Here is a 62,713-nt window from a genome sequence, read left to right on the forward strand (position 1 = left end):
AAGTTTCATTTGACTTGCATGTAAGAGTTTTAGTGATATTCATTTAACATACTGTTCAAAAAGAAGACAAAATGAATCTCGCTGGAACTAAATCCATTGATTTGGGGTATTTGTCGAGTGAGGTGGTCTGAGATTTTTCTTATATTGGTTAAGTGGTCCTTGGTTTGAAAAGGTTTGAGAAATACATGCTTTACAGAGTAAAAATGTATGTTTTATTTCCTATTTTACTCTTGTATAGTCTGCACATGCAAAATAAAATCAAGCATAAAGAATCAAACTATGGCACAAATGGTACATTTGCTTTCAAAAGTAATATTCATATTTTTGAATTTAATTTAAACTCTCTGTATCCCAACGAGCAAACTAAAGTGATATATGGATGAATGCTGGATATGGATCAGTAGATAATCTGAAATATAAAAGGTTCTTTGCTATTGCTATAAAAAATAAAAATAAAAAAATAACGCTTCAGTTTCCACGGCTACCAGCTTGTTTGTTAGTGTTTTTTTTTTTTCATTTAAGGTAGCAGGACTAGGGAATAGATCATAATTTATTTTTGATTAGCTGCATGAGGCAGTGGGGGGAATTGTAATAGGAAATATGCCAAGGCCTGCTGTGAAGGGCTACATCAAGGCTACCAAAATATCTAGAACGAGAAGAAAAAAAAAACAGCCGTATTGTTTGTCCTTCCTGAATTCTCCCCCTAAATCAGAAACAAGTCTTTCACAAAAGCTGCCATTGAGGCAACAATGCATGAAACTGTCTCCCTGACACTTTAAAACAAAGATTTGTGGTTGTTCTGAAAACGCAAGCTGTAGTTTTCAGGACAAATCATGAAAATTTAAGGTCAAAGTGTCAAAATGTGAACATGTAACCAGGAGGATGGATCAGCACACCTTTGACAGGTTTAGGTGACAAGTGGGTGTTCCCTTCTTTTCTTTTTGATTTTAAGGCAGAAGCAGGTGGCTGATATAGACTGGCTAAGTTTATTTATCCATACACCACGAGGGATTTATTGGATATTCTTAGCAGGATTATGAATAATGATGATTATTTTAGAAATTAATGACATGGATAAAGATGAAAAATGAAACGTCCCCTTCTCCATGGAGCATCTTTGTCACACATGTAGACACTAAGATGAGCCAGAGAGATGGCTCATTGTTCCGTCTTGAGTGCTGATCATCAATCAGCGGCTCAGGTTTCCTAAATCAATACTCGGTGATGATGCTTTGGCAGTCGTGTGCATCCTTCCTACCAATCGCTCTCCCTCCCAATCTGCAGCTATACATTTTCCCTTCCTCCTCCTCCTCCTGGTTTTTCCAGAGCAGTTGTTTGCGACTGAAACTGTGGCAGGTCACAGGTGCCATGAAAATTAACCATCGCGCTTCCTCTGCTGCAAACAAGTTTAAGCGTTTGCCCTCTCGTATAGTGACACGCTGCTCTGTGGGTGCATTCAGCCAAAGCATTACACTTCCCCGTGTGCACATATAAGCAAAACACTCCTCATGAGCTGAGGTGACTGCTGTCCCAGTTTAAAGATGGTAATGTGTGCCAAGGTCAGACACTCACGACTATCACTATTTATCCACATCAACAAGCCGATAGGATAGTTCACTCATCTATTTCTATATTTTATAAATCTTATGTGAACACACTGTCCTTTACAGTTGTAGTTCTCAATGTCTGTTGGGACCTAAAAGTAGATCATGAACCTCTTCTTAAAAAGAGCTGTGCTTTTCTTCTCTATAAAGATTGATTCAGTCAGCACTGTTCATTCCCTTTTCTGACACTAATGCTGCGTTCACACCAAACGCGTTTCAGGCGTCAAAATCGTGCGTCACGCCCCTAGTTGGACGCTTGTGCTTATTGAATCAGACGCTTGTCACCGAGCGTCAAAGACGCTCTGGGCGTGCGTCCAAACAAGTTGGGAAGAGAGCGCGTTTTGGGGAGAGGCTTTTTTTTTTGCCTGTGGTGTTCATATAATAGATGATATTGTGGTGATCACTTATGTTCATAATTCACCCAGTGACTGTGAAGTGGTGGGGAACATTGTGCTGTGTTTGATGTTAAAGGGCAATAGAGCAGTGTGGTTGAATGGAGAATGAAGTTTGGAGTTCCTTGCTGAACAATCAGCCTCCGACTCCCGTTCATCGGCTCTACATTATAGAGAGTGGCTTGGCTTTATTTGATAAATAAAGTCACACAACATCGTCAAAGGGCGCCTCGGCACCGTTTCTGAATTTACCAGAGCTGCACTCGGACGAGAATTGCTTTCAGCGCTACTTCTGTCTCTGCCCAGTTTGACGACCTGCTGACCCGCATCGACGCTCGCATCTCTTACCAGGATACCAACTACAGGAGCTCTATTCCAGCAGAAGATCACCTGACCATCTATCTCCTGATTGTTTGACTCGTCGCGATATGCCCCTGTCCTGTCCGGCGCCAGACACACATCAAAAGCTTGAAATCTCAAAACATGTGGCATCCGCCTCGCGTAAAGCTTCAGAACACGCCGCACAGGAAGCGCGGGATGCGCAGCGGGACCTCTCTATATTGTGTATGTACACCTGACGCTTTTGGCGCTTTTGACGCATTTGGTGTGAACGTGCCATAAGTAGCTTCTGTGAAGTACTTCATGTTGTGTTAGCATGAATCCTTTCAAAGTAAAGGGAAAAATTTTGTAAAATCTTTTTTTATTTTTTTATTTGCTATTTTTGTATTTAATTAATCTATTGTTTAAAGCTGCTGGGGACAATAAAAAATGTATAACACCAATAAAGACAACGTATTTCTTCCAAAAAATGGGAAAATTTACTTGCAAAGGTTGAAATTTATGCTCGCAAGTTTGTTTATTGACTCCACCATCAACAATAGGTTTGTTGTCAAATGGTCATTGATGTGACTTGAACTTCAGTGAAGTTTCAAAAGAAGTGTTTTTACTTCATTCTTACATTTTCTCACCAGACATCAAAGCACTTTGGCAGTGTTTTTGGGGTCACACTGGCATCAGTAGTAGATGGGAACATTTTTTGGATGAAATATAGGTACAGTTTGAATAGTGTAAATTATTGTCCCCAGTAGCTTCAATACTTAAGGCACTAAATTTAGTTTAAACATTACTTTAAATATTTGCATACAGTGCATTCTAGTAGTTGGTGTTTCAGGGTTAATTTTTAATAAAATTTCAATAAAATGCAGTTAATTTTGTGTAAAAGACAATCTTTCTGTCTGGTTTCACCACCTGCAGGACATTCTAAAGTACCATTCAACTCTTTTTCTTGCTATACTATATTTGTATTCATCAGATTGGGTTTGAACCACATAATATTTCCTCATTTGTACAAAAAGGGTTATGAATCCCTTACAATCCATTCCACTTCTACAGTCAGAGTACCAAAGTCAAAAGTCAAAGATAGCATCATGCTGTGAGGCTGCACCATGCTGATCATTCTATTCCTTAGTGCTTTTCACTCCATCCACACCTGTACACCTTGTACATGTTTGGATTCATTTTTCTTTTATTTTGTCTGATTTAAAAGTACAGTTATTTTGCCAGTTTCACATATATATATATATATATACTTGTATAGTTTATTTATAATTTTTTTTTATGAAGGGAAATTATATACACAGCAACTATTGGTGCTCTTGTTTTCATATTAACTGATTAAGCTGGTAAAGGAGCATTCTGCTGCCACAATACTGCTCTCTGCTGGTAAATTAACTTCTTTTGAGGAACTGACCTTTGAATGATAGACATTTTAAACCTTTGTTTTCAGAATAAGCTGCTTATAGAGCTGTTGTGAATAGAATAATCTCTCCACTCGTTTAGGTAAACAAACTTCCATCCATGCTGATTCAGCATTCAGGAGCCACTTTTAGCAAAGAATCCTCCAGCTGCAGAACAAGACATTTAGAACAACATAACTTGGTTCTGATGCCATGTGTGCACGCATGAAGCTCCACACTTTCCTGCCGAGCCCCTGGAGCTGACAACCCACCTCTTTTTTAGCCTTGTTTGGGAACCAAAAGGAAATCATATTTCAAGATGATTCCCTCTCTCTTCATCTGCGCTATGCTTATTACTGCATCCAAGAAAGATCAAAGCCACCTAAACTGCCTTCAGAGCATGCAGCCCACTGACAATTTTTCACAGTTCTAAAATAACAAGGTGGCGACTGCCTCCACTTTTACCTTCACTTTGTGAGTCATATTTGTCAGAAGTGACTGTTTTTGGATACAAGTCTCATATTTTATCTCTAAATACACAGGTGTAGTGTTGGACGCAGAGGCTCCTTGAAAATTAAATCACCATCTTTTTTTGTTGTCCTTTTAAAGGGTTTAACTGTGTATTTCTGGCCCTAGTTGGTATTTATTTGTGCATCAGCATTTTTCTAAACCTTGCATTGCTAATCAAATGTGACTGAGGTATAGCACACTAACCTGGAGACCCTCCTTCTCCTGGTGTACACCTGAAACAGCTGTTTGATCCCAAATAAAAAAGGAAGTAGCAGGTGTCACCTGAGCCCTGACTGCAGAAGCACACCTGGCTGCATTAATCTGATTCAAATTGACTGTGATGGACCGCATCAGAGTCCCACATTAACCTACTGGAACTGTGTAAGCCCAGCGTGAGGAAGCAGGAATCCTCCGATAACAGCATATATACACAGTGACCCCCCGGATTGAATGTGTCCTTCCTGCCACCGACTTCCCAGCACCAGCTGTGAGAGTGCAGAGCTGCAACACTGACCTGTAGTCACAACAAGCTCAGGGCTCTGCTCGCATAAGATAATTGTCAGTGGAAAACCTCCCTGAGGCTGTAAAAGCAGCTTGTTTCAGATCCCCTGATGATTTCACAGGACATTTAACTTTACACCTCTCATTTGTTACTTCTCCAGGGCATTTCCAAATATCCATTACCAGGTTTCACAGGAATGTTGCAAACCTTAACCTCCACTGGCTTTTATGTATACATAAATTGTCTTAGGGATAAATGTCAACATGGATAATGGAGGCATGATCTGCATGTTTTTTTATTGTTTGGTTCAGTTAACATTTGCAACTGGGGAAGTCTGTATCATTGTGCTGCATAAAATAAATTATTATTATTATTTAGGTTTCTTCTCTATACTGCCAGTTGTTATCTCTGTAGACCTGTTGCATGTTTGCAGCATGTCTCTAGCTGCTTTTCACTTACCCTTGGAAATGCACAAAATCTAAATAGAGCAATAAAAACTGGCAATGGAAACACATGGATTTTGAAAAAACCACTCAAATGTTGCTCAAAAGTTTTTACGCTTTAATAAGGAGGTATTTCAGGCGTTTCGAGATTGAAATGTGTCTCAAAAGTGCTATGGAAACACTTTTTCCGCAAATACATGTCACAGAATGTGACGTTAGGAATGTGCGATATTTTATCGTTCATGATTTATTGTCAAAAACTTTCTAACCGGTTCGAATTTGTCATCCCTCGATATAAACGATAAATTCCCATGTCGGAAACTAGTGAGGGCCACGAGCCATTTGTCCCTCAATTTAGCCAATAACGCTCCCAAAAAAACGCGTTCCATGGGCCAAAACTGCCCTGTTTGTTGTCAACAACTTATTCTCTGGAGCGGAACATTGTTTACGGAAGCTCTGCACGGTGTGCACCGCCACCGCCCCCCGCACACACCGCCGTCTGTGTGTGTTCGTCACGGCTACCAGAAGCTATTATGCTGCGATACAACACGGACCGCTACTTGGTTAAAACCAGATAAACATCCAATAAAGTGAACCGATTCAAGTTCCTCCGTCAGATCCACCCAAAGTTCCACAAACACGGGGACAGAAATGAACCCACAGCAACGATTATGAACTGGAAACTCAACTAAAGCTAACTAAGCTAAGCTAATCCACCGACACACAGACTGAGCTAAGTGCTAACGCTAACCACTCCATATAAGGATTAATAGACCAAGTAAAAAGAACACGTCTTACTGTCATAAAACCACAGAGAGCCACCAATTTGTTTATGGTCAGATTTAACACTTGTATGTAAGGATAAAAGCTAAACATGTCACATGTTGTGTGAAATAAATGTTAGCATAACATTAATGTCACTATTCATTCGTCCAAACTTGTGAAACGCAATATTTTTTAATTATATTTCATCAGCAGTAAAAACACTATTGAAGTTATTTGTGCTTATAATGTGCTTTTTTATTCTTTTTTTTTTTTTTTAATAATAATTTTATTTTAAGTGAGGAAATAAATGAATTACATACAATAACACTAATAGTAATCCACATGCACAAATATATTTCATAAAAGATCAGCTCATGAGCTGTTTGAGTCAGCAGTTATTGTAGCCTTTTTAAATGTGTCTAATGTTGATGTATTCAGATTTATTTGTGTTTGTAAGGAACCTGTTTACACTAAGTTGTAATTTTTTTTTATTTATAGTTTTTATTTATCGTGATTTTTATCGTTATCATGATAAATACTAGAAATTATCGGGATACATTTTTTTTGGTCGCCCACCCGTACGTGACGTACATGGTCACATGACTTGAGGTACCTACCTGGTCACGTGACCACTTCTCTCCGAGAAGAGGAGACCGAAACATTTTTTAGCATCATACTTAAAAAATACTACTGCCACATTCGACATGAAACAACAAAGGAATACGGAGTGTTAAAGGGAGGTTCTGAGCGTCCATCTTTCTACAGCGAAATATCGCGGGATGAGATTTCACAAGAGTTGAGAGGCTCCTCCCCAAAACAACGTTCAATGAAAACATGTTCAAAGCGCAATTATACTTTGTCGACATTTAGAAATAGCGCTTTTATTTTGCGAAAATCTGTAATGGAAACCCAACTACTATGATTCAACACTCACACACCCACATTTTGTTGATCACATAAAGGCTCGGAAATCCCAGTTGCAGGGGTTAGCCTGTGGCGTGACTGATAACTGGTTCAAATGTCTCGCACCAATGAAACTATACGTACGGGGTATGCCCAGCCCAAGAAGATGAAATGTCAACTTCTCAGTCTCTGGACACACTCTTGCTTCTGGTACACTTGCATGTGAGCTGTTTGCCCGGAACAGCATGCCTGCTGCTAAATTTGACTAGCTTAGATTAAACTACAATGAAAAATTGTATTACTGTTGTCATCTTTCCTCGAAGCTGTTCAAAAAAAATATTTGGACGGATGTAGATGAAAAAAAGTCTTAGATGTATTTTGTTGCAGAAGGAGACTGACACATGATCCGGGAATGAAACAGGTCAGGTCACGCTGCACTCTGTGGCAAAAGTCTCTTTATGCAATGACAAAACATTAATTTCATGAGTCAACAGGCTACAACCAGCAGTTTATGTCGAGCTAGACCGTGTTTAATTGGATTCTGATCCATGGCAACACAACCAGAGGCTTCTTTATATTCTTTTAGTTCAGCACCACCTGGAGCGTAATGGTGATGATTACATGCCTCCTACTGTGATGTCCCGGTGGTTCTACTTTCAGGAATTTTCCTGCTGACAGTCATGGTCCATGCTGCCCTGTTTGACTGCTGGCATTGCCCAGAACTGCTGCTTTGCTGCTGCCGCAGCGAGGTTTAAATGAAAAAATGTGATAATCATATTGTGCAGTAGTCGTCACTGTGCATGAAGTCGACTATAGTGGAACATCCAGCAAGGAAGTGTGAAACATCTCATTGAGCATTTCTAGCAGTAGTTTTGCCAACAAAGAAACACACCAAAGGAAAACAAAATGCAAATACTGCCGTTGACCTCAATGAGCTGAGACTGTGTTCTCAAAGCAAACCATTTAATAGCGGTACTGCAAGAGTTATATATATATATATTGAGAAACTATTTGATTCATTATGAGATCTTAATTAGCAGCATTCTGTTGTGTCTAATCTTAGTGTCAACATCTTAAAGGTGCAGTCTGCAACTCTTATAAAAGTGACTTTTGTCATATTAGCTAAAGCTGTCACAATGTAAGGACAGCTTTACATGAAACTAGTAGTTTGTGTGAAAAATTGAGTCCCTCCAGAATGCACCACGACCGAGCAAAAAGAACCAATCAGAGCCAGGATTGTGTTCGATGGACTGTCTGACAGCTGTTGCTCACAGTCCCCACCGCTTTCTGGTGGCTGGAGCGCCGTCTTTTTTACAGTTTACAGTCTGTAGGAGTAGAAGATGGAATTGGTGACTTTTCTGTTTAAAAGGTAATTACTGCTGCTTGATTTACATTATGTTTGATTTGTAATTGTTACACTAGAACTCTGTGGTGCATGTGTTGTTCGTGGGCGCGCAGCAGCCTCCGTGTGACTGCTGTAAGTGACACTGTGAGGTGTGTGCACATTGAGAGTGAGAAGCGCTGCAGTAAAATGCTTTTAACAGAGCATGTTATATTACTGTGATTTTGCTGTCGGACTAACGTTAGCTTGTTAGCTCCTCTGAGGGAGGGACTTTGGAAAGTTTGGAGGCAGGGCAAGAGAGCAGCAGGGAGGGAGGGGGAGAGAGGGGTCTGAAAGTCGCGGACTGCGCCTTTAACAATGACTTCTAATAGCTTTCAGAAATGAGACAGGAGAATATCAAAGGTGTATTGACATAAAGGGATTTTTATGTATCTCTCAAAATCAAAATGTTGTATTTTTTAGAATAGAAAAATCTATATTTGTGAAGGTGAGAGGTTATATTGTGAAACAAGATATTGCGATCTTAAATGTATCATCTAGGGTACGAGTGGTATCGCGAGCGGGTGTCAGATTTTTTTTTCAATCCACACATCTACTACAGACTAGATTGTCATGTTTTGTTTCTATTTTTATATTCTTATTGAGTTGAAAAGGTTACAGTCAAAGTATGTCTAGAGGTTGAATATAAGCATTTTTTTTTATCCAACTGCAACTACTAGTCTCTTTTTCTTTTTAAAAATATCATAATCATATGGTTATCATCCCATCCCTACTTTATTGTATTTTTGGTTTATAATGAAACTGGAAAGAATGGAAGAGCCCTATTGTCTTTATGAATCTGACAAAAAGTTATCCTAAAAATGACCTTTAAATACAAGAATTTAGAGTTAATGTTAAACCTTTAGTATCCATCCGTTCATTTTCTGACCCGCTCATTGGGCGTCAGGCGGGAGTACACCCTCGACAAGTAAATATACATAAATTATTGCTTTAAAATGACCTGGTTGTTGTCTATAGATGCTTTTCCTGTGGTCTACAGGATTACAGCCAGGAGGAGAAAAAAAACAGTTAATCCGTGAGAGACGAAGGCCGCCATTTATACCCCAAGTTGTAAATGGGTGTTGTGACAAAATCAGTGACCTGACAAATCAAGCTAAACTACACTATAAGATGTGTCATTTTCAGATTCAAAAAACTTTATTTATTCCCGAGGGGCAATTCAGTTTCAGCCTTGGATTGCGTCCGAATAGAAATAAACATTATTCCAAAAAAAGTACGATTTTATGAAATTGTTACATTTATGCAAGATATAGGCCTACATAACGTTGTACGCATACAAATGTACAACCGCACAAAGCATTCCTAGTTGAATAAAATATGTTGAATAAAATACAATGTGACTAAAAATGTCTCTGATCCATTTTTCTTGAACCACAGAGTGCTCTGATGTCAATAATAATGTAATAATATGTCTTACATATAATAAGATATGGGTTTTAGATTATTTCAAGTTGTTCAAGAAATATTATTGCATCTGTAACTTACATAATCTAATTCCTTTGTTGTCAGTCATTGTGAGTTTCCGTAATCGTTCGGGAGTGCGTGTCCCTTTAAATGTTGTTTAGCGCAAGGAATTGTGGGTCAGCATTATCTCGTCTCCTTTGGTAAGGGATGCATCAGTGTTTCCTAGGCTAAAGGAGGTTATGAAGGAAGCGTTGAGCCTCCTTTCCTTTGCTTGAAGAGAATTTGAACTCTCTTTATCATGGCCAGCACTCAAACACTTCCGGCGGTCAAGGAACCGTGGATAGGAAAGGAGATAGGAAGGACTATTTGGACGCAGCCCAAGACCTTTGTGTTCATAGATGCTAACTCATTTTCCACCCAGATAATCTGCATGACTGTGACTATCAGGCAGAGTGGTTTCCTTTTTGCAAAACATGAGTAGAGTTAATTATCCTGCTTAGATGTGGAGCAGTAAATTACATACAGAATATTGAAATAGCGGAGAGTTAGCTATTCAAGATTTGAGTAGTAGTAGTAGCAATAGTAGTAGCAGTAGTAGTAGTAGTAGTAGTAGTAGCAGTAGTAGTATTAGCAATGGTAGTAGCAGTAGTAGTAGTAGTAGTAGTAGTAGTAGTAGTAGTGGCAATAGTAGTAGCAGTAGTAGTAGTAGTAGTAGTAGTAGTAGTAGCAATAGTAGTAGCAGTAGTAGTAGTAGTAGTAGTAGTAGTAGTAGTAGTAGTAGTAGTAGTAGTAGTAGTAGCAATAGTAGTAGTAGTAGTAGTAGTAGTAGTAGTAGTAGTAGCAATAGTAGTAGTAGTAGTAGTAGTAGTAGTAGTAGTAGCAATAGTAGTAGTAGTAGTAGTAGTAGTAGTAGTAGTAGTAGTAGTAGCAATAGTAGTAGTAGTAGTAGTAGTAGTAGTAGTAGTAGCAATAGTAGTAGTAGTAGTAGTAGTAGTAGTAGTAGTACCATTAGAGTATTCACAAACAATTTTAAAACATATAATAACCATTATGTTATTACCATTTATTCTACTAAAACTAAACTTGGGGTTTCACATTAATATTCTACATTTTTTTTAAATATATTTGGTAGGTATTTTCTGGCACTAAAGATAATTATTATGTATTAATCGGCTGATGTAGTCATTACAATGCAAGTTACCACGTATTCACAATAAATAATCAGTTTTTCATTTTCAGGGTCATGAGTTTGCTAATAAGATTAACACAACATATATTAATGTGTTTTCTCCTCACACATTTGTCCTCAGTCGAAGTTACTGTATACCGGTCATTCACATCTCTGTGTTTGTTCGTGTGATTGAGAAACACTCGTAGTGTGACAGTCTTACACTTGGAAAAGAATAATTTAGCATTCCCTGGTTGACAGAACAAAAAAATGCTTTATTCATGTTGTTTATTTTGTATTTTTTGGTAATTTTTTTTATTTAGTGTCTCACAACCTGAATCAATACCAGGATGGAAATGAAGTAAAAAGGTAATCGTGCCTTTTTCAGCAGATTTCATAGGAATAGAAAAGGCATTTGCACGCACAAAGTCTCCCGGGTGTTATGGGACGTAGGTATCTCCGGCTCATTGTTTTTTCTTAAAAGAAGCCTTGCCCAACATCATTAAAATGTCATCAATATGACCAGTGTAAATCCCCAACTGGTCAATTCTGAACTGAAGATATTTTCTGAATGACAAAGGAAAGCAGAAGCAGAGCATTCCCCTGCTACTTTGCTCTGAACAAGAAAGAGGTCAATGACCTCAGAGCCTGAAGTTGTGGAGACCAGTGCGTGAAGTCAGCGCTGACAGCAAAGGGAGGAACAAGATCGCAGGACCTCGACCTTCAGAGCACCCGCACACTGTCTTACAACCACAGAGTCAGACACATGTGAATAATACATCAGCCTCCCCTGCTGGGACCACCCTCATCGCTCACACTGGTGGATTTACACAAACACAGTATGCACATCATGATGCGAGGCCTGTGTCCAACAACATCCCATACAATAATGGATATAGTATGTTTCGATTAGCTGAGTGTTGTTTCCTCAATCCAGAGGACAATGTTAGGAAAGCACGATGAGGCGGTTTGTGCTTGTCAGCAAATGAGCGCTATGCAAATGTTCTTGTTAACCTTCCATTCCACCCTCTGTGCTGTGGAGAGAATCTACGGTTGATAAGCTGACTGACTCATTAGTCCTTTATTCTGAGAGAGGTCTGAAAAATGCAATAGGCAAACGGTAACAATAATAATAGCAGGGTTGTGGTCAATTACATTTTTCAGTTACAATTACATTTTCAATTACCCATGATCAATTACAATTCAATTATGATTACCGTGACCAGCATTTTTTTCCAATTACAATTAAATTACAATTATGTTTTATCCTCAGAAAGTCAATTAAAATTACGTTCTCAATCACTTAAGTTTCAATTACAGTTAAAGACAAAAAAGTGCAAAATTTGGCCCGCTAAATTCAAAATTGCAGACTTCCTGTTGAATTTAGGTTGTAGGTCCAAATTACATTTTTGCTAGTCACGGTCCAATGCATATACCTACTGAATGTCATCCAGCTAGTTTAAACCACGGAAAAGTTAGAAACTCTAGGTACAGTAACACTGACAAGTCACGAAATTGCATGAACAGACTACACCTTAAAGCTCCAGTATGATGCTATTTTTCATCTATCTCCATTTGTTCTAAAAACTCCAACAACTCACCGGTTTTCTGAAGTTTTAGCCCTCTCATAACTCACTTTCTGAGCAATTTTCAAAACGAAGTGTCTATTGATACGAAAACGTACGTTTTCCGTACCTTTTCTACATAAACGTAATGTGCCTGTGTAATTTCACTGTGCCAGGAAGGCTAAGTGGTCTGAGGTGCAGCTCTCAAGGATTCTTCCTTCTGCTAACATGGGTTCGAATTCCACTTTTGTCATATAATAAACATTTTAGGGTATTTCCTGGGTTAGGGATAAGGTTAGGGCTACAATAAAAGGGTTAGCGGGGCAGCTAGAAATAAATGTGAGCTAAAATAAAACTGACAGAACTTTAAGTCATTTTGTGTCCGAAAAGTGTGTGCACACTGCTGCAGAACCAGAGCAGCAGCAGCGGCAGCAGCAGAGGAGTTGTGTGTGAGAGCCAGACCCCCTCCTTCCCGCTTACCGCTCTCCGTCGTCCTGTTACCGCGTAAAAGATGGAAGTCGTCCAATTCCACAACCGAGTCCAGTGTTGCTGTGCGCTGTGGGCCACGAATCTGTAAACATCCCCGCGCGACATCCAGTTCACGAGAGATGTCAGGTATTGCTGCATTGGCTGCGTAGCATTAGCACTGAGTGCTAGCAGCTGATGGATTGTTCAGAACAACCTAAGAATGTTTGACCAGAGAGACATGTAAACCCATGTTTTTGATGTACAAAACAGGGGACAGGACCTTGATAAGCAAACTGCTTCTCTCGTCTCCTTTTTCGGCATGTACAAAAAAAAAAAAAAAATTGTAAAAAAAAAAGTGAATGTAACCATGTCGGAAATAAACTGAATAAATAAATAAATAAAAAATAAATAAATAAATAGTTTGAGAAAGAGGAGCTCACATTCTTGGAGGCGTGTATTATGTCCATGGTAGGAGGAGAGAGGATTGTCAAGAGGAGGAGTTTCCTATAGGTAACGTCAGGAACGGGGAAAAATCCAACTTGCCCGTTTGGAGCTGATTTTTTACAAAATGTGGAATAACAAGATAGGGAGGGGATTTATATGACTGTAGCAAAACCATTATGAAGTGAATTTTTCATCATACCGCCCCTTTAATTCTTTCACCAAACTATACCATTCAGCCAAATTTCACAAAATTGTACCCCCGTGAAGGTCCTCAAAAATCCAAGTAAAGTGCCAGTAACAGGAATAAGAAGAAGAAGAAGAAGAAGAAGAAGAAGAAGAAGAAGAAGAAGAAGAAGAAGAAGAAGAAGAAGAAGAAGGAGGAGGAGGAGGGAGGAGGAGGAGAGAGGAGGAGGAGAGAGGAGGAGCGGGGAAGGAGGGCAGGAAGTAGGAGGGAGGAAGAAGCAGACGAAGAAGAAGAGAAGAAGAAGGAAGAAGAGAAGAATAATGGAGGTAGGAGGAGAGGAGGAGGAGGAGGAGGAGGAGGAGGAGGAGGAGGAGAAGAAGAAGAAGAAAATATTCTTACGGTACAATTTTTATAGAATTTTAATTTCAATTTCAATTACAATTACAAAGTTAATTATCTGAACTCAATCACAATTTAATTAAAATTACGACATCAACAGTTTTTTTTTTTTTAAATCACAATTGTACTTACGCTATAATTGTAATTAATAATCAAGTAAGCAATACAGTGAAACACCCACCCTGAATACTAGTACTGTTTAATTCTTCAACACACTCCCCTGAATCCCCTACTATACATATTTTACATCATGCATCTAAAATCAAACTTGTTTGTTCGGCATTAACCCAACTGACCATTAGTGAAGCAAGACAAAATGTGGTTTTCATGCAATTTTGATAATAGATGCAAAATGTGAGGTGATGTTTTTCTAATATTTTCATGTTTTTCTAAAAAATAAATGTTCATGAGTCACCTTTTTCCCCATTCAAAATCCATAAAAAAGAGCAGAAACACAACAGTGAGAGTTTTGGCCATCACTTATATTTTCTAACCTCAATAAACAACAGACTCAAATGGAACACACACTTCTCCTATGCTTCCGTCATCTTTTTTTTTTGTTTTCGTCCACTTTACATACAAGAACAGCTCTTCAGCTTGCAGAGCTCTGAGTATTTGAATTTTGTACTGTTTGACTTTTGATAATCGTGTCCCTGCTCCAGGTTTCCTATCGTGTTTGCTCAGGCCGTCTCCTCCCTGTGACAAAAGAAAAAGGCAAATTAATATATATATATATATATCTGCCAGTTATCAAAAAGACAAACCTTACTATCATTTTTGCTTCAGCATGAGCAGATACATATCAATTAGCCTCTGAGGATTGTTCCTGAGTGGCAGTAAAAAGAGGGGAGGAACACATGTTTGTGACAGATGAGTCTCAGTGCAACATAACGACTAGATAATTGTTTTCATGTTGAAAAGGTTTTATTATTCATGTCATTTAACATGTCCATGAGTTCATGCAAATGTTTTCATGCTTTGTTTCATGTTTTCATGGGCTGAACTTTTCCTCATTTTGATAGATCTGTGTGGAGTCACAAAACTGACAAGTAGATTGAGGAAGCATGTGTGCTAGGACTAGCCGCAACTTATAAAGTTGTAAAATGATGCTATACACTTCTAATGACTTTTATTAGACACGTTTACCTTCTGATAACATGTATGACTTTGAAAAGGCTCCTGAAATTTAAATTTTACTAAGTTTAAAAAAAGTCAGACTGGGTCGTTTGCAATAATTTGACTTCTGTTTGTCTTTGTTTTATTCTAGCCATAGGATTCTAATTCTATATTAGAGGTTTAATGAGTGTATCTGTAACTGTTACATGTGTATTGATTGTCTGTAGATGTATTTATTGTCTGCCAGCACAGCTACTATGACAAATTTCCCCAAGGAAACGGGAGCAGTAAATATTATTCTATTCTAAACTGTACATCCATCCATTTTCTGACCCGCTTGCTCCTTTTTTTCAGAGTTGTGGGGTCTATTCTAAAGTGTAAACTGGAAATTTAGGAAAAATAAAACATGAGAAAAATAGATATGGCTATATGTTACCATAATTTGCTACTTCCATAAAAAAAAGCAATAATAATAAATAAAAATAAAAAGAATACAATCCACATTTTTGGGGGAAAACAGTGTAAATCTGTTTTAGCTTTTATTTGCTATATTGTAAATTTCATTGCACATAGTGACATTATTTTTTTAATTTTAGCCAAGAAATTTAAGTTGACCCTGTAACTGCCTAATTTCCTTATCCTGTAGTCCAGACTAATGTTCAATACTTTAATAATCAAATGAATCCATCTATTTGCCTGCTTATCCTGGTCAAGGTCGTGGAATTTACAGTATGTGTCCAGATATATTACTACCACCTACTGGACCAAATGGTTAACACAAACGATTTATCACACAATATAAGTGAGGGAAATAATCATGTAAATGTTAATGTTTGTTAAGCAATGCTAAAATATACAAATGATACCATTTTGAAAAGATTTAAAGACAATAAAACAAAAAAAACGAATTTCCGTAAAGCGGAACGTTTCTGTCCGTCCCTTGTTTCCGTCCGGTGTTATTTTGGCTGCGGCTGCAGAGCATGGAGTGCTTAGCTGCTGTAGCACAGTTAGCATTCATAATATTCTCCTACTTTTCTCTCAATATCTCACTAATGCCGACAATGTGACAAAAACAGGTAAATATACGTTCAAGGAGAGTAAATATGATCTTTCATGTCAATGGTTTTGAATACGGTGCTGTTTAATACGGCATGACACCAAAAAAGTGTCTTTTTAATATTTTAAATACATAAAAATCGACGCTTTTATGCTATAAATACTGTATTTTTAATAGTTTGCCTGATGTTTAAAATGTTAATTAAATATGTATTATAATGTAGGCTACATTATTAAAAAATCCAAATGTCTTTGAAACAAATTACAAATTATTTTGATGGAAATAAAAAAATATCACATATTTTCTCTTCATCCTATCACTGGTTGCTGGGCAGGACACATTTGGCTTAAAGTTAACATTTTTTCCTCCAAGTTTATGTTGGAAGCGGTAATAAATGGGCAAGTTTTGAGTGAGTTTGAGCCCAAAAAAAAAAAAAAAAAGTGTTGGCCAGAGGTCTGTCTCATCCTCCAAATCACAGCCATTAATGTTGTGTTTTTGGCTTGCTCGTGTCTATCAGAAGTAGTTCTAGTAAGGGAAATGAGTGAATGGTGCTAAGTGATGACTGGCCAGATAAGCTACTGTAGCTTAAATTGTTGGAGAATATAAAGTTGGTTAGATTTCAGCTGACAGGTGTTACGATACATAACATCGTTGTTGGACGTGTAGCTTTTTTTTTTTGGTCACAAGAAAGGCGGCTAAGGCAGAAGGTTTTGTTTTCGCACTCAATGGATTCAGGTGTTTGGGGTTTGGCTGCCTCGACATGTTGGCCTCGTCTTCTGCTTCACACAACATCCAAACATTGATGGACTAACAAAGAGGCAAAGTTGGCCAAGCCTAAAGACTGTGCTAGAAAATGTCATGATGGTGCGTGTGTCACACAGAGATCTGGCTCCGTGTGGCTTCATCTGCAGGTTGTGATTGCCAGTTTGGACGTTTAGGTACAGAAAAGGACTCAGAGGCTGTCAGAGTTAAAGCGGACAACGGTTGTGTGTATATGTGTGGGAGAAAAGGTGTCGTCACTACAGTGTTGTGTCACCAACTGATTTGATTCAGATATAGGGCTGGGCCATGTATCGAGCTTCAAGATATATCGAGTTTTCTATTATGGCAATACAGAAAATTACAATATTGCTTATATCGATATATATTATAGGTTTATAGGTAATTTTATTTTCTAATAAAATACTCTTATGAGTTGCTGCTTTGCTACTTTAGGACTACTATGCTTGTCTGTTGTTGGTTTAAGGGTGTGGAATGCTCAACAAAATGATGTGAAGGTTTCTTCAAATAATTGTCAATTTAAAAAAAAATGTATAAGGCAAAAAACAAAAAAAACAGCCATTATGCTTCAGAATGTTGACTGTGATTTGTACATTTTCTTCATCATTTTTAGGGTTATTAGAGAATAGTGAAAATTAGGAATGTCCCGATACAACTTTTTCACTTATGATACGATACGGATAATGCAGCCTTGATTACTGACCGATATCAACACGAATCATGCATACCTTTATTACTTATTTTGTAGTGTTAGGAATGTTAGAAAAGGCTTGATCAAGTGATGTCACGTATGAGGTGTGAGAAAAAGTGACCCATTTTTTATTAACCAATTGGTTACATGAAATTTAACCTTCAACATAATATCTACAGTATTCTACAATTAATATATATATAATATATATCGGAGATTTTAGATGCAGTGCGATGAAATCTGATATTCGTTTTCTGGCTAATATCGAACCGATATCTGATATCGGATCAGGATACCCCTCGTGAAAATTGTGTGGACTGATGGTGGAAGGTTGGTGGCGTCATTAATTATGTGTTTATTAAGTTAAGGGGCAGAAATATAAGAACAGTATTATTCTTACTGCTCCTTTCCAATCATGATTTTTTTTTTTTTTTTTTTTTTTCATTTGGACTGTGATAATATTTGATGTAATAATGTGTTGGTTTTCATTTTCATGAAAGGAATAAATAAATAAAATAACAGTGTGTTCTAACCCAGACCTTCCTCCAATCAAGCCACACTACATAACTCACTCACACATGCTGTCCCCTTTAATAGAAAAAAAACATATTTTGCAACTTTTTGTTAATAAATGTGCCTATGTGACATTTTGCGTCAGAAAATTGAACCCCAAATTGTCTTTCTGGTCAGACTTTGTTTTATTTAATATTGCCATTTCGATGAAAAAAAAATTTGAGATGAGTTTTGGTCCATATTGGCCAACCCTATTCTGATCTGAACTTTTTTTGCTTATATAATAAATAAGATTCATGTTAGACAGTCAATCAGACTCATTCTTTTCATCCCACAGTTCTAATAACTTCTCATCAATGGCATCGCTGTGGAGGAAAATCTTGAGCATCCTGCCTGGTAATGAGGAGCAGTTTCTACTGCAGTTCAGTGACAGAGTGGAGTCAAGTGTGCAGGAGATGCTTAAAGTGTGCCGTCAGCAGCTCTACGCCGACACCAGCAGCACCTGCCGGATGCTTCATGCTCAGATCGTCCTGGACGTATCATGGGAGAGGCTCAACACGGGAACATGGCGCCACGTGGACAAAGACTGGAGGCGTGTTTACGCCTACGGCTGTTTGTTTAAGGCCGCAGCTCTTTGTCGTGAAGATCCCACAGAGGAGAAGATCCTGCAGGCCGTCAGGACTTGTGACATGGGTTTGCTCATGGGCGCAGCTATCATGGACAACATACTCCATGTTGTTGTTAAGCTTCTGCAAAGTGAAATAAGGAGATCTCACAAAGCCGAGGAGAGAGAAGAAGAACACGAGGCCAAGGTTGGTGGACTTTTCTTATTTAATTAAAATAAAAATAAAATGCTAAATCTATTTAGATTTGTGGACATTTCTAATTTACACTGTAAAGCATTTGCTATCCTAATCCTTCCTGCCCCTTTTTGATTTTTTTTTTGTTTTTATTCATGCAAAATAAAGCAGCTGTTACTATGACAACTGTGGTTACATTCATTTCTTAAATTGGATTAAACATTTCAACATTCCCTTTTACATTGATGAAAACAAAGCATGCATTTTAGGCTGTATTTAATAAAAATCACATATCCTCTTTTAGCCTTGTCATAAAAAACAAAGTCAGTATAGTGCAGCTGCAGAAATGTGTAATTCACTATAATTCAAGATAAATAGCCAGGGCTTTTCAAAATAGACTAAAAAACAGCACTACCTGTTTTCTGTTATTTAGTTTCTTTTTGTTTATTCTTTTTTTCAGACTTCATGACAGAAACAACATCAAAACAATAAAAGCAAAACATTGGATACATATGTTTTAATCACTATACAGCAAAAAAACAAACAAGAAATAATTTCAACACAAATGTCATTGTGTATCCTTCAGTTTGAGAAGGGGCATTTCAGTAAATAGAAAATGAAATGCACCAAAAATACATACTTTATAGCACTATTTAATATCAATCTTGTCAGCTACTTTCATAATAATAATATTAATAATAATACATTTTATTTGAAAGTGCTTTTCAAGAAACTCAAAGGCACTTTACAAGTGAAAACAACAATATAAAAAACAGTGATAGAAAAAATAAATATAAATCAGAAAAAAGAAAGAACATGAATTAATCACTGAGATATCTTACGATAATGCTTAACATTTTTCCCCAATAGTTTAGTAGTTTAGTCATATAATTTCCATTAAACTCTAGGGTACAAATTCTCAACCTCAGGTAAAAGACAAAGTTTAAGGCACACAAATAAAACACATTTATGTTTTCCTCCAAAAATAAAACACCTTTTTGTGTTTTTTTTCTCATGTCATGTTGACCTGATTCTCAGAGAATAAAGATCGAGAGCCCAAATGTTCCCGTGATCCAAGACGAGCGTGCAGTTCTTAGGATAAAGTGTCCTTCTCTTGAAAGCTTTAACACGGGCTATCTGCGCCCACTCAAACCAGTGATTTTAGAGGGAATCATCGAGCACTGGCCCGCCCTCAACCATCATGCCTGGAGGTTGGTGTCATCTCTCCATCGTTTACTTCACCATACCAATTGTGTCTTTTCATGTATAAATGTAATGCCTTCAAGGTTAAATTCAACGGGACAAGAACGCTTTTTCAAACTGAGTCTTGTGTTTGCGAAAATGAGCCTCAAACTATTTGTATCAGAATGCATACTTATGCTGCGTCCTGCCTATAATCACACTGATTTACTTTGACGCAGAGTGTGCTTATGTAGAGGACTGGAAGCCTGGAGGACTCCCATTACATCTCCATCAGTTTGATTGCTGACACTTGGGTGTTAAATCTCAGTTTCAGTCAGTCAAAGCACTTTCAGAATGGTGAAGTCATCTCAGCCTTCCTGACAGCTCACTTTGAAGCCATAGTGGACTTTTCTTTTCTTTTTGTCCCTTGGCATCATTGAATAACCTTCAATGTTCTCCTTACAGAAGATTGTTCACCTCATCCTCTGACATTCTGCTGACTCATGCAAAAATCTACCTTTGGTCTAACAAACCTATTGGATTGTCTTCTTCCTGTAAAGCATAGAATACCTGAGGTCTGTAGCAGGATGTCGGACCGTTCCAGTTGAAGTGGGATCCAGATACACGGATGAGAACTGGTCCCAAACCTTGATAACTTTCAATGAATTCATCGACAGATACATTTTAAATAAGGTAAGTGCAGCAGACAGATCGAGTCTTAAAAACAACACATTATGTAACTTTCGTTTCATTTGTTTTGTCATCTAGGATGGAGATAATGCTTCAGGTTATCTGGCCCAGCACCAGCTCTTTGACCAGGTGATATTACAACGACAAGATGCTGATAATGTTCATCGAACTCATATTTGGCTGTTGAGTCAGGATCGACCGATAATCAACACAGCTGATAACGTCTACCGTCTAATTCAACATTTTTTACAACAATAAATATCGTCCATTTTTTTCACCGATAGCCGATAAAATATGTTTATTTTGGCTCTTATACAGCCGTCTCTCTCTGCCTGAAGTCACCACTCTTGGCTGTGTAACAATGTCCCGCCTATAGAAAATGTCAAAGAATTAACATTTTTTTTTTTTTACCGCAAATGAATATTGGTTCTATGTTTCGGTTTTCGTGGCCTTGATCACTAATAATCGGTATCAGCCATAACAAAAAACATATCAGTCGATGCTTACTGTTGAGTTCAGGGGTCAGAGTAAAACTCATATCTCTACATTTTTTCTTAAAATAGTTATATACGATATAAATAAATACATTTTAAATCAAATAAAGTCTCATCAGAAAGACAATTCTTGGATAAATTTGCTGATGCAAAATGCCAAACAGGCTAATTTATTAGCAAAGAGCTCCACAATATGTGCCACTTTTGTCTTTTTCTCCTCTAAGGGACAGCATGTGTGAGTGACTTCTGTAGTGTGGCTTGTTTAGGGGAAGGTCTGGCTTAGTACGCACAGAAAGCCATCTAACTGAGCTTCACATGCTGTTCTGAGAAGTAGTGAAAGCAGACACTACTAAAACAAGTATTTCAACACAAAATAAGCTTTTAAAAATATGTATATCGATATAGGCAATATTGTAATTATATCACCTAATTATAAAACTCCATATATCTTGAATAACGATATATCGCCTACTGGGCCCATCAGTCCAATTTATTTTAACTCGTGCAGGGGCTGTAAAAGCAGACACAGAGTTTGAAGTAACTCGGTTGAGGATCAGTACCTCCAAGTCTGAGTCCATGGTTCTCAGGTTGAAAAGGATCCATTGCTTACTCCAGGTCAGGGAAGATGTCCTGCCTCATGTGGAGGAGTTAATTACCAAGGGATCTTGTTAATGAGTGAAGGTATCACAGAGTGGGAGATGGACAGGCAGATCACATCCTAACTGGTCTAGTGTAGTTCAAAAAAAATCCAGGGGTTAATTTACATTCTAGTGCTCACCTCTGCTCATGAGCTTTGGGTAATAATGACTGAAAGAACACGATTGTGAGTTACAAGCAGACAAAAAGAGCTTTCTCCACTGGGGAGTTGAGCTCAGCCTTAGCAGGAAAGTGAGGAGGTCGGACTAGAGCCACACACTGGCCGGGGAACGCCTCGGGATCCCCACTGAACAGCCAGTGGAAGTGGCTGAGAGGAGGGGGTTGACCCTGTGTCCCCGAAAAGTGAAAGAGAGAAAACTTTTCTTCACAACTTCCCATGTGAAGATAGTACGGGAGGAATCAATGATAAGAGTAGTTCTTTCTAAAGTGTTTGTATCAGTTTTACATTTACAAAAGGGACAATACATATTCCTGGTTCCGTGGTTCCAAACCTTTTTTGGGTCGTGACCCCATCTTTCTATCACAAATTTCTGGCGACCCCAGAGACATTTAATCTCGATATTTTAATACTGGATTTTATTTGAACTAGATTTAGATTTATGAAAATAAAAGTTGAGAATATTTTTGTTTGAGATTGTGTGTGGTAAAGAATAATTAAACACTTATACCATTAACAATAATAACTAGAAAAGTACTCGGAGAGCGCAGACCTCCGCCAAGCAGCTTAAGCTCAGCTAACGCGCTCCGGTCACGGTAACATGGCAAACTCAGGATTACCCTGACTACCTGTCAACATTGAGCTGTTGACTCTGATAGAACCCATGACATCATCACAAGTTGGATGGGAAAATGAGTGGGATATATATTTAATAATTTCATCCAAATCCATCCGATCTTTAATAGTAATAAACATGGACACTTCGGTTTACTTCATGATTGTGACATTAGTTAATTATTTCACAACAGTGTTGCTTTAAACCTGTGACAAGGGAATGTAATGTAGATTAAGATCAGGTAGAACAGTAAACATTTACAATCTTCACTTTATTTTAGTATTCAGGTGATATTTGGTGCTGTCAACATTACGTCGCGTTGCTTTGAGCATTATTGACTTTTCAGCCTAATTTTTCCATAATCATCACAGCATTGTCTGAAATGAACTTTGCTTAAAGGGCACCTTGTCAAAGTAAAAGTTGGATGTTTAGTTCTATTTGATGGATCAGATTGAGTCCACGACTGTGGTACATCCTAATTTTCACTCAGACAAGAACATTTTTACCTTTTTTTAATGGTGTCAATAAAGAAAACATTTAAAAATACGAAACTTTGCTGAAGTCGAGATTTGGAAAATGAAATGTGTACAGATAACTTAGAATCAACCACTTTAATCTACTTTATTGAATTCATTTATGATTTGTGTTTCATAATAAAACACATGATGATATTATTGTTCGAGAGTTGAGTCTTGAAAAAACGCATTTCTTTCTTTACAGCAGAGACTTTAAAAAAAAATGACTCAGATCAATCCGCTTTATTATGCATTATAGCAATCCGTCCTTCAAAAATCTCATGTATTAACATCTCTCAATCAATAAAACAATGAGAAACGTGGATGTGATGAGGTGCAGATCAGATGTATCATTACGACGTAGAGGCTAAGTTTCTCCCAGTGGCTCCTTCGTGTTCAAATGAGGCTCTTCCTGCTGATATTTTTTAATCAAATCCACCGGTATTTGGTCTCTTTCAATCCATCTTGGACTTTAATCTCCCTCATCTCTCTGCCTGTGTTTGACAATTTTGTCAAAACAAAGCAGCATCTTTAATGACATGATATTGGCTTTTAAAAACTGCTGGAATTTATCAGATAGAGCAAATATTAGCAGATTTACAGTCATTTAAATGAACGTGTTCCCTTAGATGTGTTCAGGGTCCCTAGGAAACCCGGACATTTTGATGAGTTTGCAAAACCAGCCAGACAAGACGTGAAAAGACGACATGTACGGGTAAATCTGGACGTGTGGTCACCCTAGATTAAACAAAGTTGTACAATGTGCATGTACAGAAATCCTGTTTTAGCCCATAATTTAAAAATATATACCACATAAAAGTCGATAAAAATGAACACGAGTGTGATTTTAAGTAATCCCTGTGATTGACTAGTCCTTTGTTTAGTGTACACTGTCTTGGGATTCTATAACAGGGTTCCTACGGATCCTTAAAAAGCCTTTAAATGGATTAAATTCATGAATCTTAAAATAAGGCCTTAATTGTCATGAAAATGTCTTAAATAATGTTTCAAAAGTATTACATTTTAACACATAATAAGTATGGTTTTATGAATGTAATTTGTCTCACATTTTAAAATAAATGGTAACTTTCTTTTTAAAAAATGTATAAACAACATGAGAAAATGTACATTTAACAAAAACTGCTTGACCAAGAAAGTTTTTTCTTAATGGTTATTGTGTTTTTGTATTTTTGTTGTCGTTTTATAGATTTCTGGCTATTTTTGTGGTCGTCTTGTGTTTTCGGAGTGATTGTGATGATTTTAGCCTGTTTCTTTGTGTATTTTACTGTCATTTTGTGTGTTCACTTTTGGGACCGCCAGTTAAACATTTGCACTAGACAAAAGAATAAAATTAACCCAACCTTATGTAATTGATGTGGCATTTTTCCCCCCTAAAATTATGTTTTCTGTGAAGTTGGTCTTAAATTTAATTTCAAATGGCCAGACGGTGAACTACAGCTGGTACATGGTTGAAGATCTTCCAAGTTGGTCTTTCTCATGACTGAATAAGACATGACTAGATTATAAATCTTGTGTGACACGATATTGATCATTTATTCTTCATTTTGAAAAGTAAGTTATAAATTCCCTATTTTAGTTCTTATAGAACTTTGTAGTGTGAATAAATGGTGAAATAATCATACATGTACAGTGAGCGTGTGTCTATTCTGTGCTGGGCCCTCAGATCCCTGAGCTAAAGGAAGACATCGTCCTGCCTGATTATTGCTGCCTTGGTGACGATGAGGGAGATGAAGATAACATTACTGTTAATGCGTGGTTCGGCCCTGCAGGAACCGTGTCCCCGCTCCACCAGGATCCTCAGCAGAACTTCCTGGCTCAGGTGAAGCTAGCGCTGCTGCTTTATGGATCTAGTTAATGTCAAAGATCTGTCACTCAGTCACACTTTGTTGGGCTCATGGGGATCCTTCCTGTATATATACATTAGGTGGTTGGAAGCAAATACATTCGCCTATATTCCCCAGAGGACACAGACAAGCTGTACCCTCATCAATCACCGCTGCTTCACAATACCAGTCAGGTGGGATTGGCGCTCTGCAGAGATAGCATGTGTTGAACCTGCATATATATATATGTGCTGTTTTTCATTTCTCTCTCCATCCGTGCAGGTGGATGTGGAGAATCCAGACTTGCAGCGTTTCCCAGAGTTTACCAAAGCTCCGTATCGGGAATGTGTGTTACAACGCGGGGATGTGCTTTTTATCCCAGTCCAACACTGGCACTACGTCCGATCCTTAGAACTTAGCTTCTCAGTCAGCTTCTGGTGGTCGTGACTCATGAATGTCCTTCCATATTAAAGGTATTTTCTAACAAAAAGCTTTAGTTTTGCTCATTTCTGCTGCTGTGGGAAAGAAAAAAAAAAACAAGTCTTGATATTTAAACTGATTAAACTGGGCTGCGCTGACAATGTCTGGAAAATTATTCTTGTGGTCTCCAGAATTGGTGGCAGGGGTGTTTTTGAGTGCATTTAGTGCTACACCCTGACGAAGATTTTTTCAATTTATCAATAACTCAAAAAATATTTTTGACTTTGGGAGTAATTTTGTCTATAACATTGTTAATATACACTTAAAATCATCCCAGTCCATTCCCCAAGCTCACAGAATAATACTTTTGGCAAGAAGAAACAGTTATTGAGTGAATATAGTCCCATAACTAACATTACCCCCCAATTTTCCAACAGAATTGAAAATCGAAACATGGAATGGACTGGGATGATTTTAAGACCTTAAACAATACTCTGCAGTGTATATTGACGATGTTATGGACGATCTTGCGCAACATTAATTGCAAAGTCAAAAATTTTTGACTGTTAATTTGTCACTTTTTGTCATCTGATGACCAAAATATTAGGGCTGCCAACTGTGGTAGTAAAGTCGACTAATTGGTCGATGCCGTCGTGGTCGACCAAGATTTTCATTGGTCGACCAAAACAAAAATGCAATGCACTTATATAGGTGATAAGGATTATCAAATCTAATTTATTTAATGCCTAAACATGATTCTATGTCCAGCAACAGCTGTGTAATGCTGCTTTCACACCGGATGCATCACAAAATGTTTCCTGCGTCCAGATTACATACAACGTCAATGAATAGACGCAGCCCAGAGGTGTAATCTTTCCTGTGCGGTCCGATCCACGCGTCAAGAGTGTTGGGCCGATTTTTCATCGTATTCGCACATTCGCAAGAGTTGAAAATATTGAACTCCTGCGACTGTTTCGCATGACGAAGGCCAATCAGAGTCTTTGTTGACGATGACGTCAGGCTATCAATACGGACACCGGTGTCGTGTACTGAGTTTGCATCATACCGAGATTGTATATGCGTATGCGCGCACACTGCGCACCTGTGTTTGACGTGTCATTTGTATGAGGAAAAAATAGGCTTTAATTGTCGGTTTCAGGTCGGGCACGGATATAAATACCTAATGTCTGTCGGACCTGTAGGTTTCAGTTCTGCTTTGTCGGGTTCTGGTCAAAGCTTGAATAAAGTTCATATCATGAATGGTCTGTGTTTAAAAGCAAATCTGCACCACAAAACGCCAAAACAAAATATTTGTCTCTCTTTTTCTTTGTCCTCGTCTTTATCTGCACCTGCTCATTCATTCTCTGTTTTTTTGTTTTTCTGGACGACTATTCATAGTCATAGCCATAGTCTTGGTCGACCAACCATTTCCTTGGTTGACTACTGCCCTACAAAATACATTTCGAAGCAACTCAAATTGTTTTATTGAAGATGTCTCATCATTGTTGACATTTTTGGTCGCAAGTATGACATCAAAACATTTTTTGAAACATTTATTTGATAATTACGTGTTTTTGATAAATCGCGAAAAAAAAAAAAAAAAACACCCCTGCCAACAATTCCAGACACAACTGTCACTATCACACTTTAGAAAAAATACAGTTGTGTTTTGTTCTACCATAGGGAGGGGTATTTGATTTTTTTTTTCTGGCGCTGACCACAGACCTATAAAGAATGAACACAACTGCTGCATGATTAGTGTAATTGAACTGCCGATAATTTCATCAACATCTTTTATGTAGAAAACTAGCAGCAAAGGATGGGAAAAACAACTCACTATTAAACACTTTCTTTTTTTGCTTCATTCAACCTATAATTTACAAAGAGCTGTTAGCCTCCTAATGTGATAGGCTGTTACGTCTTCAAATTAGTTTATGTAATTGTGTTCCCAACGTCGGTAGTGCAAATATCCTCAGATGTGCGATTTCCATAATTCATTGAAACAAAGCGAGTCTTCTGGAGTAATAACTGTGAGCGCCTCCACCGGTCTCTGCCAATCAGGGGGGTCACAGATGAACATGAACAAATGAATGAGGCTTTTTAAAGACTGGCAACAAAAAAAATGTCCTTAAAGAGGAAGTTAGCTGCACATTTGGGTGTTTGTAGCCGACAAGCTCTAGTCGAGGATCATAAGATTGAGAGTAAAACAGTGTGACAAATGGAAGACCTTATTTTAACGTGTGAAATGCAAAAAAAACACGAAAGGAGGGGATTGGAATCCATAGCACGCTGCACACTCGGAAGCTTCTCCGTTTTAGTGGCACATGCAATAAAACGCAACGGTGTACACGAAAGTCGTCACAGCTCGAGTGAAGATTAAGTTTCTTTTTAAAGTTATCTCAACCCTGGCCAAGATTTAATTTTGTGAGTTAACGCCGCATACTTCACTTAAGCCTTCAGTGCTTTGTTGTTGTCAAGTTAGTAGCACAATTGACTTAAGATCACGCAAAACTGCTTACTCTCATTATAATCTAATCAATACTCAATTACTAGAGAAGTAGTCTGGGACCTCTGGGCCTGTAACCCTTTCTCTTAAAACTTGTATCTGCCCTGCTCCTCTGTTTGATTAATGTGCTCTGTTCTTCAAATTAATCTGACATATTCGGATTAAATCCATGAAACAAAGTAACGTTTTGCTCTGCGACGGTGTGTCCCTTATGTTTGACTTATTAAAAATCAATCAATAATAATAAACGACCACTGTAAATTCATTTTCAAATCAACATTTATGTACAACAACAATCTAAAGTATTCTGTTTCTTTGGTTTGCAACAACAGGTCACATTAACAATATACAATAATCAACACATTTCAGCATCAAGGATCAAAGTAAATAAAAAAAAAAAAAAATCTAATTTTTATAAAACTATTAATAATAGTAATGTTGCACCACAAAATGTACAAAATCCTTGATTTATGCATAGTAATAAGTTGGATATATTGTCAGCAATAAAAAAGCTTTAAAGTAGTGCTAAATGTGAAAAAAAAAATGTTAACGGTAGACCTTTAAAAGTTTACAATCCTGAGATGGAGCCAGTGTAAAGAGTAAGTCAAGGTGAGTGTTTATAAAAGGATTAAGTGGGAGTGCGTCACAGGATTAAAACAATGTTAATTCAATATATTTGCTCTGTTGGTGTATGCTTTCAGACAGTTCCAACATTGTCTGAGCTTCTGTGCATCCTAAAGGAAAGAGATTTTAAATTTATAAAATAGCTCACCTATTAGCATCCATAGCACACCTATTAGTGACCATAGCTCACCTATTAGCATCCATAGCACATTTATTAGCGTCCATAGCTCACCTATTAGCGTCCATAGCACATTTATTAGCGTCCATAGCTCACCTATTAGCATCCATAGCACATTTATTAGCGTCCATAGCTCACCTATTAGCGTCCATAGCTCACCTATTAGCGTCCATAGCTCACCTATTAGCGTCCATAGCTCACCTATTAGCATCCATAGCTCACCTATTAGCGTCCATAGCACACCTATTAGCACATTACATTTTTCAATTACAATTACGTCTTAAATTATACAAGTTTAATTATTACAACCCACTTACCATTATGGTGACTGGCATTTTTTTTCGCCAATTACAACTAAAATTACAATTGAAAGTCAATTACTATTACATTCTCAATGAATAATTACAATTAATCACATGTACTGAGCCTGAAATAAATGACCTAATACAGGGTTCCCACACTTTTTTCACAATGATTTTTTCAAAACATTTTCTAAAATATTTTACCAAATTTCCATGACTTAGTTCTGAAGTGCTAAGATCTTTTTTTATGCGTATGCATTTCCTGGTTTTCCAGCTGAAGTGATCTTACCTACGCACGGTTTTATAAACGAGGAGGAGAGGGAATTTGCGTGAATATTCCCGCTCAATGATGCTGCCGGTCTACAGCACTTTCACTTTGAGATAAAACTCAACATCTTTGGGGTTTAACATATTTTAAACATTCAAATAAAACAGGCTATATTTCCAAAATAGTTCAAATATTCCATGACTTTTCAAGACTGGAAAATTGTTTTTTTCAAATTCCATAACTTGAGCAGGAATTTCATGACCGTGAGGACCCTGCTAATAAAACATAACCTTTCTTTTGTGCTAGCTATCTGTTAGCATTTTTTTAAGATAACGGTTCGGTTTTGAACAACTATAAAATATTATTTATCATCCAATTAGTTTTTTTTTATCTCTTGGTTATCTTGTTATGCTTCTTTATCCATGAAAATATTGATATTAATATTTTTGGTGTGGGCGGTTGGGCCTTTTTTTGTGTAATTATACCCCTCGATTTCATTTTTTTTAATGATAAAATGATCCTCAAGAGAACTGACAGGTTGTAGGAAACAATGTGAAACATATTTATATATTAACTATTAATTATGTATGTGTAAACCATAGAATTGTAACATGGTTCCACAGTTTTGCGTCTAATTAAATTGTAATTTAGAAATTTTATATAAATTCCATTCCAACTGCAATAACAACAGCAACAGATGCTTTTCAATTACAATTACAGCTATAATTATGTCACAATTGTAATTAATGATCAATTATGCAATGACAATTACAATTGAGCCCAACCCTACTTCCTTTCTTCAGCTACTCCTCTAACTCCACAGATATATTCTGCAACCTCTCCACCACAAAGAAGCTGAGCGTTCCCGTAAAGCCCAGGATGACCATCATGAGCAGCTGCCACATCAGGAGCAGGTAAGCGCTGTAGAAGAACGCCACCGCTGCAAACACAGACTGACACACACACACACACACACACAGTGACAGGAAGCTGCTTATAGGATGATTGTGAAACCACAAAGGTAAATATTCATAGTGGCACTGTGTAGAAAACATGACACCCCCTTGGGTTATGGAGAGACTACTTGGAGACACATGTCAGCCTGGAGCTTCCAGATGAATTTATTCAACATCTGGACATTCTTATTCCAACATTGTCTGGGAATTTGCGAGACTGGGATCTACCTGGATGAATTTAAAGATGGCGAAAGCAGCCGTGCTTTGTTCTGCGTACACGTGGCCGAGGATGCTGTAGAGCTGCGTGTTGAAACAACTGTCCCCGAGTCCCAGCAGAAAGCTGCACAGCATGGCGATGGACACGCTGGAGAGGACATTCATTCATTCATGAGACACTACGCTGCTGTTATCATATAGGATATACTGTATGAAATAAGTGGTGAATTCACTCACCTAGGTGTTAAATAAGGGATGCTTTTGCTAGTGGTTTCAAAGACCATGGAAGCATCATTGGGGATGCTGAGGAAGATTAAATAAAAAGCAATGAAGTGCACAACCATTCCCAGAAACACCACCGATGTCCGTCTGAAGCGACTGTTTTTGCACAGCAGTCCGAACAATCCTCCACCTAAAGAGAAAAGATATGATTCCAACAGATTTAAAGCTGCTAGCATGATAGCTGTTTTTCTGGTTGTTTTTTCTTTTTTTTTTTAGTTGGATCAAAACATTCCGAAAATTCCTGAGATGTGTGCTGTTGCTTTTGTGATTTGTAACTTTTGAACTTTTTGTTTGTGTAATTTTTGTTCCAATTCACTTCTTTTTGAAATTTTAGCCTTTTCACCCGATTCACACCATTCAACCTTTAACAACAGTTAATACCGTCAACCCATTTCAACCTATTTCAGCCTTTTTTAACCTTATTGCTAATGTTAAGCTATTGCTAGATTAATGCTAATGCTATTAATAGGCTAATGCTAAGTTAGTGTTAATGCTAGGTGAGTGCTAATTCTTGGTTGATACTATTGCTAGGTAATGCTAATGCTAGGATAATGCTATTGCTAGGTGAACGCTAAGACTAGGTTAATTTGAATGCTCGACTAATGCTAATGCTAGGATAATGCTATTGCTCGGCGAATGCTAATACTAGGTTAATTTGAATGCTAGACTAATGCTAATGCTATTGATAAGCTAATGCTAGGTTAATGCTATAGTTAGGCTAGTGACAATGCTAGACTAATGCTAATGCTAGGCTAATGTTATTGCTAGACTAATGTTAGGTTAATGCTGACGCTAGGATAGTTCTAATTCTGGCATAATGCTATTGCTAGGTTTATGCTGACGCTAGGATAGCTCTAATACTGGCATAATGCTATTGCTAGGTTAATGCTAATGCTAGGATAATGCTATTGCTAAGCGAATGCTAATGCTAGGTTAATTTGAATGCTAGACTAATGCTAATGCTAGGCTAATGCAATAGTTAGACTAATGTTAGGCTAGTGCTAATGCTAGACTGTTGCTATTGCTAGGCTAATGTTATTACCAATACTAGGGTAATGCTAACAGTTGGCTAATGCTAGGTTGATGTTAATGCTAGCTAATGCGTGGTTAATTCTTATGTTAGCTAATACTAATCCTAATGTTAGGCTAATGCTAAGCTAATGCAGTGCGATGCAGTCCAGCACCTGCATTCTCACTTGCATTTTCCTCAAGAAATGCAAATATTGTAGTTGGATAAAATCATAGCGTAATCATAGAACGATGAATCAAACGTCATTTACCACAAAAAGGAAGGTTGAAAATGCCACTCGAAAGTTTGTTTTGGTCTCCACTATAAACACTCTGCAATTTATATTTTTTTGTTAAAGTTTCTCGCATTGCATTTTGGGATGTGGAGTGTAGTAAACGGATGCATAGAAGTATTTTTACATTTTTCATCTAGTTTTTTCCCATAATATCAGAATGTATCCCGTAATGCAATGCGCAAAAATGTCAACACTGTTTACGTTAGAGATGAAAACAAACTTTGAAGTGCCAAATTCAACATTTTATATATTTTTTGGTGGTGAGACTCAATTAAGAAAATGTATCTAATTGATTACAGACTTTGTAACTAATTATTCTCGATTAATCTAAAATATTCACATAACAATATTTGACACGAGAAGTAAAGTTTTTTCCAATTTAAATGGATTTTGGTATCAATGAAAACAATAATGAGCTTAAACAACAAAAATATTTTCATCACTGAGTGCTAAAATAATGTGCAATATGAATAAAGAATATTAATATCGCATTGTTCACAAAGCAGAAACTTATATTTAAGTGAGAGACATTCATTCTTTTCTGGATTTTTTGTAAACTTTCTAAAACAAATTAGTCTTTGTGTTATAGTGTGTGCATCAGTATTATGAGAATACCAGGAATTCGTGAAAATGAGAAAGATTCCGCGCTGTTTGTGGTGCAACAAAAAAAAGCGATCGTCTCCATTATTTTTTATTGTGCTTCAATTTTTTTGCCTATACTATGGGATTTATCTGTGCTGTCAGAAATACAAGATCATTTACCTACTATTTCTCCAATGCCCACCATGATCCCAGAGATCCCGATCAATCCTTTTGCTGCTTCTCCAAACTGTGTAGTCGCTCCTATGCACGTCCCATACACTCCGCTGTAGAAAGACAGCTCAAGGCCTGCAGATCAAAAAGAAGAGGCAGCTTTAGCTCCGAGCCTTTTGCCTGCAGTCAAAAACAAGCTGAATGTGCCTGACTCACCGCTATATGCCATGCAGGGGCTCAGCAGCAGGATAGTTTTTGTCTTCAGGAGCTGCAGAATGATTTCTAAGGGAAACGTGCACAAATGTAAAAAACTTTATATTTGGAATGACGCATTTTCCCTTAAAATTGGTTTCGTGCAAGGTAAAAAAAAATAGAAAATATGTCACATTGGGGCCAAAAAAAGTCACACTTAGACGCAGACGGTGGATTAGAGAGAATAGACTGTCACTCAGGCAGTCCAAGATCTTCACATTTTAGCAGAAGAAATCCCACTGGGTGACTTCTTGACATGAATCATGGTGCATCTTTGATAACCCTGCTGCCTTTAATGCAGGTGAACACAGGAAGACTAAGAGCAATCTGATCAGATCGTAGGGCTGCGCTGACGGCAGGTGCAGGAGCAGCACAGTTTCTAGCTGACAAACAAGATTTAATCTGAAATAAACCCTACGCAGGTGGCCTCTGTGTTTACCCTGTGGTGATGCCAGAAGACTTTGATCCATGTGAAAACACTCTTTACATGTGAGGGAAAGACAACAGTGTCGGGGACCGCCTGTTCCTTTCACGCTGATAGCTGAGAAATGGGCTGGAAACGGTTAAAGGTATGATACAATTATTGAGAAAGGACAATAAAGTCTCCTTCTATTCCTTCCACAGCGTCTTCCCATCCATCTGTGTGTCACATGGCAACCTTTTCCAATGAATTGTAGAAGAACACAAAAACAAACAATTGAACTATTGTGGTTAAATTGGAGACATTAATTGGATTATCATCCATGTGTTATGAAAAGCCGTTTGAGCATAAATTTGATATCAGTGATATCAGCCATAGTTAAGCTCTACTAATGCTCAAATGCGCTCAGTTTTGGTTTACTAATGCATGAGCACACTTTACTCGTGAAGCAAAAAGTGCCCCTAGTAATAATAATCAAAAGAAATGTGTCACTAGTAAGCATTATTTGCACACACACAAAAAAAAAATCAGTCTTACATTAGTTTTTGAAAGTATTACAACCAATCAGAGAGCTGGATTTGGTTATAAGCCCTGCTACCTCATTTGCATTAGGTTTACTAGTACTAAAACTTAATCTTTTAGCTAACTGGTACTACTAGTAGACACTACCAGTGAGATGTTGAGTGTACTTGTAAACAAAAATATTGTTTTACTGGTAAAAGTATACCGTAATTTTCCGGACTATAAGCCGCTACTTTTTTCTCACGCGGTGAACCCTGCGGCTTAAACAATGACGCGGCTAAATTGTGGATTTTTCCCGGTTTTAAAAGCTTCATGGCGCAAAAAAATTGTGCTCTGTCACATTAGACCAGGTGGAACAATGAACTTGTTAACATTAAATCGTTCTTGCTCGCATTGAATCATAGTACTAGTTAAACTTCTTTTTACTAATACTGACTTTTCACTTGACTAGTAAAGTGTACTTGTGCACTAGTTAACCTAAGTTGAAGACATGTACTAGTTGAGCTTTACTGTGGTTGATATCACTTTCCATATGTTTGTGGACTGGGAACTGACGTTAAACTTATTGACTATCTTTTTCCTTTTTGTATCAAGAATCCCCTGAAGGATCCATTTTCTCTTCAGGGAGAAAAAAAAATAAAGCTGTCATTAAAAAAAAAATAAAGAATTGAAAATTCATGCCATGAGCTTTTGTGGAAAGATGAACATTATGAGCAAACTGGGGAATCGTATTACATCGTATCTGGCATGCATGCAGTCTGGTTGGCAAGCACTTCATTATTTTACTTTTCCAGAGCGACCATAAAACATTCACTTAACACGCTGATATATGGATTTGGGACATATCATTAGTCTTTCTAACCATTTTTCATTATGCAGCCACAGATTTTGAGCACATATGTACACTGGGTTTGCTCATTTCCACTTTGCATCAGCATGCACATACTGATCCATTGTGTACATACATATGGATGCAAAATGAATGCAGTAATTGCTTGTAAATGAGTGAGTCTCTAGATTACATTACACAAAACAGGTGGAGTGTACTGCATCAGGGGCTTTTTAATACTCACTTAGCTCAGACTTGGTATCTTGCACAGCAGTGTTTGCTCTCTGCTTGTACCTGAACAGAAGAAATGCAATTAGTGTTATCTTTTACAAAATGCTGATTAGAAGGAATGTCAACGATACAGTGTCCTTACAGTAAATAACAGGTGGCTTAGTTTACCGAAGATGGATTACTATCAAACAGTTGTTTAGTGTGACTCACACAAATAAGATTAATTTATTTTAATAGACTTAAATACATAAATATAACTTGTTCAATCGATTTTGCTGCTCCCCCCCCAAAAAAATGTATTTGTAAATATCAGATTTAAATTTGATGTATTTGTTAAAATGCTATTAATTGTTCAACATTTAACATATTTTCCAAAGCATTTAGAAGTCTGCCTTCATAAGCCCATAAAGCGTAATTGCATTGATATTTTTATTCTGTCACCATCCATTAAAGCTGCCACTTTTTCAACTTTTCTGATGGAACTTTACATTTTGTGCAACCCCAAAAAGTACAGTAAACACATAATGGTTCCAAAAACATTTTTTAAAAATTACAGAGAAATAAACAAAAAGACAATAATAATACACAAAATGACAACAATTATACAAAAGAAAATTACAAAACATCAACAAAAGTATACAAAAAGGACAACAAAAATACACAGAAAGACATTTATACACAAAAATAATGGAAAAATACACAAAACATCAACGAAACACACAAAATGACAACAAATATACACAAAATAACTTATTAAACAGTTTTGTTCATTCTCTAAATAATGGTGATTTGGTTGGTTTGATGTGGTAATAAAAATCGAAAACCTAAATCTTACGGTAGTTCATTAAACACTACAGAGTGACTCAGTTGTACTATATTACTATAAACACTGAACAGATCGTCCATCAGTGTTTCTTTTTTTTTTTTTTTTTTTTGCAATTTGAAATTCACATTAGAAATTTGGAATTACCTTTAAATTAAATTTTGTCTAATGCAAATACTATAGTAATTTCACTTAAGCAATATTTTAACTGAGCTACTTTTACTTGTATTGGAGTAGTTTTGAAAAGCAGTATTTCTACTGTGATAAAAGCGAGTAATTTGCTTCGTTTCTACACACTTTAGGCTCCATGTTGTATTTTGATCATCAACCTTGACTCCTCTCAAGGCGAAAATCTGTGTCTTATCTCTTTCTGAGTGTGCCCTGCTTGTGTAAAACACTATGATTAAGCTCGACTATGTCTAAATTACATAGAGCCAAAGAAAAATGGTCGGCATCACTTTACTGAAGGGCAGAAGTGCTAAAACAGAGACGATAAGTCATTTTGAGGGGCCTTGAGAAATTTATGGTCGGGTATTTGAAAGGAAGTGATAATCCACAGGGAAGTTTAAGTGTCGCTCAACAAGGTCGACTGCGTGGAAGTGAAGTTTAAGTGTTTTCGGGTTCTTTCAGAGCAGCGTGGTTTGGGTATTTTAGGGTTTCTAAAGGAAAGTACGGTACAATGAAAAGGCTAGAAGCATTCAAACGGTTTATTTACATCGTTGGAGATGAGAGCAGTGCCTGTCCCTCCTCTTCAGAGAGCATTTCCTCTTCATGACGGATATTTCTCAGCACTAGAAAGCTGAGTGTGCCCAGAATGGAGGTGACCAGCAAACACAGGAAAATGCTTTTCCTGCTGCTGTCTGAAAGAAAAACAAACACTACAGCTGCATCAACAGCATTATGCAGGAGCGACGTGTGTACACAGCTATCAATAACTCACAGTCTTCTCAATTGTTTACTTTCATCACTTTGAAACATTTGGCTTTTACTATCTCAACACGATTGAATAATAAAATAAAAGCATACCAGGTATTTCGGTTCTTCCGCGCCAGTCGAAATAAATGTAGAGGTTGCCAAATAACATGCTGTCAGGTAAAAAAAAAAAGAAGAGAGATTCTATTAATGGCATAACACATAAATACATTTTTGATATATGTTAATATGGATTGTGTCTTTAAAATGGTTTTTTTTTTGGCATTTTGGAGACCCTTTAATGCCATGTGATTAACCAATTCAATATATGACGAACCCGTTAAAAACCAACAAAACATAGTGTATTTGGTACGAGTTGTCTTTTCAAAATAAATATAAAAACAACTCGGTAATTCACAAGGCAAATCTAAACGCATAGCTCTTCACGTTTCCTGGATGTGAAGCTAATAATACATCACAATTTTTTTACCTCTACAATAATGTCACCTTTACTAGAGAACTTACTAAAAAAGTTTTTTTTTTGTTTTATTATTTTATTTTACAGCAAAGAAGTGTGGAAGCATTTTGGCTTCTCCAAGACAATCAGCTTTTTATTTGTAAGCCTATTGGCTTCTACCTCTCCCATGCACATCCATGCTATTATTATTATTACTTTTTTGTTGTATATTCATATTATATATTTTTTTTCCTTTTTACCTTTAATGGCTACTCTAAAGTGTTTTTTATTATTATTATTATTATTATTATTATTATTATTATTATTATTATTATTATTATTATTATTATTATATAATAATAATAATAATAATAATAATAATAATAATAATAGGCCAAAATTTAAAAAAGTCCACAGATTGGTTGGCCACTATAGCACGGACTTGAATAAAATATTTCTGTTCAATTCGTATGCATTTTGATTCATTTCTAAAAAGCTTTATATATTATAAAAGCCTCACAAATCACAAGTAGCTTTGCATTCCATGTACATCTAGTTTCCTGTAGGAAAGAGAGCAAACTTTTGTTTCTCCCATTCGTGACAGTAATTACTCTAAATCTCTATTAGTATTAATCATAATTACAATAGTGGCATTTAGGATTCCATCTGCTGTAATTAAACATTGTTATATTCTAATATGACACCCTCAGTTTAATTGAATTTGTCCATAACGTTTTATGTGTATCACTCTTTGCTGGTCAATCCAAAACTGACCTTTGATTCTAAGTGCTCTCATTGAATACCTCAGAGTAATAAATACTAGTAAAAGAAGGCACATGGGTTTTAACGGAGCCAGTTATAAAATGATGTGGTCTGATGACTGTAACTGGGAACTCTGCACATTTGTCTTGCTTGTATCAAACATTACATGAAACACAATGATCTGTATTCTCTCTCTCTGAGGGTGTTTCTTTCATTCTCCCCAAAGCAGCTTATTTGCTATTCATGCTTAACATTGCTGCCGCTGTGATCTAATTCCATCTTTAATTATGTGTCTACTTAAACTTAAAAAAACTAAAAGAGTAGATGAGCAATTATTGCAGCTCAGAGCCAAGGTGAGGTATGAAAGGCTTTTTTTTCATTCACATGAAAGATAACAGTGGTTTTCATTGGTATTCTGTTTCTGTTTCTGTGGGCTGTGGAAAACTGATTCCTGAGTTCAACGTGGTGCTGATCACCACCGTCAACTCAGATTAGCGTTGCCCTTTCGGAAGCCTTTTCAGTCGCTGTAATGATTAGACTAATTTAATTTGCATGTTTTAACAAATACAAATTAGTTTTTTGGAGTCTGAATGTGAGAGCAAAAAGAGGCTGTGGTGTGTACACAAGTAGAAACTCAAGCAGATGATTGAAATACATAATAATACCTGTTTTTCTTTCTAAATACAGTCTGTACAATTCATCACTGTAACCTCACAGCTTTGATTGTTGTATATATTTGTACATATGTATAATATTATTATTAATCCTTTTTTTTCTTTTCTACTGTAATGTGTGCACTTGTATTTAATCCTGATTTGCTAACAGTATTTTACTTAATTATGTACATTTTTAGTGTTTATTATTTTTATTTGTATTATTTCTCGAGCCTCTGTAACGCAAGTAATTCCTTGCTAAATTAAATTGTTCCCAACACTAAGTGGACCATGCCGTCCTAGAGTTTGACACATGGTAAATAATAACAATAAAATGCAAATGGAGTGAAATTACATTTATTTATTTCATTTTTGACAACGCCATGAGTCATCTAAAAGAAGAACTATCATTAAATAAAGCATAATAAATGGGGGGGGGGAGTAAAAATGTCCACAGTTAATATTTATTTATATGTTTACCAGGGTCGATAATTTTCCAAACACAACTGAAAATAAAGTTCAGCCACAGATGCCAAAGATTTGACTTTGTGATCATTTATTTCACTTAAAAAAAAAATGCAATAAATGGCTTGCATTGTTCTTTATCAATAGTTAATACATGCAGAGATGTTCTACTTGGCGCCCAAAAAAAATGGCGACAGCTTTGAAACAAGTTTAGAATGTGCAATAAACCAAAAAAAAAGGGTGACAGTTGCAATTTGTTTGAATTTTTTTTTTTTTTTTTTGGTTTGAATCTTTATTAAAATCCTCTTGTGAGACACACTTGTATTCTGAGTGAACAGCTTCATACCTGCACTGCAACAGAGCCCAAAACATCCCTGTGTTCCTATTGATGGTGGAAGCATCCGAGTTCTCCACCAGGAAATGTCCTTGGGCCGTCCACAGCACTGTTGGGAAAGAATGATCAACGTCATTTATAAATGCTCACGTGGGGAAAAAAAAAAAAAACGAATTATCTTTATGCAACGCTTTTGACCTGAGGGGGCGAAAATTCATCACACTTTAACTTCTTATTTTTTGGTGAATGCTCAGTCAACAAAAGCTTTCTGTGTACTAAATACACAACATGTACAGGCAAACAGCCCCTAACCCATTTACGGTCTAATTTGGGATATACTGTTTATACACATCGTCAGATCCTAGTCAGGATAATCCCAGCATGCATGATTAAACTCTATTTGTATTTTGACACAGAAAGTGAGCTCGCTGGGGCTGCACAAACCAAAGGCAACCACGCTTAAGTATTTATGTGCCTCCATATCTCTGGCTATTGTTCATGCGGCAATCCTGCCAGAATGATCACATAAACAAATGTGATTCAGAATCAGCCCTGAGAACACGCATGGCCTGGCTTTTCTGAATAGAAAGTTGGGATTTTGATATGCAGAGAATCCCTCATGGGGATTTGTCAGTGGGGTTGTTTGAAGGATCCCAGGAATTTTCAACTCATTCAAGGTTGTGTTACATTAATCTCAGATTAATAGAGGAGTTATGGGTGTCCCGATCCGATATCGGTCCGATATCAGCCTGAAAACGAATATTGGATTCAAATTTCCCCCCAATTCATTTTTCATTTATTTTATTCAATTGTAGAATACTGTAGATATTATGTTGAAAGTTAAAAATTAATGTAATCAATTGGTTAATAATAAATAAAGCAGCATGAGCTCAGCTATGGAGTGGGTGGGAGGAGGGCAGGCTGTCCTCTGGGCCTACGACACTGTGCGGGAAGGAGGAAGTCAGTGTCCCGTCTATAGACACGCCCACTCATGAATATACTGTACATAAGTAAGCTGCAAATCAGCCTGTTTGTGTAGAGTTGCTCAGAAAGTGATTTTTCAGAGGCTAAAACTCTGGAAAACAGGCGAGTTTGGGAAAAAAAAAAAACTCAAATACTATGTTTTGGGAGTTATTAGAACAAATGGAGATGGGTGAAAAATAACATGACATGGGACCTTTAACCAGTACAGCACACAAGGAATAAATCCTGGAAGTTAAGATAGGAGCGATAAGTGGAAATCCAGCTTCATAGAACAGACCTCTGGATGATTACAACAACTTTATCTCTGGTTCACTATCGAAACATTACAAACTCTTTAATTCATTCAACAAATAAGAAGAAAAAAACACTTAAAATGAGTAGCATGATTGTCGGTTAATGTAATGAGTCCAAACAAGACTAATTTTGTCATTTTATTTACTCTTTAAATAAGTTTTAAAAAGTTTCTAATGAACATTTTGTAAATAATAATAATAATAATAATAATAATTTATAGAAATCAAAACATTTTAAAGGAACCTTTCACTACATCCTAAGAGGAACCTGGCAGGAGAATTGCTGTCTTGTGACACTCACATCCTCTTTTTTTTTTTTTTTTTTTTTTTTGTAACCACATTGCTGTCTTCTTGCTGTGTTGATTATCATCTGATATCAGCTGCTGTAATGATACTACACAGAGCATGAGCAACCCAATAGTTTAAGATCAATTTTGAAACAAACCTTCTGATATGGAGTAAGTTTTGATTGATAGAAAAGACTTTAAACTATGTTTTAAGACTATTAGCACTACTAGAATGTTTAATTTATGTATTTGTTTTAATAATATAATAGGGTTTGTAGAGGAGATACTCACTGGCTGCTCCGATGCCGATGAGTATGGAGGTTAAGTAAAAGGACCACGTGGAGGGGCTGATGAACACGCCGATGTAGCCACTATAGACAAAAACACTGTTCAGTGAATATCTGCATTTGTCACAGTCTGCTTTGTGATCAGAACAAGACAACATGACAAAATGTACCTGTACAGTATCCCACTCAGAAACATTGTTATTTTAGGACCAATAATTGTAACAACTGTTGGTGCGAGCAGGTTGGAGAAGGAGAAGACTCCATAGATGATTCCAAGGCTGCAGGGAAAGTAATAAGAACACAACATGAACTTTCAGTTTCAAAGCAAATAGCACAATAAAGACTAGTTAAATAGGATACCCAGGGTGTGTCTTTCTGTGTGGTTTGCATGTTCTACCTGCAGATTGTGTGAATCACACAATTCAAAAACAGGCATGTTAGAATGGAGTGTCTCAATGGACCATGAGGAGGGGATGGGTGTGTGCGTCTCAGGCAGGGTTGGGGTCAATTATATTTGTAATCACGTAATATCCACTATAAATAAATACAATTATGACAGAATGATAGTTGTAATTGTAATGGAAAAAAGCTGTTGCTGTTCTAATCATAATCATATTGTAATTGAGTTCAGATAATTGACTTTGTAGTTGTAATTGGCATGGAAATTATATGGACAAACTGTCAGTTATAATTTAATTAAACACTGTCACCATTCTGCTTTGGGGCTGTTTCTCTGCAAAGGGACCAGGATGACTGATCCGTGTAAAGGAAAGAATGAATTGGGCCATGTATCGTGAAATTTTGAGTGAAAACCTCCTTATATCAGCAACGGCATTGAAGATGAAACGTGGCTGGGTCTTTCAGCACGACAATGATCTCAAACACACCGCCCGGGCAACGAAGGAGTGGCTTCGTAAGAAGCATTTCAAGGTCCTGGAGTGGCCTAGCCAGTCTCCACATCTCAACCCTATAGAAAATCTTTGGAGGGAGTTGTAAGTCCGTGTTGCCCAGCGACAGCCCTAAAACATCACTGCTGTAGAGGAGATCTGCATGGAGTAACGGGCCAAAATACCAGCAACAGTGTGTGAAGAACTACAGAAAACCTTTGATCTCTGTCATTGCCAACAAAGGGTACATTACAAAGTATTGAGATGAACTTTTGTTATTGACCAAATACTTATTTTCCACCACAATTTGCAAATAAATTCATTAAAAATCCTACAATGTGATTTTCTGAATTTTTTTTCCTCTCATTTTGTCTCTCATAGTTGAGGTATACCTATGATAAAAAATTACAGGCCTCTCTCATCTTTTTAAGTTGCACAATTGGTGGCTGACTAAATACTTTTTTGCCCCACTGTTTGTAGTTAACAATTATCAAAATATGTTTGATATTAATCAGTGCTAGCCATTTTCAGAACAGCTACCCCCCATACATCCTCTGGCCCAGTGTGAGCTGCTAGGAGCTTCACCGTCTTCTCACGTAGCGCCATTTTCTCCTTCGTCCCTGTGTGTCCCTTCCCATCGATGGTGATAATCACGGCTACAGGCCTCCAGTTGGTCACTACATCCTAGTACAAGCCTGATATTCACAGAACTCCGTCACACTGTCTCCTAGCAACCCCAGCCGAAAAACACAATTGACGCATATATGCGTCAATGGCAGTGAGCGTTTGGATTTAAAATGACGTATATATGAGTCAATGACAGAGAGTGAGTTAAGTGTATACCTGTCACTTCTCTTTTGGATGGATTTACATTTTATTTTTTATCTAGGGCTATACTGACCCACACCAAAAATATTAATAACGATATTTTCATGGATAAGGAAGCCTAACAAGGTAACTAAGAGGTGAAAAACAAATTAGATGATAGATAACATTTTTTTGTGTATTTTACAGCAGATTTAAGACATGGGACAAAACTGACCCGTTATCATAAGAGATGCTAACAGAAAACTAGCACAAGAGGTGAGTTATGTTTCATTGGTTATTTATTAAAGGATCAGTATTTGTGATTAATTGATTTTAAACTTTAGTAATTGAGAACGTAATTGTAATTGACTTTCAGGAGGAAAATAGTAATTTTAATTGTAATTGAAAAGAAAAATGCCAGTCAACGTAATCGTATTTGAGTTGTAATCGAACATGGATAATTGAGGATGTAATTGTAATTGAAAAGTGTAATTGACCCCAACCCAGGTCTCAGATATCAGTGGAAGAACCATGAGATGGACTAGCTACTATAGGTGTATCCAACATTGAATGGATGGATGGATGGATGGATGGATGGATGGATGGATGGATGGATGGATAGATGGATGTCTTTACCTACCTGAAAAAGCCGCTTCCAGAGAAACTATCATTCCTCAGACTTTTCACCACAGTTTGCTGGAATCAGGACAAGAACATTAATTCTCAGCACATTGTAAAAAGTTAACCATTAATTAAATTAGTCCTGAAAACCTCCCTAACTGGTTTAATCCATTTTCTGACCATTAAAGCAAACCAGACTCACGAGATGCGACCAGCATCTCTGATTGGCCAGTTTCCTGCAGCTCGTGAGACATCCTGAAGTTGAATTTAAAAAAAAAAAAAAAAAAACATAATCTAGGTTTAGAATTCAACTCTTGTGGCTGATTTGTCAAAACCAGGGGTCACCAACCTTTCTAACTGTGAGCTACTTCATCTGTACTGAATAGTTCAAAGGGTTACCAGTTAGAAAAGCACTTCTAAAATACTCAATATTCTTGGTTTCACTTTAACTCGATAGTTAGATAATAAGGAAGTCTAGCAGTACGGTAACTTCAAAAGGTAGGTAGGCATTTTAATTTATTTATCCTAATTTATGCAATTGTTTCATTTTCATTAGATTTCATAAAACATTATAATGTGCCTATTTTATGATCTACTAACAAACAACTGTTAACTAATCATATAAAGTAACATTTGTTATTGTAACAATTGTGTCATATTTTACGAAAATCCACCTTGCGTTTTTAAAAATATATCATATTATATATTATAACATACAACAACCCATACACCAACTCTGCAGCACTTAAAAACATTTGTCACAATGTTTCAGTAAAAATAAACATTTAAGACTAAAACTTTATCACATGCTGCAGTGTTTAACTCTACCGAGTTCTTCTTCCTACATCTTTCATATGTATTTATCTTTTTGAGTTTGAATCCTGGAAAGTAAATCAGATTTTAGATGGAGGTCATTGGTGACTAGAGGGCCCCTCACATGGTTCATACGGGCTACCTAGTGCCCGCGGGCCCAGTGTTGGTAGCCAGAGGTCTAAACTTTGGATTTCACCGAGGGTTTTACAGATGAGAGACAACAAAACCGTTCCATTTATTGAATAAAAACCATCTGAAATAAAAATGTATATATATATATATATATATATATATATATATATATATATATATATATATATATATATATATATATATATATATATATATATGATAGTCTTGGAATAAAAGACACGAACGTTAGGTTTTAGTTTGATTTAATAATCTTACCTCAACATTCCCGCATGTAGTAAAGGCGGTGAAAATGAACAAAAACCCAACACCCAAAAGTACCACGTTGAAAGTCCGTCTGTCTACCATGGCGTCATTCCAAAGGTCCAAACATCACATTAAAAAAACAAAAAACAAAACGTTTCCCAGTCTGTGATGTCTTGACAAAAGTGAGTGAATAAATAACAGCGTTAGAAACAGAGGAAGAACCCGGGAGGACAGTGACGGTGTGACACAGTCAGGAATGAATACTTCAGTCCACTTAAACCAGACTCTCATGACAACTTGTGACTTTCATTACAAACAATATTTCTTTCGCTCTTTCACTCGGAAGGGACGCTTTTTCCTACGCGTGACGTCACCGATCTCCCAATAAAACTTTTCTACTTCTTCTTCTTCTTCTTCCTCATTTCAGCCCAAACCGCCCTCACTCACATTCTTTTGCCACTGCTGACACCTAGAGGTTACATTGATACATGAATGAATGAATGAATGAATGAACGAATAAATAAATAAATAAATAAATAAATAAATAAATAAATAAATAAATAAATAAATAAATAAATAAATACATGAATGAATGAATGAATGAATGAATGAATGAACAAATAAATAAATAAATTCTTATTTTTATTTGCCCCAGGTCTGTCAACTGACCAGGGGCACTTACATTTTCCAGTTGCAATTACGTTTTGAGTTATCTATTTTCAGTTCAAGTTCAATTATAATAAATCACATTTAATGAGGCTGAAATAAATATCAGGGGGAAATTGCTTTTGTTACAGCCACTTTCTGAAAACTAAAATCACAAATAAAATAATAAAACGTTTAACAAAGACGAAAGAAAGAATAAACGTTAAATAAGTGTATAATTAAGTAAAAAATGAGGATCAGATACACAAACATTACAGTCGTAAAAAATAAAGTAAGATAGATAATAATAATAATAATAATAATAATAATAATAATAATAATAATAATAATAATAATAATTTTCATTTTAAATCTGTTAGGCTGAATTAAAATATTGGTTTTAATTTTTTTGGTGTTGGCATTTGACCATTCTTTGTGGCAGTAAACCCCTAGATTTTTTTATTTTTTATTATTATTTATTTATTCATTTATTTTTTTATGGTAAAATGTGGGAAAACTTGACATGAAACATATTTTAATGAATATTCACTACATATGTGTACAACTGTACATAGAACTGCAACCTGGTTCCACAATTTTGCGTTGAATTATAGTTGACATTTTCATGGAAATTATAATTTTAAAGCAATCTAAACTCAATTATAATTTCATTACGATTACTACAGCAACATATTTTTTTTTTAATTACAATCGTAACTACGCCATAATTATAAATATGTATCAATTGTAATAACCCTGAAATAAGGCCAAATAATATGTGTTCAAAGTATAAACAAAGAAGAGAAGTACAACAAGAAACTACACCACCTCTCATTTCCGGGTTTGCCATAATACTGTGAATGATTATTTTCTCAGGTTTCGAGCTTTCACGGGAATGCTAGTGTCACAAACATTCCTATAAATACATTGTATCAATAAAATACTGCTTTACAGAGAGAAATTTATCATTTTTTTGACAAAGAAAAACTTTACACACGGGGGGTTTTTGTGCGCATGCGCACTTTCAATGATTAAACTGAAGCTACACTTTTAAGCTGCTGCTTCTTACAGTGTTTTTTTTTTTTTATTCACACCGTCGTGTTACAATCCGTCTAACTTTAATTTTATTGTTTTGTCGTCACTGGAGAGGATTATCACAGCAGAGTGTGAGTTGTATTCGGCTCAGGTTACACTCGCCGCTTCCTGTGAGCTCGCGCACCACAGCCTGCTGCAGATTGTACACAATCATCATGGCGACCCAGGATGGTGAGTAGTGACAAAATACCTCTGCCTTTCTTTAACATCTTCACTCTCTCAATTCAATACCGCCTTATAACCACCGCACAGTTATTGTGTTGCCGTGTAAACAACACACTGTACTGTACTTAGTGTCTCGTTGTTGTTATTATTATTTTTTATAAATGTTGAGCAGTGTCATGAGCTAACGCTGACTACGGCTAACATCAGACACACAGAGAGGAATAAATGAGCACTTCTTGGGTTTTCTTTTGGGTGTTTTGTGTCTTTAAATGAGGATAAGGTATTTGGTTAAATAGTCTGTATTTATTTAACCCTCGTAACAACGGGGTAGCTACACACGCTTTGTTTAATACAGGATTTAACTGTGTGGCCAAAAACGTTAGTGCATGCCGGAGTGAAAATGAAACCGTATTTGCTCCAATTCGACAGTTTACGTCATCAAAAAAAAAATATATATGTATAACATTATAACCAATTTATTCTACTTCTAACTCTGACTATCTCTTCATTAAATCACATGATAGACACTATTCTGTATTTTTTATTTTCTATTATTTTTTTTTATTTTGTCCTCAGTGTTGATGTGTTAGAAACTGGAAAGTTTGTTCACCATAGCTATTTAACTAAACTCTGGTGAATTTGGCGAAGTCTCTGTTAAATAAGGAGCCAAACTGGTAAAGCTTTATCAATGAGTTGAACTGTAGAATAGAATAGAATTGTTTTATTGTCTTTGCACAAGTACAATGACATTGCACATGCAACATTCAACTACAGTTCAAAGATTCAAGCCAAAAAGACAAAATCATCATAAAAACAACCTAAGGTATGGTAAAGATCTGTCAGAATAAAAAGTTCATCAGTATTTAGTTCATTGATATAAAAGGGCATGGATATACAAAGGGGTGTCCCGATCCAATATTGATATGGGTCCGATATCAGCCAGAAAACGAATATCAGATTTTATTGGACTGCATCTAAAATCTCCGATATATATTATTATTATTATTATCTCTGTTTGAGTAACATCACTTGATCAAGCCTTTTCTAACATTCAACACTACAAAATAAGTAATAAAAGTATGTAGGATTTGTGCTGTTATCATATCGGTATCGGCCAATACTCAACGCTACAATATTGGTATTGTATCGGAAGTGAAAAAGTTGTATCGGGACATCCCTAAGTTCATCAGTATATTTTTTTTTATTTTATTGTGTATTTATTTATTTTAATTGTATTATTATTATTATTTTTTTTTTTTATTTTTTTGATCTAATTTGTAATTTTCATTATTTATTTTTTTCTTTGTTTCTTTATTTTGTTTTCTTCTTTACTTGGCCTAGCTGGGTGGGACGGGGTTGGGTGGGGTGGGGTGTGGGCCTGTTTGCATTAGATGTGCCCCTTTTAAAACTGTCTTCATTGTGATTCCTAACTTCTTGCACTCTGTATGTCTGTTAACTGTTCAAAAAGTTCTATAAAGAAAGTTGGAGGGGGAAAAAAAGTTAATCAGTATAAAAGTACATGGGTATGAAATATTTAAAAAGCGATATATCCCATATATTAGTTGTGATGCTGGTGTCTATGATGTCTGTAGCTCTTGAGTATTATTATCGATATGCTCGCGCTAAGTATCGATGTAAAAATAATGCTTTCATTTTTAATTTTTTTTTTTTTTAAAGATTTATTTTTATTATTTTCAAAACCTTTTCTGTTTTTTCACTAAAATGTGCAGGTTGGTTTTCACAGAAGGTAGGTAGGTCTTCACACGTCACTGTTTGTTGAAGGAACCAATATATTGTTTCCTGGAATATTGCACTATTATGGTGTCACTGGTAAGAAAGACCCTATTTTTTGTTTACAGAAAGCACTATTGGAGATACTTATTCATTTACATTGGTATGTTGACACTTATTTACAGGAATGTTGCACTAAAATAGTGTCACTGTTTATAGGACACTTTTCAGAGATATAAAATAAAAATTGTATTTTTTCACTTAATCTTTTTTTCTGTTGTTATGTCATAGATTATCATAGATTGATTTCTGACCAATATATCGATAATCGCAGTATCGTCATATCGTGAGATAATCGTTATTGTGAGCGGCGTATCGTATCGTAAGGTACCCAGAGGTTCCCACATCTAGACTGCAGTGTCATGATTTATTAAAAGATGTAAACGGGATGAAAAACATTTTTCTGATTTCCACACGTGTGGATGAGCTGCTGTAGATGGATCTACAGTATGTTCCGTGCTGTGTTTTGGATGGAAAGTTGTCAGGGTTCAAAGTGCATCACAGGCTTTTGTTTTGTAGCTGAGCTGCCTGTTTCACCAAAGGTTCTGACCATGAACACGTGGGCATCAGCAGAGGTGTTCTCTAACCTAAAACATGTGGCTGCTCGATGCACAATGGGATAAAGACAAACATATAGACACAGGGTGATGCTGGGGTGTGTTGTAGACTTTCACTCTCATAAAAACTCAGTATAATAATAATAATAAAAAGAAAAGGTTCAGGAACGGTTTTAAGAAATCAAACGCGCTGGATTTGATCGAGCAGAGTCCACACCGTAAAGAATAGAGTCTGGTTTTGGACAACAAAAGGGATAAACGTAATAATAGTGATGATTAGTGACAAGTGGGCAGTGTTAGTGTTCAGTTTTTTCCTGTTTGAAACAGATTGATTAAGGTAATGTGTGCTGATCCTTCCCTGAATCACTGCTCTCTGTTCTGATTAGTTCACATCGCACTGATGAAGCAGCTCCTTTACATATAGTGACTAGTTGTTTGTTACGGTTTTGATGGTGCTTTCTGTGCTTTTTTTCCCCTTCATTCACAGTCTTTACAAAAATAACACAAAAAACTGTTAGAGGCAAGATTATTCAGCAAATGCATTTAAGAAAATGTTTTGCTATCAACTCAGTTTTATTATGTTTTTAAATTCTACATACTAATTTTTTTTCTCGAATTTTATTTTTTTTTTACATTGGGGTGGGTTCAAATAAGTTTTACTTCATCTCACTCCATTTTGGGCATTTATTTTATTCTTTTTAAAAAAAAATTTGTATCTTGTTTCAAGTGTCAGATACAGACTTGATTGCATGGAATGTAATTCCTTTTTTGTGCTTGTTTTAATGCCTAGCTGGAAATAAATGAATCATATACTCTACAAAACGTGTTATTTCTGCAAATGTACCGGCTTTATTTTAACCTGGCTATCATTGTGTGTAGAGAACTTAACCCATATACAATAAACAAAACAATAAACCATTTGTCTGCTCTTTCAGGAAGTGATGAAGTCAGAATGGAAAGTAATGCGCAAGAAGCTGAGCCACTGGGTGAAGACGTAGAGCAAGGTGACTCGGAGGCCTCAGCGCACACGGACGCAGGAAACGCAACAACTCAGGACTGTAGTAGTAGTATTAGCAACGGGGACGACGCAGACGACAAGCAGGAAACGGTGGACTTGAAGATAATCTGGAACAAGAACAAATACGATCTGAAAATCCCCGTGGATAGCACGGGCGCCAAATTAAAAGACAGGATTCACTCACTCACTGGTAGGTAGTGCGGTCTGTTGAAACCCGGAGCTCAACGTAGCAGCAGATGTTGTTTCTGATTTCCCAGATGTGCTTCCTCACCTCCTCAGGTCTTCCACCAGCAATGCAGAAAGTGATGTACAAAGGACTGCTTCCAGAGGACAAGACGCTACGTGACATTAAGGTCACGAGTGGCGCAAAAATAATGGTGGTGGGATCCACGATGAATGACGTATTAGCCGTGAACACGCCCAAAGAGGTGGTGCAGCAGGAAGTCAAAGCTGAGGAAAACAAGAAGGAGCCTTTGTGCAGGCAAAAGGTCCGTTTCATCACGTCACTGTACATCGTCTAGAGCAGGGGTTCTCAACTGATCTTCCCCTGGGACCTACTGTGACCTACGTTTTTAGAATTAAACCAACTAACTTTAGTTTTTCAAAAAAAATCTGTTGAAAACAACACATATATCATCTTTTTAAACACATAAATCTATATATTTTCCTGTGCTACATGCATTTCACAGCATACCTGTCAAAAGAAAAGTTTCTTTCAAAATATAAGACAAGTCCAACATGAGACATTCAGTTTTTATTTAGTTTTGAAGAACTGTCCGCGACCCACCCAGTACAGGTCCGCGACCCACTTTTGGGTCCCGACCCACCAGTTGAGAATTGCTGGTCGAGAGCACGTTTCAAACTCAAGGCCTGGGGGCCAAATCTGGCCCTCAGGGATGTCAAACTACTTACCAAATACAGACCAGTTTAAACTCAAGTGGGCCGCAAAGTCTTTTACTTTGAAAAAAAGCTATATAAAATTGATGTATTATTATTATAGGTGGAGAAAAAATAACATTTTTAACATCATCGTACCTTACTTTTTGATTTTAGTTCACTTCAAAACTTCTGGATTTTATTACCAATTGTTTGTGAGAAATTGATTTGTGGAAAAATTGGGAGTTCTTTCCACAATTTGCTATAAAAAATGACTGCATTCATGTGATATAAACAAAAGAACAAAGCAAGCCCCTAAAAATACTGTAGACTTTTATTAAATTTGTGAATTTGAGATATCTAAAAATTGATTATTTGGTAATTTACACAATAATTCATGTTTTCTCTGTCATTTTTACTTTCTTCTGCTGGCCAAATTGGATTCTATAATGGTCCGGATTTGGCCCCTGGGCCTTGGATTAGACATATGTGCTTTAGACAGGGCTGGCTTTAGGTCTTTCAGTGCCCTAGGCAGATGGCCCTCGGTGGCCACCTGTGTTGCCTGTCGGGAAGGCCGGCCCTGGCTTTAGAGCATCCAGTGTGGCTCATAGGAGAAAGTAGAAATGACAGAGAAAACTTGAATCATTGTGTGAATTGCCTAATAATTCAGTTGTAAATATATCAGACCATCCAAATACACTAATTCAATAAAACTCCACAATATTTGCAGCTTTCACAGTTTTCCCAATTCTCATATCACACGATGGCTGTCATTTTTGGTCTCAAATTGTTGGAAGAATCTACATTTTTCCAAAATCTTGAGATTTTTCTCAAATTATTCCACAGAATTTCCGCAAATTATTTAAAAATTGGTCACAAAATAATGGAAATGTAAGTGAAGAGCCTGCAGGGACTGATATCTGTCAAGGGCGACCGTGGCTCAGGTGGTAGTGGGTCGTCTTCTGATCGAGAGGTTGGGGGTTCGATCCCAGTACCTGACTATGTGTCGAAGTGTCCTTGGGCAAGACACTGAACCCTAAGTTGCTCCCAGTGGTCGACTAGCGCCTTGCATGGCAGTCCTGTCCCACTGGTGTGTGAATGTGAGAGTGATTGGGTGAATGAGCTGATATGTAAAGCGCTTTGAGACTGCTTCAGTGTGGGGATAAAGCACTATATAAAATCAAGTCCATTTACCACTTTTTGCTTGGATTAGTGCCTCACATACTGTACAGTATATCAGTTATATAAGGAAGTGCAAACAAGGCTATAAAAAAAGTTGAAATCGCTCTTTTTCTCCACCTAAAATCTGCGGCCCACTACAGATCAAACTGGTCTGAACTAAAATGAGTTTGACACGCCTGGTTTAGAGTGTGTGATCTTTAATCTGGAATGTATTTTTCAGCAACATCGGAAGGTTCTGGACAAAGGTAAACCAGAAGACATCATGCCAGCCATTAAAGGAACAAAGGTCAGAGATGCTGATTCCTCACTAAACACAGAATGTGTCATAAAGAGAAGACCAGTAACTGACGGCTGCTTTTCCCCATCACACAGGAACGATTACCCACAGTGCCTTTATCTGGAATGTTTAACAAGTCCGGAGGAAAAGTTCGACTAACTTTTAAACTGGAGCAGGATCAGCTGTGGATTGGAACAAAAGGTAAGATTGGCGCCGAATTTAGCAACATTCAAACATCAAAAGTGAATATTTACAGTATGTGTGTGCGTGTGTTTCCACAGAGAGAACAGAGAAGGTCCCAATGGGCTCCATTAAAAACGTAGTGTCTGAACCCATCGAAGGCCACGAGGACTATCACATGATGGTAGATCACTTTTTATATTCACGTGCACGCTGTCGTGTCGCAGAGCAAAGTGTCTTTAAATGTGTTTTTAAGGGAAAAAAAACGCCAAAGTTAAGTTTTATTGTAACGCTTATTTAGGCTAGAGGGACTGACTGTGATAGGCTATACAATAAGTATTACCGCCAATCAGAAAGATTCATCTCAGCTGGAGTCTGTGTGTAAATAAAACAGGCAAAATCAGAACTGTTTGCAAACCAGTATATATTAGAAATTCAAAGATTATATACAAATATATATATATATATGTAGATATTCAATAATAAACATATATATTAGACATTTGCACAATGGGAACAAAAGAGAAGGAAAAAACAAAACAACTCAGTTCATGTGGTGAGTTGTGGCTCTTCAATTCATAAGAGTCCAAGGTTTAGTTCATGATTTTGTTTCCGTTGGGTTTTTTTTTTTTTTAAAGTAGGGGTCCCAAGATCCAGCAGAAAAAAAACAGAAGGGTTGATTCCTACCACAGCGTGGTTGAAAAGGGGTAGCTCACCATCTGCTGAGTCGGGTCATGTAGGGGTTTTTTGTAGGCAAATAAAAAACCTGACCTTGATGCAACTTCGATCAGAAGAATTGTAAAGAGTCCCGGATTGTGGCCGGGTTTCCAGATAGCGCTTAGCACCTCTGCTACAAAAAAACAAGAAAATCAGAGAGCTCTTCCTCCAAAGATCATACTCTAAAAAACCGAACGGACCGATACACTCACCGTTGAATCCGACTCAAAGATTGCTTATTCAGCATCCATCCATCAATTCAGTTTGGTACTTTTGTGCCGGTTCACCAGAGGATTTTAGCATGCTTGCTCCTGGGTAGCCGATCGCCCAGAAGTTACAACAACTATGACCTCATTTTGTAGGCGGAGACCCCGTAGTGCGGCGGAACGTTTTCACAATAAAAGTAGGTCAAGTAACATGGGTTACATTATTCATCCCAACTTTGAACTTAAGTTAAAGTACAGTAACTGTTCACTGGGTAGAGTCATTGTTTGCTGTGAAATGGTAAATGTCACTGACTTCTTTAAAGTCAACCTTTAGGTGTGAAAGAATCTCTGTTTGCCACAAAGTTTGGTTGAGATGAAGAGCTAACATAGCTTAGCAAAAGTAACACTTTGTGGCTGTTCTCCTACTGTAATTATACATTTAATAATACCCAAGATTATTGTCTCATATTGTTGGTAATAATGGAAGTTCTCTGCTGATGATTAAAGGCATCAGAAAAGTTTATATCTAAAGAAAAGAGAGAATAAGATTTTTAGTATTACGTCCAAAAATTACTAAGTGAAACTCTACTTTTTATGTGTTTTGGTGTTTGTTTGTATGGTTATAGTGGACCCTGAGTCTGAAATAAATCTATACATCTATCTTATCTATAATTTTGTCACATGGGATGAAATCCAATCGGAACTCATGTGATCATGTGGTCTTATGTATTGATCAGATCAAATCTGTCTGTTTATTTACAAACATTACAATCCCATATCAGGTGGATCAATGGTAATTAAATCTTTTTATTTTTTAAATGCATTAACTCTTATGCTGTATATTTTAGTCGACTGTATTTTAATATGATTTAGTTGATTCAAACCAGACTATATTAAAATAGGCCTAAAAATAATTTTTGATTAAAGCAAAGTTGCATTTTAGTAAAAAGACTATGACTTAAAGTAAATCTGAATTTGCTGTCAAAATGTTTACTGTTTATTAAATTTAAATAATAATATATACAGTATACAGTATGTATTTTCCCCTATGGTATTGATTTTTTTTTGTCTTAGTTATATAATTTCTGTGAATATTTTCTCACAGTTTCTCTCCCACTCCTGCAGGCTTTCCAGTTGGGTCCCACAGAAGCCTCTCAGTATTGGGTCTACTGGGTGCCTACACAGTTTGTGGATGCAATCAAAGACACAGTCCTTGGAAAATGGCAGTATTTCTAATGTGCCTCTTGTTTTGGGTTTTGACAATGATGAACTGGGGTCCAGGACAAGGAGCCCATCAATAGAATAAACTGGAGTCAAGCCTCAAGCTAAAAGAAGAAAAAAAATATTGGAGGGAAATATTTGAAGAAAACTGACAAATGCCTGTGGACTAATCCTATTGTTTTAGGTTCAATGTGCACTATGTGGCAGCGTATCATTTCTCAGCCCCAATGAACATTCAAGGTCTAGAGCAAAACAATGGGAAAACAAGAAAAACAAACTGTACAGAAATTGCTAACACTTTTCTTCAGTTGTTCTTAAATAAATAAAAATTATTTAATGAAATAAGTCGCCTGCTCTCTGTTGTTTTTAAGCATTTTTTGTGTCGTAAATTGTTAAAAGCTCATTGCATGTGCATTATATTTGCAGTAGTTTTTAGGGTCTAATGATGGTCCTAACTCAATTTGTTTTTTTTTTTTTTTGAAAAAATATGCCTTGCTATAGCCTTACTTTTGATTTTGGGTCATTTTAGTTTTTTGTTATTTTTTGTGCCTTACTGCTTTCTTTGCCCTGTTTAAGTATGTGCATTATATTTGCAGTAGTTTTTAGGATCTAATTATGGTCCTAACTCATTTTTTTTTTTTTTTTTTTTTTGAAATTTTTGAAAAAATATGCCTTGCTAAAGCCTTACTTTTGAATTTGGGTCATTTTTGTTTTTGTTATTTTTTTGTGCCTTACTGCTTTCTTAGCCCTGTTTAAGTATGTGCATTATATTTGCAGTAGTTTTTAGGATCTAATAATGGTCCTAACTCAATTTTTTTTTTTTTTTTTTGAAATTTTTGAAAAAAATTTAAATTTGGGTCATTTCAGTTCTTTGTTATTTTTTGTGCCTTACTGCTTTCTTAGCCCTGTGTCAGTATGTCCATTATTATTGCAGTAGTTTTTACGGTCTAATGATGGTCCTAACTAAATTTTTCTATTTTTGAAATTTTTGAAAAAATATGCCTTGCTATAGCCTTACTTTTGATTTTGGGTCATTTTAGTTTTTTTGGGTCATTTTAGTTTTTTGTGCCTTACTGCTTTCTTAGCTCTGTTTAAGTATGTGCATTATATTTGCAGTAGTTTTTAGGATCTAATCATGGTCCTAACTCAATTTTTTTTTTTTTTTTTTTAATTTTTGAAAAAATATGCCTTGCTATAGCTTTACTTATGATTTTGGGTGGTTTTAGTTTTTTGTCATTTTTTGTGGCTTACTGCTTTCTTTGCCCTGTTTCAGTATGTGCATTATTATTGCAGTAGTTTTTAGGATCTAATGATGGTCGTAACTCAATTTTTATTTATTTTTTTAATTTTTGAAAAAAATATGCCTTGCTATAGCCTTACTTTTGATTTTGGGTGATTTTAGTTTTTTGTTATTTTTTGTGCCTTACTGCTTTCTTAGCCCTGTTTAAGTATGTGCATTATATTTGCAGTAGTTTTTAGGGTCTAATGATGGTCCTAACTCAATTTTTTTTTTTTTTGAAAAATTTCAATTTGGGTCATTTTAGTTTTTTGGGTCATATTAGTTTTTTGTTATTTTTTTGTGCCTTACTGCTTTCTTAGCCCTGTTTAAGTATGTGCATTATATTTGCAGTAGTTTTTAGGGTCTAATGATGGTCCTAACTCAATTTTTTATTTTATTTTTTTTTAATTTTTGAAAAATTATTATTCAAAATCCATTATCAAAAGCTCATTCTAGAAATCAAAGAAAATTAAGTGTGTGGCTTTATTCTTTTTTCATTTCAGATGTGATTGATCCACTGAAGCAGAGGATGAATGCTGTAACCATCACTGCAGTGTCACTCATGGATCAAAGTTTCCTCTCAGCCTGTTGTTAATATAAATAAAACACTTTCTCATCTGCTTTGTTTCAGTTCATTTTGGGCCAACATTGTTGAATTGAATGATCACCACATTTGACACTACACAGATATACAGTATGTGTGAATAACGTGCTTCAAGTAGAGAAAAAAGGACACGAAAGCATTAGGAAATTAGTGTATTTCCTCTTTTTTTAATGTAATATCTTTATGTAGGTCAAACATTGTTTTGTGTTGTACATGTGAGTGACATATATAACTTTCTGTCAACTGGACCTTCCATGCTGTGGTTGTTGGGGTTCATGTTTGTACAGACTGGTAAAGAGGGCTGATCTGTGGTGGACACAGAGCTGGACTCTCTGGTGGCATAATGACAGACCCTGGAGAAGACAAAGCCCCCACTGCACTGGACCATGATCACACAGAACAGCTGTTTAGTCTCTGAGCTGCTCAATAAACACTCAGGAAGTATTTTTATCCCCCTGGACATAAAACTAAAACTGATCAATGTGTGATAGAGGGACATGATCACATTCACTATTCACTGTACAGTCTTATCTTAGTGCTGTATGTAACATTACTGGTGGTGTTACTTTGAGGGTCAGTAACTATCAAGGCTATTGTCTGCATCTGGAGGGACGAGGAAACAATGAAAAACTCTAATAGAACCATTTTCAAGTCCATGTACATCCATCTTATGAATGTAGTGTGTGAGTGAGTGTTGGTGGTGGTCAGAGGAACCGATGGTTCACTATGGTAGCCTCACTTCTGTCAATCTGCCCAAGGGCAGCTGTGGCTACAATAGTAGCTTACCACCACTGTGTGTGGAGTGAAAGAATGATGCACATCAAAGTAAAGCGCTTTGAGTGTCTATGAAAAGCACCAAATAAAATCCAATGCATCATTAATATTATTATTATCCACCGGTATCCGTGAAGTTGCCCGTAGTATTGTAGTTGGTTGCTAATGAATTCAACCAGGACTCCAAGCTCCGAGTATGCTTTACGACGACTGTGTCCTCTAGAACTAAAGTATCCTCTTTCCCTGTCCGTCACTAATGTTAAAGTTGTGCCGACTGCAAATCCTTAATATCTTTATATTCTAACTCGAAAAGTAAAAATCAATAAATGGATGAATATCCAGCGTTGTGGATGACGCCATTGTGATGAACTCTGACCCGGAACCAGTCTCTGTGTTTAAAAAAGAAAAATAAAACATTAAGAGATAATCCCCACAGGAAAAAAAATTAATTCGAAAAACGGAAATAAAAAAGAATAATTCAGGAAACGGATTTAAAAAAAAAATTAATTCGGAAAACGGAAATAAAAAAGAATAATTCAGAAAACGGATTTTTTTAAAAAATTAATTCGGAAAACGGATTTTAAAAAAAAATTAATTCGGAAGAAGGATTTAAAAAAAAATATTAATTCGGAAAACGGATATTAAAAAAAAATATTTTTTCGGTAAATGGATTTTTAAAAAAAATTAATTCGGAAAACGGATTTTAAAAAAAAACAGTAATTCGGAGAATGGATATAAAAAAAAAATTAATTCGGAAGATGGATTTAGAAAAAAACAATTCGGAAGACGGATTTAGAAAAAAATATTAATTCGGAAAACGGATATAAAAAAATATATTTTTTGGAAAACGGATTTTTAAAAAATTAATTCGGAAAACGGATTAAAAAAATTCTTAGCGCTGTTTAAGCATGTGCATTATATTTGCAGTAATTTTTAGGGTCTAATGATGGTCCTAACTCAAATTTTTTTTTTTTTTTTAAATTTTTGAAAAAATATGCCTTGCTATAGCCTTTCTTTTGATTTTGGGTGATTTTTGTTTTTTGTCATTTTTTGTGCCTTACTGCTTTCTTTGCCCTGTTTAAGTATGTGCATTATATTTGCAGTACTTTTTAGGGTTAAATAATGGTCCTAACTCAATTTTTTTTTTTTTTTTGAAATTTTTGAAAAATTTTTTGCCTTGTTTTGATTTTGGTTGATTTTTGGGTGATTTTTGTTTTTTGTCATTTTTTGTGCCTTACTGTTTTCTTAGCCCTGTTTAGGTATGTGCATTATATTTGCAGTACTTTTTAGGGTCTAATGATGGTCCTAACTCAAATTTTTTTTTTTTTTTGAAATTTTTGAAAAAATATTTCTTGTTATAGCCTTACGTTTGAATTTGGGTGATTTTTGTTTTTTGTCATTTTTTGTGCCTTACTCCTTTCTTAGCCCTGTTTAAGTATGTGCATTATATTTGCAGTACTTTTTAGGGTATAATGATGGTCCTAACTCATTTTTTTTTTTTTTTAATTTTTGAAAAAATATGCCTTGTTATAGCCTTTCTTTTGATTTCGGGTGCTTTTAGTTTTTTGTCATTTTTTGTGCCTTACTCCTTTCTTAGCCCTGTTAAGGTATGTGCATTAAATTTGCAGTACTTTTTAGGGTCTAATGATGGTCCTAACTCTTTTTTTTTTTTTTTTAATTTTTGAAAAAATATGCCTTGTTATAGCCTTACGTTTGAATTTGGGTGATTTTTGTTTTTTGTCATTTTTTGTGCCTTACTGCTTTCTTAGCCCTGTTTAAGTATGTGCATTATATTTGCAGTAGTTTTTAGGGTCTAATAATGGTCCTAACTGAATTTTTTTTTTTTTTTGAAATTTTTGAAAAAATATGCTTTGTTATAGCCTTACTTGTGATTTTTGTTGCTTTTAGTTTTTTGTCATTTTTTGTGCCTTACTCCTTTCTTAGCCCTGTTTAGGTATGTGCATTATATTTGCAGTACTTTTTAGGGTCTAATGATGGTCCTAACTCAAATTTTTTTTTTTTTTTTTAAATTTTTGAAAAAATATGCCTTGCTATAGCCTTTTTTTTGATTTTGGGTGATTTTTGTTTTTTGTCATTTTTTGTGCCTTACTGCTTTCTTTGCCCTGTTTAAGTATGTGCATTATATTTGCAGTACTTTTTAGGGTTAAATAATGGTCCTAACTCAATTTTTTTTTTTTTTGAAATTTTTGAAAAAATTTTTGCCTTGTTTTGATTTTGGGTGATTTTTGGGTGATTTTTGTTTTTTGTCATTTTTTGTGCCTTACTGTTTTCTTAGCCCTGTTTAGGTATGTGCATTATATTTGCAGTACTTTTTAGGGTCTAATGATGGTCCTAACTCAAATTTTTTTTTTTTTTTTGAAATTTTTGAAAAAATATTTCTTGTTATAGCCTTACGTTTGAATTTGGGTGATTTTTGTTTTTTGTCATTTTTTGTGCCTTACTCCTTTCTTAGCCCTGTTTAAGTATGTGCATTATATTTGCAGTACTTTTTAGGGTCTAATGATGGTCCTAACTCAAATTTTTTTTTTTTTTTGAAATTTTTGAAAAAATATTTCTTGTTATAGCCTTACGTTTGAATTTGGGTGATTTTTGTTTTTTGTCATTTTTTGTGCCTTAATCCTTTCTTAGCCCTGTTTAAGTATGTGAATTATATTTGCAGTACTTTTTAGGGTCTAATGATGGTCCTAACTCTTTTTTTTTTTTTTTTGACATTTTTGAAAAAATATGCCGTGTTATAGCCTTACTTTTGATTTTGGATGCTTTTAGTTTTTTGTCATTTTTTGTGCCTTACTGCTTTCTTAGCCCTGTTTAGGTATGTGCATTATATTTGCAGTACTTTTTAGGGTCTAATGATGGTCCTAACTCAAATTTTTTTTTTTTTGACATTTTTGAAAAAATATGCCTTGTTATAGCCTTACGTTTGATTTTGGGTGATTTTTGTTTTTTGTCATTTTTTATGCCTTACTCCTTTCTTAGCCCTGTTTAAGTATGTGCATTATATTTACAGTAGTTTTTAGGGTCTAATGATGGTCCTAACTCAATTTTTTTTTTTTTTTAATTTTTTCTTTCTTTTGATTTTGGGTGCTTTTAGTTTTTTGTCATTTTTTGTGCCTTACTCCTTTCTTAGCCCTGTTTAGGTATGTGCATTATATTTGCAGTACTTTTTAGGGTCTAATGATGGTCCTAACTCAATTTTTTTTTTTTTTTTAATTTTTGAAAAAATATGCTTTGTTATAGCCTTTCTTTTGATTTTGGGTGATTTTTGTTTTTTGTCATTTTTTGTGCCTTACTGTTTTCTTAGCCCTGTTTAAGTATGTGCATTATATTTGCAGTACTTTTTAGGGTCTAATGATGGTCCTAACTCAATTTTTTTTTTTTTTTTTTAATTTTTGAAAAAATATGCTTTGTTATAGCCTTACTTTTGATTTTGGGTGCTTTTAGTTTTTTGTCATTTTTTGTGCCTTACTCCTTTCTTAGCCCTGTTTAGGTATGTGAATTATATTTGCAGTACTTTTTAGGGTCTAATGATGGTCCTAACTCAATTTTTTTTTTTTTTTAATTTTTGAAAAAGTATGCCTTGTTATAGCCTTACTTTGATTTGGGGTGATTTTGTTTTTTGTCATTTTTTGTGCCTTACTGCTTTCTTAGCCCTGTTTAAGTATGTGCATTATATTTGCAGTAGTTTTTAGGGTCTAATAATGGTCCTAACTGAATTTTTTTTTTTTTTTGAAATTTTTGAAAAAATATGCTTTGTTATAGCCTTACTTTTGATTTTTGTTGCTTTTAGTTTTTTGTCATTTTTTGTGCCTTACTCCTTTCTTAGCCCTGTTTAGGTATGTGCATTATATTTGCAGTACTTTTTAGGGTCTAATGATGGTCCTAACTCAATTTTTTTTTTTTTTTTTAAATTTTTGAAAAAATATGCCTTGCTATAGCCTTTTTTTTGATTTTGGGTGATTTTTGTTTTTTGTCATTTTTTGTGCCTTACTGCTTTCTTTGCCCTGTTTAAGTATGTGCATTATATTTGCAGTACATTTTAGGGTTAAATAATGGTCCTAACTCAATTTTTTTTTTTTTTTGAAATTTTTGAAAAATTTTTTGCCTTGTTTTGATTTTGGGTGATTTTTGGGTGATTTTTGTTTTTTGTCATTTTTTGTGCCTTACTGTTTTCTTAGCCCTGTTTAGGTATGTGCATTATATTTGCAGTACTTTTTAGGGTCTAATGATGGTCCTAACTCAATTTTTTTTTTTTTTTGAAATTTTTGAAAAAATATTCCTTGTTATAGCCTTACTTTTGAATTTGGGTGATTTTTGTTTTTTGTCATTTTTTGTGCCTTACTCCTTTCTTAGCCCTGTTTAAGTATGTGCATTATATTTGCAGTACTTTTTAGGGTCTAATGATGGTCCTAACTCAATTTTTTTTTTTTTTGAATTTTTGAAAAATATTTCTTGTTATATTCTTACGTTTGAATTTGGGTGATTTTTGTTTTTTGTCATTTTTTGTGCCTTAATCCTTTCTTAGCCCTGTTTAAGTATGTGAATTATATTTGCAGTACTTTTTAGGGTCTAATGATGGTCCTAACTCATTTTTTTTTTTTTTTTACATTTTTGAAAAAATATGCCTTGTTATAGCCTTACTTTTGATTTTGGGTGATTTTTGTTTTTTGTCATTTTTTGTGCCTTACTGCTTTCTTAGCCCTGTTTAGGTATGTGCATTATATTTGCAGTAGTTTTTAGGGTCTAATGATGGTCCTAACTCAAATTTTTTTTTTTTTGACATTTTTGAAAAAATATGCCTTGTTATAGCCTTACTTTGATTTTGGGTGATTTTTGTTTTTTGTCATTTTTTATGCCTTACTCCTTTCTTAGCCCTGTTTAAGTATGTGCATTATATTTACAGTAGTTTTTAGGGTCTAATGATGGTCCTAACTCAATTTTTTTTTTTTTTTAATTTTTTCTTTCTTTTGATTTTGGGTGCTTTTAGTTTTTTGTCATTTTTTGTGCCTTACTCCTTTCTTAGCCCTGTTTAGGTATGTGCATTATATTTGCAGTACTTTTTAGGGTCTAATGATGGTCCTAACTCTTTTTTTTTTTTTTTTTTTAATTTTGAAAAAATATGCCTTGCTATAGCCTTTCTTTTGATTTTGGGTGCTTTTAGTTTTTTGTCATTTTTTGTGCCTTACTGCTTTCTTAGCCCTGTTTCGGTATGTGCATTATATTTGCAGTACTTTTTAGGGTCTAATAATGGTCCTAACTGAA

General features: G+C 35.9%; 3 protein-coding genes across 3 annotated transcripts; 2 read left to right on the forward strand and 1 right to left on the reverse strand.

The window, feature by feature from the left end:
• The first annotated feature begins 15,960 nt into the window (after positions 1 to 15,960).
• On the forward strand, positions 15,961 to 25,825 carry kdm8 (lysine (K)-specific demethylase 8). Its single transcript, XM_028455348.1, has 8 exons — positions 15,961 to 16,081; positions 18,384 to 18,858; positions 19,885 to 20,057; positions 20,589 to 20,721; positions 20,797 to 20,847; positions 24,842 to 24,997; positions 25,103 to 25,195; positions 25,284 to 25,825. The coding sequence occupies exons 2-8, from the start codon at positions 18,403 to 18,405 to the stop codon at positions 25,446 to 25,448; spliced, it is 1,227 nt and encodes a 408-aa protein (XP_028311149.1). The 5' UTR covers positions 15,961 to 16,081; positions 18,384 to 18,402; the 3' UTR covers positions 25,449 to 25,825.
• A 3,999-nt stretch (positions 25,826 to 29,824) lies between these two features.
• On the reverse strand, positions 29,825 to 45,233 carry LOC114468448 (UNC93-like protein MFSD11). Its single transcript, XM_028455347.1, has 13 exons — positions 44,859 to 45,233; positions 43,657 to 43,712; positions 41,493 to 41,600; positions 41,327 to 41,406; positions 39,484 to 39,580; positions 36,915 to 36,973; positions 36,604 to 36,748; positions 35,079 to 35,128; positions 33,027 to 33,092; positions 32,820 to 32,945; positions 30,709 to 30,883; positions 30,484 to 30,619; positions 29,825 to 30,252 (listed from the first exon to the last, which is right to left on the reverse strand). The coding sequence occupies exons 1-13, from the start codon at positions 44,946 to 44,948 to the stop codon at positions 30,103 to 30,105; spliced, it is 1,338 nt and encodes a 445-aa protein (XP_028311148.1). The 5' UTR covers positions 44,949 to 45,233; the 3' UTR covers positions 29,825 to 30,102.
• Positions 45,234 to 46,569: 1,336 nt separating this feature from the next.
• ubfd1 (ubiquitin family domain containing 1) lies at positions 46,570 to 55,121 on the forward strand. Its single transcript, XM_028455182.1, has 7 exons — positions 46,570 to 46,757; positions 50,035 to 50,307; positions 50,397 to 50,605; positions 52,396 to 52,461; positions 52,548 to 52,653; positions 52,734 to 52,816; positions 54,681 to 55,121. The coding sequence occupies exons 1-7, from the start codon at positions 46,742 to 46,744 to the stop codon at positions 54,789 to 54,791; spliced, it is 864 nt and encodes a 287-aa protein (XP_028310983.1). The 5' UTR covers positions 46,570 to 46,741; the 3' UTR covers positions 54,792 to 55,121.
• Positions 55,122 to 62,713: the final 7,592 nt, after the last annotated feature.

Source organism: Gouania willdenowi, chromosome 8 (assembly GCF_900634775.1).
Source record: "Gouania willdenowi chromosome 8, fGouWil2.1, whole genome shotgun sequence".
Taxonomy (NCBI): Eukaryota; Metazoa; Chordata; class Actinopteri; order Blenniiformes; family Gobiesocidae; genus Gouania; species Gouania willdenowi.

What these genes read in the sequence shown, in the direction of transcription:
- kdm8 (XM_028455348.1), top strand. Translation starts at nt 18,403, where the DNA reads ATGGCATCGCTGTGGAGGAAAATCTTGAGCATCCTGCCTGGTAATGAG. An exon ending in AAGAAGAACACGAGGCCAAG is followed by an intron (nt 18,859 to 19,884) that starts GTTGGTGGACTT and finishes CCTGATTCTCAG; the next exon opens with AGAATAAAGATCGAGAGCCC. An exon ending in TGCTTCACAATACCAGTCAG is followed by an intron (nt 25,196 to 25,283) that starts GTGGGATTGGCG and finishes CCATCCGTGCAG; the next exon opens with GTGGATGTGGAGAATCCAGA.
- LOC114468448 (XM_028455347.1), bottom strand. Translation starts at nt 44,948, where the DNA reads ATGGTAGACAGACGGACTTTCAACGTGGTACTTTTGGGTGTTGGGTTT. An exon ending in TCTGGAAGCGGCTTTTTCAG is followed by an intron (nt 41,601 to 43,656) that starts GTAGGTAAAGAC and finishes CTTTCCCTGCAG; the next exon opens with CCTTGGAATCATCTATGGAG. An exon ending in CTGCTCTCATCTCCAACGAT is followed by an intron (nt 35,129 to 36,603) that starts GTAAATAAACCG and finishes TCTTCTGTTCAG; the next exon opens with GTACAAGCAGAGAGCAAACA.
- ubfd1 (XM_028455182.1), top strand. An exon ending in AGCCTTTGTGCAGGCAAAAG is followed by an intron (nt 50,606 to 52,395) that starts GTCCGTTTCATC and finishes TGTATTTTTCAG; the next exon opens with CAACATCGGAAGGTTCTGGA. An exon ending in ACGAGGACTATCACATGATG is followed by an intron (nt 52,817 to 54,680) that starts GTAGATCACTTT and finishes CCACTCCTGCAG; the next exon opens with GCTTTCCAGTTGGGTCCCAC.